This window comes from Neltuma alba, unplaced genomic scaffold (genome assembly GCF_004799145.2).
Source record: "Neltuma alba isolate B1F8T4 unplaced genomic scaffold, ASM479914v2 tig00010530_pilon, whole genome shotgun sequence".
Classification (NCBI taxonomy): Eukaryota; Viridiplantae; Streptophyta; class Magnoliopsida; order Fabales; family Fabaceae; genus Neltuma; species Neltuma alba.
In genome coordinates, this window is record NW_021635401.1 from 1,742 (window position 1) to 73,830 (window position 72,089).

Sequence of the window (72,089 nt, forward strand, 5' to 3'; positions counted from 1 at the left end):
CCATTGGCATGTCTCCCTACCGCTTAGTTTATGGAAAGCCATGTCACTTGCCAGTGGAGCTGGAGCACAAAGCATATTGGGCGGTCAAGCAGTGCAACATGAATATAGAGTCCTTTGGCATGGAAAGGAAGCTGCAATTACAAGAGTTGGAGGAGATTAGACTTGAAACTTATAAGAACTACAGACTCTACAAAGAAAAGACCAAATTTGTGCCTGATCGAGGTATCTTGAGAAAGAACTTTAAGGAAAGCGATAAAGTGCCGTTGTATAAGGCTCGGTTTACTTTCAAGCAAGGAAAATTCAACACTAGATGGGATGGGCCATACACAGTCATTAAAGCGCACAATTTTGGTATGGTGGAGCTACTATATGAGAAGACTGGGTTCAAATTCAAAGTTAATGGCCATCTACTGAAGCTCTACTATGAGAATCAAAAGCCTCCTTAACTCCCTGGTCGTTTCTTTCCTTCACTCATTTACATGCTTTTGGTTAATTATTGATCTTGCTATGTTTTGTGCATTGTATGTTGAATGAGTGTGGGGGGTGACGAGAGCCTTTTTGTCGTTCGCCTTAGGGTTCTCAATCAAAAATAAATCCAAGTTAAGCAGTATAGTGCAAACTCGGGTCGTTTCACTTTTGGGAGCCTTTATTAATTACCTAAGCTAGACTAAATGCCATGCAATGCAATGAAATGGGGTTTTGGGTTTTTAAGATTTAAATGAATGGTACTTAAACTAAATGCAATGAAAGCAAACCTAAGATACTATATTTTTGGTGTTTTAAGATAATAATAATGGAATGGAAATGAATGATAGGAAATCTCTTGAAAATGGTTTTGATGGCAATCATAGTTCACTTAAGCTTCCCTAATGTGTAATTTTGGAATGATCATGCAACTGGCTCAATGTAACACACAATTAACTCAGTATCAAAACATAACCATGCAAGATAGGAGAGAATCATGAGAGTTACAAGAAGCATATATGCAACTATATATATTTAAGCATAAAATTCAACATCAATCAATCCAAATTACAAATGTTAATCATTAACCAATGATTACAGAATTAACCAAAGTGTCTAACTAAGACTTTACAACTCCTAGACCTAGGAAATCATAAACACATAGCTAGAAACTAAAGATTAAAACTAAAACTCCCCTTTGAAGCTTGGAAACTCATGCTACTCCACCATCTTCAAGAGTTGGAAAACCCTAGCTTACCATAGCCTTGGAATCAGCTCCAACCAGAGTTAAATCTTCAACCATAGCAGTCAGGAGATGAAGGAAATGAGGTGGGATGAAGAAAGAATGCAAGAAAAGGAAGGGGAAGAAGATGGAGATGGAGAGGCAAGAGGATGGGAGAATAGAGGTGTTGGAGATGATAGAATGGAGTTATAGGTCGAAAATAGGGTTTCTAAGGGCTTTTGGGGTCCATCTGGGTTGGATCATATATGAGTAAAAGGTCCATTTTTACGTTCTGGATCCGAATCTACGTTACTGATACGAGAGAGTTTGCCGCGGCGAACTATTCTAGAGAGGAAATGTAGTGAGATTTTGAGAGTTTGCCGCGGTGAACTATTCCAAAATAGCCACTGATGCACATTTTCAGACTTTTTGCCACAGCACAGCATTTTCTTGGAAACTCTCATGTTGTGTAATGCTTTGTTGTCTTCAATCTTGGCTCTAATTCTCAAGTGTCCTACAATAAAAAGAAACAATTTGAAGCATCAATTGTCCTAGAAATCAATTGAATACAATTAATAACCAATTATGACAATTTTACCCTAAAAAAGACACTAACTCAAAGTAAGGACTCTTAATCAAAATTAAGCACAATTATCATTAAAAGGAGCCAAAACCTATGATAAAAACCCTTAAAATGATATGAAATAACATAGAATAATTGGGTTCAATCAAATCCCCCATTTAAACCTTTGTACTCCTGGACAATGGCAATACAAAACCAGAGCAAGAGAACAGCATTGATACAAATGGGAGCCCCTATGAATTCAAAGTCAGAAAGTAGTAGTGCCATTAACCCAACTCTTTAAACAAGCAATCATAGCAATCTAAGTCAATAAGAAGGGATTAAAGTAGAGTACAGTCAATGCAATGGGAATGAACAAAAAAGAAAACACTCAAGATACAAACTGTTTCACTCTACTCACCAAGTTGGGGTAATTCTCTCTCAAATCCACTTAATCAACCACTTTACCATAAGCTTGTTACAATCCTAGTTCTCCACTTCTAATGCATGAATGCAATGATCAAGAGGACTTTTAAGGTTATGATAATGGAAAGGGCTAAATGAAATAAGATGAGGTGAAAAGGTATGAATGGTTAAGCACCAAGCATTTTCGAAAAGGTTTCTAACTAATATTTACTCTATTTTTCTAAAACCACAACTTTGTTCTTCAAACCACCAATGAACTGCCTTATTTCAAAATTTTATTCTTTTGGTACCATTTATTTTGATCTTTCTTTCTTTGGCTTTTCTTAAACATTTTCTTCTATTTCTTTGCCTTTTTCTATTTCTCTTTTTCTCTCTGTTTTTTTTTTGGCCATTCAAAACCCCAGAAGACAAAGTTTAACACATCATGAATGTAATAGTAAAAATGTTGGAAACTTGAATGTATAATGCATCTCTTGGCACTTAAGAAAAGATGAAGGCTTAAATGGTTAGCAATGGATAAAATCATGTGGATTTGTGTTTGGTATGTAAGGGTTTAGAAAAGAATGCCTCTATCATGCTCATCACATTAATGCAACTAAGTCTTGATTAAGAATTGGAACAAGTTCTAGAAAGTGGAAAATGTAAGTGGATGCAACTCACTGTGAATGAAAATTAGGCTCAAAGAATCTTCCAACAAGGCTAAATCTCAAATGCTCATGCACAAAGATTAATTGTACTCCAGATTAATCAAAATACATTAATTCAATCAATATAAAATCAAGCTTGAAGAATTGTGACCAATGAAACTAAAACAATCAACTTTGAACAAATAGCAATTCTCATGAGTATCAATACAAGTTTAAAAGCATTTACCGAAGTCCAAGAATACACAAATTCAAGTGTAAGTTAATTGAAACAAAAATTTTCAAAAATTTTGACTCAAAATCTTCAAATTGGGTTCAAAAATCAATCAAAATTTTGAAATTTTTTTTAGAAAACCAGATTTTTCATTAAGCACAGAAAACCACAACACAATCACTGAACATCAATCCCTCCCCCACACTTGAACCTTGCATTGTCCCCAATGCAAAACTCAAGGGCAACGCTAAATAAGAGAAACCAAAACCAAAAAGGGAGGAAAAGAAAAGAAAAGAAAACAAACTACTTTTACTACTAGCTATGTCCCTCCCCCACACTTATCTAACAAAACAAGTAAATAATTCAAAAGATAAGAGTTAAGGAAGGAAAGGGACAACCTTTAGAACGAAATCTCTTCAAACTCTTATAGGAGAAGTTCTCATCTCGGATAAGAAACATGCATTTCTTCCATGTGCTCACTTCTCCTTTATTGATCTTCCTTAGTAGTGGTGGTGCGGAGTCCTGCCAGCAAGAAGAACCAACAGCAGTACCACATCCAGAAATAGAAACATGAAGAGGATAAAAATGAAATAAAGATAGCTTAAAATTTAATCTCTCCAAGTAACTATCACAACCAAGGAAATCAATAGTACTCCCATCAGTAGGAGTCAAATTTTTAAAATACCCAAGCTCATGCGAAGTGGAAGCTGAAGAATCCAACTGACAGTTGTTGGAGTATAGTACATTACTATCACATTCACAAGAGGTAGTGTTTGAAGGGGAAGTGAAAGAGAGCCTTTCTGTCGTTCGCTTTGGGGTTCTCACTCAAAAATTAATCCAAGCTAATGCAGTATAATGCAAACTCGGGTCGTTTCTCTTTTAGGAGCCTTAATTAATTATCTAAGTTAGGCTAAATGCTATGCAAAGTAATAAAAAAAGGGGGTCTTTGGGTTTTTAACATTTAATGAAATGTGCCAAAACTAAATGCAATGAAAACAAATCTAAGATACTATGTTTTTGGATTTTCTAAGATAGTAGTGATGTAGTGGAAATGAATGATAGGAAATCTCTTGAAAATGGTTTTGATGCAATCAAAGTTCACTTAAATATGGGAGTTTCACAAATCATTAGGTTTTCTTAATCAGAACCTCATTAACTCAATGAGTCCAAAGCTTTCGTTAATGAACTCATTAATGAAAGCTTTGTTTAGCTTCCCTAATGTGTAAATTTGGAATGATCATGCAATTGGCTTAATCTAACACACAATAAACTCAGCACCCAAACACAACCATGCAAGATAGCAGAGAATAATGAGAGTTACATTAAGCATATATGTAACTACATATATATAAGCTCATAGTTCAATATAAATCAATCCAAAATACAAATGCTAATCAGTAACCACTGATTACAGAATTAATCAAAGCATCTAACTAAGACTTTACAACTCCTAACCCTAGGAAATCATAAATGCCTGGCTAAAAACTAAAGATTAAAACTAAAAACTCCCTTTTTGAAGCTTTGAAACTCATGCTACTCCACCATCTTCAAGAGTTGAGAGGCTTAGCTCATCATGGCCTTGGAATCAGCTCCAACCAGAGGGAGTTCTTCAACCATAACAACAACAGATGGAAGAAATGGAAATGGATGAAGAAAAGGTACAGGAAAATGGAAGGCGAAGAAGGTGGATATGGAGGATTAGGGTTTCTGAGGGAGAGATGAGAGAAGAAGATGATAGAAACGTAGGTGGAGGCTGAATAATCATAGTCTGACCTCATCATACCCAAAATAGGGTTTCTAACCTGAAAATTGCGTGCATGGGTTGGTTTCTAGGGATGGGTAGGTCAAAATTTCCTGAAATGGTCAGGTCTGAGATTTGCTGATACGAGGGGTTCGCCGCAGCGAAACATGGCAAAGAGCCTTGCTTTAACAGACGATGTTCACCGCGGCGAAATCAAACGTGTGCCGCGGCGAACTTAGGCAGAGGATCCTTTCCTGCTTCTTGTGCCTTGAGTTCTTCAATTCTGGCCCCAATCTTTAGTGTCCTACAATAAAAAGCAACAAATTGAAGTATCAATTGTCCTAGAAATCAATTGAATACAATTCATAACCAATTATGACAATTTTACCCTAAAAAAGACACTAACTTAAAGTAAGGACTCTTAATCTAAATTAAGCACAATAATCATTAAAAAGGGCCAGAAAATACCACAAAATCATGGATAATGTAATGAAAAGATAATAATATCTTGAGCTCAATCAAATTCCCCCCCACTTAGACTTTTGTACTCTTGGACAAAGCTCAAGAATAATTCAAAGTGATACTAGCACAAAGAGAAACACTACCATGCTTAAAGATAAAAGCAGAAGATTAGTAAGAAACTCTCACAGGGTTGACATCAGTAAACAAGGATATGCTAAAAAAATGAGTATAATGGATAATTAACTCAAAAGATTGATCAAGAAAGGTCTATCTCACGGATAAGTGTTTCACTCTTAACTCACTTGTTTTAGGGTTATTTCACTCCAAATCTACTCAATCCAATTTCTACCATAGGCTTGTAATAATTCTACCTCTCCACCACAGGAAACAAACTTTGTAAATCAAGAGGACTTTTAAGGTTTAGAACTTGAATGAAGGCCAAGTGAAATGAATGGGATGAGAATGAAAATGAAAATGAGTACAAGTGTACAAATTATTAAGACAGAATTAATCTAAATAAAAGTAAGGGAAGAAGCTACTTAGTTTTTTTTTTAATAATTTTCATATCTTTATCCTTTCTTTTCTTTGTTTTTTTTTATTTAAGCAACTTCTTCTTCTTCTCTCTTTTTTTTTTATATGCAACTACAAATAATTGCAAGCATGTACTCAAGATGAAGGTCCAAAGGGGTTTACAAGGTAAAATGATTGGGTTTGTGTCTGGGAAACGAGGATTTGAAATCGAATGCCTCTATCATTTTCACAAAAATTGATTTACAAAGCTTCGATTAAGAATTAAAACAAGTTCTAGAGAAATATGAAATAAGCAGATTCGCTCAATTTAATAACTTTAGGCCCAAAAATCCTTCCAACAAGGCTAAAATCTCAATTAATCAATCTCAAAGGTTAACAACCACACAATCATAGTTTCAAAGCATATCATCATTTACTATCTGTCAAAAGTATGAGAATAACTAGCTCAAGTTCAACCCTCATTTAAAAGCATGGGAATTTTTTTTCTAAAAGCACAAGTAGACTTTGAACTTTCTATCAATTTAAAAATAGTGCAGGAGCATAAAGAATCTAAGCCAGGAAAAATTTCTGAAGATCAGTTGAAATTTCAAAGAATTAATTATTTAAATAATATATATTTTTTTTAAGAAGGGGGATTGCCGCGGCAAACTATTGAGGTTGCCGCGGTGAACTGAGGCAGAGACGAAATCTGGAGAAAGGGCTGGCCTTCGCCGCGGCGAAAGTATCCCGAAAGCTAATTAACGTGAAAGAAGGGGGGTTTCGTTGCAGCGAAGGGTAATGTTTGCCACGGCGAAGGGTGGCAGAAACGAAAAATCCTGAGCAATTTTTCAACTCTTCAGCAACTAAATTCAAAATATTCACAATTCAACCAATTTAAGTTCAAAAACACCTCAAAATCAAATAGATGCATGGATGCATGAGAAATATTTGCTAGAATCCACAATAAGTCCCTCCCCCACACTTAAACACAACATTGTCCTCAAGGTGAGAATCAATGACAGCAAATACCAGAAATGAATCAGGGGGGAAAATAAAGGAAAGATCATAACAAACCAATTAAGAAGCATCCATCTAAACAAGTTCAAGACTAAGGAGCACAATAAAGGTTCAGAAATATCCAGCCTCAGAACAACAGAACAAACGAAACAAAAGAAAATAACAGAAACACAGAAACTAAAAACTACAGCTGCTGCCCGGGATCATCTGCTTCGGATCCTGATGGTCCTGCACCGGATGTGCCTGCTCCGTCTATACCCATACTGCTCTGTGGCTCCTCCTCCTCAGCCAGTAAGGCAAAGTTCAACTGGTCCGCAATCAATGTATCAATACGGCGGCAGTAGCGACGATCTCGGTCATACAATGCATCACGGTCCTTTTTGTTGGAAATTGTGCCCTAGGGGCCAATCATTCTGTTTTGAACATTGTTAATTTATGAATTTATTAATTAAGTTATCATATTATTTGCATGTTTACTGTGATGACTATCCTTGGATAACTCATGGTTTATCCTAAATGTCCCTGGTCGGTCATCTATGTGGGAGCACAGATGAAATAAGACCAGTATGACTTTAAAGATATATAGAGATATAAATTAAAGTCATAGGCACATGTAAGAGTACAAGGTGTTGGACCGACCCGCTATGAGAGAGCTGCATGGGTTAAGTCATAAGCTTCTCTCATATACAAACCACGTCACTATGCCCTTTGACCTGAGATCATCATGGATTCCTACATGAGATACGCTTAGCTTTGACCTAGTCAAAAGTCACTTTTGACCGAGTGATCATAAAGACTATGTTCAGGCTTAGTGGTTTTTCATGCGGAGGAATGTGAATGGTCAAGATGGAATTTGTCCCTCACATTCGTAGAGAGACATTACTGGGCCCCTCGATGAGTGAGTCTGAGAAATGTATGGCCATACTATAATGGAAAGGTAGTTCCGTTTCTATACTCAGACTACTTAGGGATTGAGAAAGTAACGGTCATGAATAGGAGGATGACGTTCTCCATGCCTCATCCATGACCAAAATGTCGTGTGACAAAAGGGACGTGATATGGTTGTATGAAAGGTTGCATCGTTCAATGATCCTCATATGTTTTGGGTAGTCGTGATGTCTTGCTAGAGACCGCTTACGACTTGTGAGTCATTATAGTTAATGGCCCACTGCCAACTTCATATGGGCCTACAGGGTCGCACACAAAATAGCCCAACACAAGTTATGATGTCCAGGTTCATTGAATCTAAGATATGTCCAGATTCAATGAATAAATAGGGTGGACGTGTGTATATATATATATATATAAATTCGTATATATATATATAAATATAAGAGATATTAATTTATAAGGATAAATTAAATATATAAATTCCGTCATCTCTTTATTAAATAAATAAGTGAATTAAATCTGTGAGACGGATTTAATTTAAACCATATTTATTTAATTGTTCTCTTATCTGATTAGGCAATATTTGATATTGTATTAATTTCGGAATTAATTTAGAGTTAATTTCGAAATTAAATATTATTAATTAAACCTATATAGCATCCTATATATTTGATATGAGGAGCTAGGGTTTAAGGGTGAGAGAACTGACAGATAAGAGACGGCCTAAGAGAGGAGTGAGGACGGATTTCGAAAACCCTAGACGGACATAGGCGCTAGCACGCCGTTCGAGGTTGAGGGCTACTCGTGTGGATACCGGTAGAGGAAGCCGACCGGAGTTGTCGACTTCAAACGACAAAGGAGGCGAGCAGAAGCATCCTGAACGGCCGAATCATCGAGTCACCAGGAAATCGAACACCGAAGGTAATGCTTCTTACTACCTAACTTAAACGCGATCGGTAGATCCGGGCAAGGGGTTGAAAGTCTTAAAATTTCGAGTTGTTTTTCCGCTGCGCGTCGTCTTTCAATTCCCTTTACTTTTGCCGCTTAATCTCCCGGAGGAGTGTAACGCGTAACTGGTAAACTTCCTCAGACAGCTCGTCAATGTCATCCGCAAGTGTGTCTAAGGTGACTGGCTGGGAAGGCTCAGGAGCATCTTGGCCTTCCTCGACTGGCTCAGCAGCTGCCTGGCCTGCACTAACATCGTAAACAGGGTGGATAAGTGGGTGGGGTCCAAGAGTGGGCTGTTTGAGGCGCTCATACCGGAATAGAGGTGCAGGTTTGAAATAGCTGTCATTATCAAATGAAGGGACCCCGCACTTGCGGAAAATGTCAGAGATAAGATGGGGAAAAATGATGCTATTGGTGAGTTTTTTGGTGTTGACGGAATCGTGGAGGGCGGATTGGATAGTTTGAGCTACATCGAAAGTTTTTCCGGTCATGAGGAGAAAAACAATAAGGGCTTGGCGTTTAGGAAGGTTCTGGAGATGAGAAGTGGGCAAGATGTTATTGCAGACCAGGTGCAGCCACGGCCTCGCCTCAGGCCGGAAATCAGAGCGTTTCAAGTACAACTCAGCAGTGCGGGGATGATGCCAAGTGGCACCTTCCCGGCATAGGGTCTGGACAATTTCATCATAAGGATAATTATCTCTATAATGTGAATAATGGGAATGATGAACCTCAGGAAGCCGGTAGTGGTTGGCTATGTTATATGTAGTGAAGGAATAATTAACATGGTGGTCACGGAAGAGGATGGATAACATGTCATGAATGCGGGCGTAGGTATAAAAGTGGCGGACGAAGGCCTCATTGCCCATTTCTCGTGGGCGAACCAATTCCGTCAATTGGGAGTCCCGGAGTCTTTGGACAAAGGGGTGGTCTGATGGTTCAAGGGTCTCTCCTTAAGGAGGGGGCGCTTGTCTACTATCTTATAGAGGTCATCATAAGATAAGGCTTCCTTAGAGTCAGAGTCAAACACGGGTAAGGGTTCAGGATTTTTAGTGCGAGGCATTTTCCTGTAGCAACAAACAATAAGAACACTAAAGACAACACAAACAACCACAACCTAAACAACCTAGAAAAAAAACCAAAATTACAACCTAGACAGTAGCAAATGGTTAGTTAATGATTCAAAGGTTTTCAGAGGGCCAAAAGTTTTCAAAATTAAGCAAAGGGATTAAAGAAAAACACAATGTACTATGAATCATTAGATAACCTACAGGCTACGTAACTACAAACTAACAACAAAATAACCCAACCTAACAGCACAATACCAGAACAAACAAGCTAACCAACAATTGAACAAAATAAACTAAAGGAAAGAGTAAAGGAAGAGAAAAACATACCGACAAGAGTGGGGAAGCATTCGCACGGCGGTGGAGGAAGAGAGAAAGAGAACCGAAAGTGAAAGAGACAATAGAGAAGAGAAGAGAGGGGAAAAAGGCGACGGGTTGGAGTAGCTAAGGGAGGCCGATGGACCAGGTGAAAGAGAGCCTTAGTTATCGTTTGCCCTGGGGTTCTCAATCAAAAATAAATCCAAGCTATGCAGTATAGTGCAAACTCGGGTCGTTTCACTTTTGGGAGCTTTTATTAATTACCTAAGCTAGACTAAATGCCATACAATGCAATGAAATGGGGTTTTGGGTTTTTAAGACTTAAATGAATGGTGCCTAAACTAAATGCAATGAAAACAAACCTAAGATACTATATTTTTGGTGTTTTAAGATAATAATGATGGAATGGAAATGAATGATAGGAAATCTCTTGAAAATGGCTTTGATGGCAATCATAGTTCACTTAAAATATTGGGAGTTTCACAAATCATTAGGTTTTCTTAATAACAACCTCAATAACTCATTGAGTCCAAAGCTTACATTAATGAACTCATTAATGAAAACTTTGTTAAGCTTCCTTAATGTGTAATTTTGGAATGATCATGCAATTGGCTTAATGAAACACACAATCAACTCAGTACCCAAACACAACTATGCAAGATAAGAGAGAGTCATGAGAGTTACAATAAGCATATATGCAACTACATATATTTAAGCACAAAGTTCAACATCAATCAATCCAAATTACAAATGTAATCATTAACCAATAATTACAGTATCAGTCCCAAGTTCCTAACTAAGAAATTACAACTCCTAGACCTAGAAAGCCATAAATCATAGCTAAAAATTGCAAACTGAAACTAAACTGCCCTTTGAAGCTTAGGAACTCAAGCCACACCACCATTCTTCAAGAGTTGATAAACCCTAGCTCTCCATAGCTTCAAGAAAAGCTCCAACTGAAGTGAATCCGTCGGCCATGGTAGCTGGGAGTGGAAGGAATTGAGATGGAGTGAATGAAAGATGAAGGAAATGGATGGGGAAGAAGATGGAGGTGGAGAGGCAAGAGGATGGGAGAATAGAGGTGTTGTAGGAGATGGAATGGAGTGTTTTTTCGAAAATAGGGTTTCTAAGGGTTTTAGGGGTCCATCTGGGTCGGATCATATGATTAGAAGCTCCATTTTCGCGTTCTGATCCAGATCTGGCGTTGCTGATACGAAGAGTTCACCGTGACGAAGGAAATCCTTCGCCGTGGCGAAGCATGCCCGAGAGGAGCTCTGCCTAATCTTGTGATTTCGCCACGGCGAAGCTGTAAGTTGGTCGCGGCAAACTCTGCCCGAGAGATTACTGGTGATATTTCAATTTGGCGCCGCGGCGAAGACAATCTTCACCGCAGCGAACTCTATTAGTGCTGATACTCTGATCTTGTGTTGTGTCATCCTTTGGTCTTTGATCTTGGCTCCAATTCTCAATTGTCAATAAAAAGCAACAATTTGAAGCATCAATTGTCCTAGAAATCAACTGAATACAATTAATAACCAATTATGACAATCTTAACCTCAAAAAGACACTAACTCAAAGCAAGGACTCTTAATCTAAATTAAGCACAATTATCATCAAAAGGAGCCAAAATCTATGATAAATACCCTTAAAATGATATGAAATAACATAGAATAATTGGGCTAAATCACTAGGGTAGAAGGAGAGGAAGGGCCGACAGTTCGAATGGAGATAAGAGGGTTACCGCTGGGAGGGGAGAGTTTGAAGTGGAGAATGCGAATGGGGGGTCCAACGGTTTTGAAGATTGAGAGTGAGTAAAGGGGATTTAATGGAGTGGGGGTGCGAAAAGACGGAAATGGGTTGAAGGAAATATGATGGGTAAATCAGAAATGGGGGCGAAAGGGGAAATTCACGCAAACAAAATAGGGAAAACCGAAACCGTTCAGCGCAGAAATGGCACGTTCGCCACGGCGAAGCATAGGTTCGCCGCAGTGAACCATGCCCGAGACAAAAAACAGAGAGAGAAGGATGTTTCGCCGCGGTGACAGCATAAGTTCGCCTCGGCGAAACCATCCCGAGAGAAACACACAAAGACTGGCGACCTTCGCCGCGGTGAAACATCACCGAGAGCAACATAAGGGAAAACGAACCACTTCGCCACGACGAAGGCTAGGGCTTGCCGCGGCGAAGTGTCACAGAGAGGGCAGAAAAAATACAGAAAACACTTAAACATCAGAGAAAAACAACACCAAACAACAGATGAAGTTGGATACTTCAAAAACTTTAAAGTGCATCAAAAAAAGATCAGGAGGTGTTCAACAAGTCCATGATTAAGCAGTATATCACATACAAATTTTCTCAATCAATCGAATCATATAATTCATTCCAAACACTGAATCATCAAGCACAAAATAAGATAGGACAGAGATTAAAACTTCCAGGGGTTTTATTGAATTGAAACAACAACTACACTACTTTCCTACTGAAAAGGGTTTCTCCCCCATACTCATTCAACATACAACGCACAAAACATAGCAAGATTAATAATTAAGCAAAAGCATGTAAATGAGTGAAGGAAAGAAACGATTAGGGAGCCAAGGAGGCTTTTGATTCTCATGGTAGAGCTTTAGTTAATGGCCATTAACTTTAAGCTGTGCTCCAGTTTCCTCATTAAGAAGCTCCACCATTCCAAAATTATGCACCTTTGTGACTGTGTAAGGCCCATCCCAACTTTCCTTGCTTAAACGTGAATCTGGCCTTAAACATCAGTACCTTGTCTCCCACCTTGAAATTCTTCCGTAGGAGACCCTTACCATGGACAAATTTTGTCTTCTCCTTGTAAAGTCGAGAGCTCTCATAAGCCTCCAATCTCAACTCCTCTAATTCTTGCAGATGCAACTTCCTCTCCATCCCAGAAGATTCCAAGTCCATGTTACATTGTTTGACTGCCCAATATGCTTTATGCTCCAATTCTACCGGGAGGTGGCATGCTTTGTCGAAGACTAAGCGATATGGAGACATTCCAATTGGTGACTTATAAGCAGTTCTATAGGACCACAGTGCTTCCTCTAATCTTAGGCTCCAATCTTTCTTGGATGGTTTGACTATCTTCTCTAGTATCTGTTTCACCTCTCGATTGGACACTTCAACTTGGCCATTGGTTTGGGGGTGATATGCAGTGGAGACTTTGTGGGTGACACCAAATTTAGAAAATAAGTTATCTACTACCTTATTACAAAAATGTGTACCTCTATCACTCACCACAGCCCTTGGAATCCCAAATCTACAGAAAATGTTGGACTTAAGAAACTTAGAAACCGCCTAGGCATCATCTTTTCTAGTAGGTACAGCCTCTATCCATTTGGAAACATAATCAACAGCTAGAAGAATGTATATAAAACCAAAGAACGGAGGAAAGGGACCCATGAAATCAATTCCCCAGACATCAAAAATTTCACAAAAAAGTAAAGGTTGTTGGGGCATTTCGTGTCTTTTACCTAACCCTTCAAAACGCTGACATTTGTCACAGGACTGACAAAAGCCATAAGAATCTTTAAAAAGGGTTGGCCAATAAAAACCAGAATCTAGAATCTTCCTAGATGTTCTCCTTGCACTGAAATGACCACCACAAACCATTGAATGGCAAGCTACAATAATAGACTCAAATTCTTCACTAGGCACACACTTTCTTATAACTTGGTCACTACATATCCGCCATAGGTGAGGGGCATCCCAAATGTAGTGTCTCGATTCGCTTTGAAGTTTTTGTGCCTGAAATTTAGACATAAAAGGAGGGGTGAGTCTAGTTATAAGATAGTTAACAATATGCGCATACCAAGGCTCTTTAACAGCTAAGGCACATAATACTGAATCAGGAAAGGAATCACAGGTGAGTTCAGAAGAGTCTACTCCCCGTGTATCATCTGGTAGCCTACTTAAGTGATCGGCTACATGGTTCTCTGCCCCTGCTCGATCCTTGATTTCAATGTCAAATTCCTGGAGAAGTAAAGCCCACCTAATCAATCTTGGCTTAGATTGTGGTTTCTTTAGAAGATAACAAACAGCTGCATGATCAGTAAAAACAGTCACATGAGAGTTTAACAAGTAGGGCCTAAACTTTTCTAAAGCGAAAACAACTGTAAATGGCTCTTTTTCTGTTGTTGTATAGTTGAATTGAGCTGCATCCAGTGTTTTCGAAGCATAGGCAATAACTCTTGAGAGCTTCTCCTCCCTTTGACCTAACATAGCTCCTACAGCAAAATTAGAAGCGTCACATGAAATTTCAAAAAGCATGGTCCAGTTGGGTGCAACAAGAATAGGAGGAGAAATGAGTTTAGACTTCAAATCATCAAAAGCAACACTAGTGCAAAATACCCCCTTTAGCTTCTGTTAAAAAGAACCTTTCGCTACAATATATGTACTGTAGTGGAAGCAACTGTAGCGGAAGGTATGACTTACGGCTTTGTTGTAAGAGAACAGAAGCGGAAGGTATGACTTACGGCTTCTGTTGTAAGAGAATAGAAGCCGTAGGTTCCCTTACATATCGCTTCAGTTGTGCATAACTGAAGCCATATGTATTGACCTATGGCTTCTGTTCTATAAGAACAGAAGCCGTAGGTGCGTGATTATAACTTCTTTTGTGCATGTTGTGCATAATTGAAGCCATACATATTGACCCACAGCTTTTGTTCTTGTTGTGCATAAATGAGACATATTGACCTATGGATACGGCTTCTGTTCTGCAGAGAACAGAAGCCATACGTGGGACATATGGCTTCTGTTCTCTGCAGAACAGAAGCTGTAGGTTGGACGTATGGCTTCTGTTCTCTGCAGAACAGAAGCCGTAGGTAACTTATGGCTTCTGTTATATGCTATAACAGAAGCCATATGTCTAGGTAGTGTTTTTTTAAAAATATTTTTAATTAAATAATAATTGCACTTAAAAACCTGTTAATACAACCAACTATATCTAATATTAAATATAACCACCAATTTACAACGTTTTTTTACAACCAAACCACATGAATTGTCAACAAAAGTATGAACCTAGTATTAACATGTTTAACAAAAGGATAAATATGTAGAACTTGCTATACATCACCTTCTATTCTAATTTTGTTAAATTCAAGAAATACTCTGACCATATGCTGCGTATTTCTCTCATCTGTAAATCAGAATATGGGTCCAAATTTTGAAAATGCTGCCAAATGGAAAAAATTGTAACATCAGTAATATTAAAAACAACTCAATATTTATACTAGAATTATTATTTTCATATAATATTATTACCTTGTGGAATGAGTTGGTTATACCCCCAGAGATGATTTCATACATATACCTCATCACATAATATCCACATTCCACATCTTTTAGTTGTTTATGGCACTACAAATATACACAAAACAAGAGTGATCAATATAATTAATCTCACCATTGTTTAAATTTAAAATACATACCTTTACATAAACCCAATTGACAAAACTTCGGCTATTCTTTCTCATCAATTTAGAGTGCATCTTCAAAGATCTATTTATATCAAATACTTGTAAGAAATTGATTTATAATGATAATATATTTGCAAAATAAAGTTACACACAATACTTACGATTCAAGAACTCCTTTCATATCTTCACTTACTTCCCATTGCAGAGAACAAAACCAATATATGGTCCAGTCAGATGGACAGATAACAGCAAGCCTCCAATGACCACTACAACATGAGTTAACATTAACACCATATCATTAAGAAAGTTTTTATTTAATTAAGAGGTGAATTAGAACGAAGTACCTTTCTATAATTGGTGCAAACCAACACTTTTTATTTCCTTCTTTAATCGTACTTCCAATGTATGATGTTCTCCCACTGAAAGTATTTCCGGTTGGTTGAATATGATGTGGACATAAGAATCCATAATTATTAGCCCTACCCAATTCTTTGCAAAGATTGTGGAGATACCTATAAGAATGAAAAATAAGTTAGTAAGAAAATTAAAAACAACATATATGTAAAGTTAAAATAAAATTCATACTTACATGAGACAAAATTGAATTATTGATATGTTTAGCAAATCAAAAGCAAGAAATTCAGCAACATCTCTCTTGAAGATTGTTAATTCAATAGCTCGCCCCACAATCTCTCTACTCATATTTAGTTGAACAGTATTGTCCATATCAACAAAAGCTAAAGCTAGCTGGCTCAAGCTATCTCGCTTTGGTTTGGCACTACGTTCAATAGCATGTTGAGGATTTGAATCAAAAGAATCCTTTGATTGGTAGACTTCCTAATCAATGACAAATATAAAATTAGAAATGCATACCATGTGAATTAGGAAGTGAAAGATCATAAATAATTCATACCTCAGTGGTAGTGGTAACTAGATGCCTTAGCCAAAGAATGAAATTATGTTTAGCTTGTCCCACTGTTTTTACCTCCTCATCAGGGAATGGCACTAATGCATTAGCATCCACAACCTCTTCAACCACCACCTTCACCTGGTAATCTAGAATCTCTTGATGATGGATCCTTGTTGCAAATTTGTATACCTTTCCATGTGCAACTAAACGTTTATTAGGATCCTCTACATAAAGCATACATGACACTTCTTCTGCCACACAACTACCTTTTGTACTTAGAGGCATAGAAGGTTGTTGTGCTTGCAAAGACTGCGAATGCATCGAACTAAAAGATTTCATCATTGATTCCATTTGCATAATTTTTTCTTGAAAATCTTTTTCTAGTGCTGTTACTCTTGCATCAGCTTTCTTTTCTGCTTCCTCTATCATCATTTGCACCTGCTGTAATGGTACACCTTTTGGGCCGTGATTAGAAGGTGGTGGTCCAAAGTATTCTCTAATACCGACACTTCTTGGTAATCCTCTAACGCGGCCAGGGTGCTCTTCCTTCTCTAATGCTGTGGTTAAGATATCCTGCCTACCAGTAGGAACAAAGGTTCCTTGAGTAACTGCTTCTTCCAAGGAGTCCTATGACAAGTAAATAGGAAATGCAATCAGAAAACTATTCCTTTAGCATATAACAAGTTTGTTAATTACAAAATACTTACAATCTTTTTTGCTACTTCTCTAGCCTTTTCAGTAAGAAACTCCCCTTTCTTATTCATTCGAGCTCTCTTCCATGCTTGAGCACGATTGACAGGAGATGGAGGAGAAACATCTCCATCATCCTTCGCCTCTGCAAGTTGTCTCTTAGCCTCCCATTTTTCTTCCATCATTTTGTTGTTCAGCAATGCATAACCTCCACGAGACAAGGTATGGGGGTATAGATTTTTTTCCTGTTTCTCCTTACCTCTTTTTCTTTTTTCCTAATAAAACAATGAAAAATATTTATAAAAAAGCAAACATTAAATAAATACTACTTTAACATCAAATTCTTCTTTTACTTACCAAAAAATCAGAATTGTATCTGCTTTCAACAAATTTCATCCATGTCATTTCATCAATATATGAGTATTTCTGCCAAGGCTTTTCAAAGTTACTGTCATCATCAACATCATGATCACTTTCACTGCCCTTTTCATTAAATATATAATTTCTTGTGAGTTTGGACTTAAAGTCCCTCCACCGCGCTGCTGCATAAGAGAGCCACTTCTCCTTCATAAACATTGTATCAGGTATGTCATAAGTAATCTGCAAAAGGAACACATGTAAGCAATAAAATTAGTAATAACATATACTACAATATAATAGCTAAATAAAAAGTAGATATAGGATGCAATGAGAGGTACCAGTATAGTATCCCAAACTTCATTTCTATCATTTTGTTTCACTTTATCCCATTCATCTATCAAAATGCTAATTTTTTGACGTGCAACAAGTGCAACAAAACTTCTAAATGTGTTCCCTTCTTTCCAATCAATTGGCTCTCCTCTCTTATCAAATTCAATATGAATCTTGCCTCCATCTGCTTGAGCTAATTTAGTAAGCCGTGTGACGCCTCTTTTACAATTTTTTGACTTTGTGGTTTTGTTGCCAATACTGGATGAATTCTCCATGTATACCTTTGAAAATAGGAATATAAATGAGTTCAATAACAAAAGAATAATAAATTAAAATTATAATCAAACATATCAAAAGAAACGATGTTGAAAAGCTTACACAAAAGTTAAAAACACCTCTACTAATATTGTTGTCATAAGAGTTTGATTAATTATGATTAAGTCTCCCATAAACCTTCATCATGATCAGTCCTTACGCCATACATATCATCTTCTTTATCACCATGCTCACTTGTTATGCTATGTACACCATCTTCTTTATCTTCTTCATCCAATTGAGGCATGGTTGACATAGAAAGAGGAGTCTCACCAATGTCACAATAAGATTCATCATTCTCTTCATAAGCAATCAGGCTTTTCCCATGTAGAACCACGGACCAATTTTTATCAATTGGATCTGTGACATAAAAGACTTGCTTTGCATGAACTGCCATAATAAAAGGATCCTCCTTATGACCTACTTTGTTAAGATTTATCAGTGCAAGACTTGACATATCTATTTTAACACCATTATTGCTATCAACCCATTTACACTTGAAAATTGGCACTTTGAATTTATAGTAGTCAATTTCCCATATTTCTTCAATAATCCCAAAATACTGCATGGATGCCCATTTAGGATTTTTATCTTTAGAACTAGAGAAGTGCATTGCTTCTGCAACTACCATAACACCGCTGTTTTGCATAGTGCTCTTATCATCTTGATATTTTGTGTAGAATGAATAGCCATTGATGTCATATCCACTCCAAGTTGTGACATTATAGTTAGGCCCACTAGCTAGCCATCTTACTGTATCAGAAACATTGAACTTTTGACGATCTTGCTTTACCTTTGCCTTAAACCAAAGCGAGAAACATTTATTGTGCTCACTTAGCAACCATTTATCTGCCTTTTTAGGGTTTTGAACCCTTAATTCCTCTTTATGCTCAAACAAGTAATCTTGAACTTCATCAATGTTATTTAAGATGTACATATGCGCTTGTTCTACATCATCACGCTTCATAGGCCTCACATTAAATCCTCGCGTCCCTTGACCTGCAACTCTCATTCCCTTATGGCGAGACTCAGGAAGTCCTATAGGTTTTATTCCAGATAGGTATTCAGTACAAAACTCAACAACCTCTTCAGCAACATATCTTTCAACAATAGACGCTTCAGGTCGATGTGGGTTCTTCATATACCCTTTAAGGATTTTCATATATCGCTCAAATGGGTACATCCAACGCAAATAAACTGGGCCACACAACTTTATCTCTCTCACCAAATGTATAATTAGATGTACCATGATATCAAAAAATGACGGCACAAAGTACATTTCAAGTTGGCATAAGGTAATGACAATATCATTCTGCAATTCATCCAATTTCTCTGGGTCAATGACTTTACTACATATGGCATTGAAGAAGGAACATAATCTAATTATTGTATTTCTCACCTTTTTCTCTAATATGTCTCGAATTGCTATTGGTAAGAATTGTTGCATCAAAATGTGGTAATCATGGGACTTCATGCCTACTAATTTTAAATCCTTCATTGATACAAGCTTTTTGATATTTGAAGAATATCCTTGTGGCACCTTAATACTTTGTAGACATTGACAAAAGCTTTTTTTCTCTCTTTTCGACAAAGTATGATAGGCTGGGGGCATGTAAGTTCTCTTTCCATCAGTTCTTGGACCCAAGTGTGTTCGAATCCCCATTTCAAGTAAGTCTAATCTTGCTTTCTTACCATCCTTGCTCTTTCCCTTTATATTTAATAGTGTTCCAATTAGACTTTCACACACATTTTTTTCCACATGCATCACATCAATACTATGCTTTACCTCAAGATATTTCCAATAAGGGAGATCAAAAAAGATAGACTTCTTCTTCCAGAGATTCTTCTCAGTTACTCTTTTTTGGCTTTTACCCAATACTGTATCAATGTCTTTCACCCGTTCATATACTTGGTCTGCAGTAAGTGGCTCTGGAGGGTCCCTATACTCTTGAAAGCCATTAAATTCCTTTTTCTTCCTCCGATAAGGGTGTCCTGGTTCAAGAAATCTTCGATGACCAAGATAAACTGTCTTCTTTCCATGTGATAACTGCTGGTGAGATGTCCTGTCTTCACATATAGGGCATGCATTGTGCCCTTTAACACTATATCCGGATAAGTTTCCATAAGCAGGAAAATCATTTATTGTGCAAAAAATCATAGCTCTTAACTTAAAAGACTCTTCATGATATGCATCAAATACATCTACACCTACCTCCCACATCATCTTCAAATCATCAATCAACGGTGCTAGATAAACATCTATATCATTTCCTGGCTGTCTTGGGCCAGAAATCATCAAAGATAACATAATATACTTGCGTTTCATACACAACCAAGGAGGTAGATTATAAATCACTAAGAGAACAGGCCATGAGCTATGTTGACTGTTAAGATTTCCATAAGGATTCATCCCATCTGTGCAAAGTCCAAGCCTAAGATTCCTAGGCTCATTACTAAATTCAGAAAATAATTGATTAAACCTTTTCCATTGAGAAGAATCAGCAGGATGTCGAAGCATTCCGTCAGTTTTCCTTTCTTCAACATGCCATCTCAACTTCTTTGCCTCATTTGCATTAGCAAATAAACGTTTAAATCTTGGTATTATAGGAAGATACCACAATACCTTTGCAGGAGGCCCCTTAGAAATAACATCACCACCCTCCATCTCTTTTACTTTATAACGTGATGTCCCACAGACCGGACATGCATCCAGCTCATCATATGCTTTTCTATATAATACACAGTCATTGGGGCAAGCATGTATCTTTTTATATCCTAATCCCATTGGACACAATATCTTCTTTGCCTCATAATTACGATCTGGAAGTATATTACCTTCTGGAAGCATATCTTTCAACAATATAAGCAACTCTGTGAAACTCTTATTACTCCACCCATTTTTTGCTTTTAAGTTGACTAGCTTTAACACTGCTGTCAACCTTGTGTACTTTGTACACCCAGGATATAAAGGCTTTTCGGCATCATTGCACAAGTTACTATATTTATGTAATTGCTCAACAACATCAACACCTACATCATGAATCATATCTTCCACTCGCTCATCCATATCCATAGCATCTTTCTCAATCTGGCACACTTTATGTTTTTTAGACTCACCATGCAATACCCATTGTCTATATGCTTTGTAGAACCCAAAACAAATCAAGTGATCCTTTATTTCTGTTGTAACTTGTCGCAACCCATTCATACATTTAACACAAGGACAATAAAACAATCCATTGTTATTAGGAACATTATTCTTTGCAAATTCCAAAAACTGATCCACCCCACGCTCATATTCGTCACTTGTTCGTAGAGCGTCAATCCAACTACGATCCATGATTACCTAAATCAAATATCAACACCTTATTATTTTTTAAGGTAATAAAAAACCCAGCAGCATGACAGCTTAAAAAATGACGTCTCCCATGCATTAAACCCTCAATTTAACCTTGTTATCTCCTAATCAAACATATATTCCAGCAAATCTCAATGGTATTTCTCATTTACACTAACTCCAGAGCAATGTGACTTTTATCAACTCTGATCAAATTTAATTCAACTTCAAAGCTATACATTACAAATTCTAACTTCATTCAAACTCTATAAGTTCTAATTCAACTTCAAAGCAATATGATACCAAATGAAACAACAGGGCAAGTTTTCAGAGTCAATATGATATTCTAACAAATATAATCTCAATAATACTCATCAATACTAACTCTAGAAAAAAAGTGACAATTATCAAATATCATCGAAAAAAACTTTGGTCAAAGAATGATTAAAATTTTATTAATATGAGAAATTATATATTATAAAAAAATGCATTATTTATTTGTAACCAAAGTAATTTCGTGCATGTTACATCAAGTATTATGCATATGCATCAATTCTATTTCACATTATCATCTACTTTTGTCCCTTTTCGACATATATAATAAATTAAATCAAATCAAACATATTTAGTCCTCAAGTATAACAGCTCATCTATATATTCGTTTTTGTTTCTATCAAATTGACTGGTATTGGTTCAGCAACAGATCAATCAAGAACAATAGGAACAGAAGAAGATGCACCAACGACATCCCTTATCCCATTCCTGAATAGGGTCAGAATGGGAGCGATGCGAGCTATACCTCATTCCTTTACTTTTATTCGTTTTTGTTTCTATCAAATGAATTGGTTCAATGACCACTGCTCCATTTTCCTAGTTTGATCAGAATGTAATTTTCGCATAACATAGTGACATTTAATACAAAAAAAGACATTCACATTCTTGACAGCATCCCTTCGTGCAGAACAAAAATTTCGACTCCTAAGTCACGGTAAGGATTAGTCATCACGTTAGCAAGTAAAACCCATTCAACCAAATAATTTCTCATCTCATTTACAGCTGCCAAACTAGCATTCTATGTACAATAAACAGCAGGCTGGTGGAAAATCCCATAGCAACAATTTAAAAAAAAAAAAACCGAACGAACAGAGTATACGGCAATCACACGATTCTTCAACAGATCAAACAATTTTTCAGTTTCAGCAATCAGCAAAACTAAAATACTCACTAGAACCTAAGCTTCAAACAAATTACTGTCAACGCACGGCACCGAGATATACAAGACCTAAGGCATCAGCGACGACGGTGAGGAGGAAAGAACAGAGCAGCTTCGGTGATACCCAAATGTCGATGAAGGAAGATTCCAAGTGCCACCCAAAGATAGATAAAGAGGAAGATGAGACCCCCGAACCTGTTCGAACCCAACGTGAAGAAGAAGAACACCAGCCCCAACTGCCACCTTGAAGACAGAACGAAGAAGGCGAGACCCGGAACCAATTCAAAGATAGAACAAAAGGAAGGCAAGACGATCAGCTCGAGACCCACGGTACACTGATTAAACTTCCGACCAGACCCACTCGACCACCCACGAAGACGGATATGGAGGAATGGGGCAAGAAGAACCCAGAGCTGATGACCATATACTGAAGACGGGAAGACGCGCTGATGAAAATATGAGGGAAGGGGGGAAACGATCAGCTCGAGACCCACGGGACACTGATTAAACTTCCGGCGAGACCCACTTGAACACCCGCAAAGACAGACATGGAGGAACGGGCAAGAAGAACCCAGAGCTGATGACTGTACACGGAAGACTGGAAGGCGCGCTGATGAAAATATGGAGGGAAGCGGGGATTTTTTTTTTTTAAGTTGCTGAACGTGTTATGGCTTCAGGCCCGAAATGGGACTGAAGCCATATGCACCATACGGCTGCTGGTAATGGGCCAGACGCAGTAGGCCTTTAAAAAAATTACATACAGCTTGTACTAAAAAAAAAAAATTGCACACAGCATCTAGTTAGATATATACTAGATATTGTACCTAATATAAATAGATAATTTCTTCATCTAAGTTTGAAATAAATCAAGTTTTTAATTGTATAAAATCATTTAAAAGAAAATTTCTCATTAAAAACCATTCAGTTAGTGAAAAAGAAAAAATAAAAAGAATTTAAAAAATATATTATTTCTATTTAAATAATTAAAATTTTTAATGGAATTAATTAAATAAAAATGAAACCATAGTATGTAATAATGCCTTTATACCTTATAGAAGAAGATGTCCTAATGCTATTATATGAAATGATGAAATATAATTTAAAATTATTTGGTATATTTATGGAGTCTGTTCAAAATTGAACAGAAGTCATATGTAAGTTTATGGCTTCAGGTCTAAGCAGGTCAGAAGCGAAAAGTGATGAAACAACATACAACTTCTGTTTCCTCTATAACTGACACCAAAAGTAGAAGCTAAATTAGTATTTTGCACTAGTGCAACTCTACAAGAATCATCAAAATCAAATTTCACATCTTTTTGTAAAAGCTTTGAGAGAGGTAAAGCAATCTTGCTAAAATCTTTTATAAACCGCCTATAGAATCTCGCATGACCCAAAAATAATCTAATATCTTTAACACAAGCAGGATAAGGCAAAGAAGATATAACCTCAATCTTAGCTTTATCAACTTCAATTCCCTTTTTAGAAATCAAATGCCCTAGCACTATCCCTTCATTAACCATAAAATGACACTTTTCGAAATGTAAAATCAAATTCTTTTCAATGCATCTTTTTAAAACTTTTTTAAGACTAGCAAGGCAATCATCAAAAGAGCCACCATAAATAGTGAAATCATCCATAAAGACTTCCATACATTCCTCTAAGAAATCACAAAATATAGCCATCATACAACGTTGGAAAGTCCCTGGAGCATTACATAACCCAAAAGGCATCCTTCAATAGGCAAAGGTACCAAAAGGACATGTGAAAGTAGTTTTATCTTGGTCCTCTAGTGCAATAGGTACTTGAAAGTACCCAGAGAAACCATCTAGAAAACAGTAATGAGATTTGCCTGCAAGTCTCTCAAGCATCTGGTCTATGAAAGGGGGAGGGAAATGATCTTTTCGTGTGGCATCATTGAGTTTTCTATAATCTATGCACACACGCCAGGAATTTTGAACTCTTGTAGGAATAAGCTCATCCCTATCATTTCTAACCACAGTAACCCCACTCTTTTTAGGCACTACATGTATTGGACTAACCCACTCACTATCAGATATGGGATAGATGATCCCAGCACTTAGAAGTTTGGTAATTTCCTTCTTAACCACATCAAGAATCAAGGGGTTTAGTCTTCTCTAGGGTTGTCTCACTGGTTTGGAACCTTCACTAAGCAAGATTCTATGTGTGCAAATGGCTGGACTAATTCCATGAATGTCCGTTAAAGTCTACCCAATAGCCCTCTTATGCTCTCTCAATATAGTAAGGAGTCTTTCTTCCTCAACCTTAGACAGGGAGTTAGCTATAATGACAGGTAATCGCTCATCAGACTCTAGAAAAGCATACTTCACAGTAGGGGGTAGGGGTTTCAAATCAAGCACAGGTGGTTGCACAATAGAAGGAATCAAATTATGAAGTTCAAGAGAGAAGAGATTACTCCCCTTTCCTTCAACCAGTAAGAGTTCCTCAACCTTGCAGATAGCTTCCTCTCCAAGCGTTGAACTAACTTATAGTTGATCTATAGCAACCGCCTTAGAGGGAATCTTCTCCATGACTTTTTCCTCCATATTTGAAATAGCAACAGAAAACCTTTCCCCAGGGGAATTATCACTGACAATAGAGGGATCAAAGTCTAATTTGGAGTCAAGGGATGACACGGAAAATGCATATGGGGGGAAAGCATACAATTAAACATAGTGCAATCAAGGCATGTAACTTCACCACCACATGAGCAAGAAGAAGGTGTACAGTAAAGGGATGAAAAAGAAGAAATAGTGTCATCCTCATCAGCAGAATCAAATGAATAAAGTTCAGAACTAGAGGAATCATCTTGCAATTCAAACTTAGAACAAGCATCATCAACAGCAACATCAATCATATTAACACCCAAAAGAGAATAGTCTTCATAAGGATGCTTTATTGCTTCATACATGTTAAAACAAACCTTATGATCTCCTACTTCCATAGTGATGGTACCTTCTTTCATGCTAATCATAGTGTTAGCAGTCCTCAAGAAAGGTCTACCAAGAATCAGTGTGGTGTCATGAACAAGCTCTGAAGACATGTCAAGTACATAAAAATCAGCAGGAAAGACCAAATCCTTAAACTGGACCAAAATATCCTCTATGATGCCTTCCGGATACCTAATACTCCTATCAGCCAACTGGAGTACTACAGTGGTTGACTTAAGAGTCTTGACTCCTAGTAAAGTGTATACAGACTTAGGCATGACATTAATAGCTGCTCCTAGATCTAACAAGACCCCCTATAGAAACTTTTCCTATAGTGCAAGGGATAGTGAAGGATCCAGGGTCTTGGCATTTCACAGGGATTTGAGGTTTAAACAGGGCAGACACATTTGAGCTCACTTGGACTCTTTCATTTGGTCTAAACTTTCTCTTATGGGTACACAGGTCTTTAAGGTATTTAGCATAAGCAGGAACCCTCTTAACAAGATCAAGCAAAGGAATATTAACTTCCACTCTACTAAACAAATCAATAATATCTTTTTCATACTTAGTTTCAGTCTTCCTTTTGCTTATCAAATACGAATTAGGAAAAGGAAGGTCTTTGAGATTTACCTCTTTATCATTCAGCTTATCGGCTCCATGCTTAGATGACCCAACATGCTCCTTTGATGCTACTTGCTCATAATTGCTCTCAGATCTTGCTTCTTTGCTACTTAGAAGGGTTGACTTCTTTTCATCTAGCAGTTCTCTCTCTTTTGCACTCTCAGAATTCTTAACTCTTTTAGGTGTAGGAAGAGGCTTATCACACTCAATCTCCTCATCAATTGATTCCTCATCCTCTTCACTGAATCTTACTTGCCTCCCACTTCGTAGTGTGATTGCATTCAAACCTTTGGGGTTTATGACAGTATTTGAAGGAATGGTGCCACTGCTTCTAGCTTGTTGCTCACTCATGTTGTTGGATAACTGAGTTACATTGGAGTTAATGTTCTCAGATTTAGTCTCCTATTGCTCCATTCTCTTTTCCAAAGCACCAAATCTAGCATCATTCTTGAATGAGTCTTGTTGAATTAGTGAAGCTAAAGAGTTGAACTGAGTAGCGTTGGCAGCCCTCTCTTCCTTCATTAAGGCCATCATATTTTGTAGGAGTTGATTTGTTTCATCCTTAGGTGGGACCGCAAGGGCTTGAGACTGGTTTTGGAACTGGTTTGAAGATGGACCAGCTCCTCCACTCTTCTGAAATCTGTTTGGAGGTCTACTATCATCATTCCTCCAGCCCAATCGAGGGTTTGATTTCCATCCCTCATTGTAAGTGTTGGAGTAAGGGTCCCACTTTTGATTTGGACGGCCTTGGAAGACTACAGACACTTCCTCATAGTGGCCTGGACAAACGCTAGAAATATGCATGACTGATCCACATGTTTCACAACTAGGCGCTGTAATGTCCATAGGAGCGGATGGGTAATGCACACTCATATTCTTCAATTCAGCAGTGATCAAAGACAATTGAGATGTCACTTGGCTTCCCAGAGAATCTACTTTTGATTCCGAAGCGTCCATTCTTCTACTATGCACCGAAGCAGCTCCCATCTCATGTACTCCTCTAGTATCTCTCACACCATGTTGTTGATGATTCAGGGCCATCTTCTTTATCAAATCCTAAGCCTCCTCAGCAGTGGAGTCTATCAAAGATCCTCCTGATGCAGCATCCAACATGCCCTTCTCTTGGTTCTTCAACCCATCATAGAAGTACTGCACCAGTTGTTCATCCGGAATTTGATGATGTGGGCATCTTGAAAGTAGGTCCTGGAATCTATTCCAGTAATCATAAAGAGATTCATCATAGTCTTACTTGGCAGAATAAATCTCCTTCCTCATTGATGAAGTACGAGAAGCCGGAAAGTATTTCTCCAAAAATGCCTTCCTTAAGTTCCCCCAACTGTGGTATGCATCAGCTACATGTCTTGGGAGGCTCATGTACCATTCCCTAGCTTTTCCTTCCAAGGATAGATGAAAACCCTTCCATAGCACTTGGTCCAATGATGCTCCCACAGGCTTCATACTCTGACAAATCATGGAAAGAGATTGCAGATGGAGGTATGGGTCTTCTCCTGTCAAGCCATGAAATTTAGGAAGAGAGTTAATCAATAAACCTTTAATCTCAAAGTTAACTTCAAAATTTGGACAAGCCGTAGTAAAAGGATCAAAATTTACATCAGAAGTTGTGGCTTCTCTAATTGTTCTTCTCCTAGGGTTTCCATTATTTTCTCCTACTCTCTCTTGTTCTCCATTCCCTCCATTGCCTCCATTCCTTACTTGGTTGGCATTGGGGTTAGGATGAGGTTGGTTTTGTGGTAATTCAGCCATTATCTCTTGGTCAGTAGGTTCACTCTCACTACTAGATAGGCTAGATTCCACAGAAATATTCTCTTGCTCAATCACCAACTCACTTGTCCCCTCAATTCTTTTCTCTCTTCTTATCTCTCTGAGTCTTCTCTCAATCTCAGGGTTATAGGGCACAAGTTTTGCTTCCTATGGCATGCAAGATAAAAGTCACAAGAGAAAGAGCAAACAAAATTGACTTGCGGCACACAAAATCAACTAAAAGCATGCAATGTGATGAATGCAAGTGTATGGTTAAGTATGCAAGTGTATGGGTGAGTATGAGTATGTATGGGCGGGTATGACTATGTATGCACAAAAAAAGAAGCAAAAAGTGTAAGTTTTAAAATTTCCAGAAGGGTTCGCCGTGGAGAAAGAATATGTTGGCCGCGGCGAAAGTTGACAGAGGCGACCAAATTGTTGGAAATTGTGCCCTAGGGGCCAATCATTATGTTTTGAACATTGTTAATTTATGAATTTATTAATTACGTTATCATATTATTTGCATGTTTACTGTGACGACTATCCTTGGATAACTCATGGTTTATCCTAAATGTCCCTGGTCGGTCATCTATGTGGGAGCAAAGATGAAATAGGACCACTATGACTTTAAAGATATATAGAGATATAAATTAAAGTCATAGGCATATGTAAGAGTACAAGGTGTTGGACCGACCCGCTATGAGAGAGCTGCATGGGTTAAGTCATAAGCTTCTCTCATATACAAACCATGTCACTATGCCCTTTGACCTGAGATCATCATGGATTCATACATGAGAAACGCTTAGCTTTGACCTAGTCAAAAGTCACTTTTGACCGAGTGATCATAAAGACTATGTTCAGGCTTAGTGGTTTTTTCATGCGGAGGAATGTGAATGGTCAAGATGGAATTTGTCCCTCACATTCGTAGAGAGACATTAATGGGCCCCTCGATGAGTGAGTCTGAGAAATGTATGGCCATACTATAATGGAAAGGTAGTTCCGTTTCTATACTTAGACTACTCAGGGATCGAGAAAGTAACGGTCATGAATAGGAGGATGACGTTCTCCATGCCTCATCCATGACCAAAATGTCGTGTGACAAAAGGGACGTGATATGGTTGTATGAAAGGTTACATCGTTCAACGATCCTTATATGATTTGGGTAGTCATGATGTCTTGCTAGAGACCGCTTACGACTTGTGAGTCATTATAGTTAATGGCCCACTGCCAACTTCATATGGGCCTACAGGGTCGCACACAAAATAGCCCAACACGAGTTATGATGTCCAGATTCATTGAATCTAAGATATGTCCAGATTCAATGAATAATATAGGGTGGACGTGTATATATATATAAATTCGTATATATATTATATAAATATAAGAGATATTAATTGTTAGATTTAATTTATAAGGATAAATTAAATATATATAAATTAATTCCGTCATCTCTTTATTAAATAAATAGGTGAATTAAATCTGTGAGACGGATTTAATTTAAACCATATTTATTTAATTGTTCTCTTATCTGATTAGGCAATATTTGATATTGTATTAATTTTGGAATTAATTTAGAGTTAATTTCGAAATTAAATATTATTCATTAAACCTATAGCATCCTATATATTTGATATGAGGAGCTAGGGTTTTAAGCGTGAGAGTACCAACAGATAAGAGACGGCCTAAGAGAGATAAGAGTGGATGGATTTTGAAAACCCTAGACGGACATAGACGCTAGCACATCGTTCGAGGTTGAGGGCTACTCGTGTGGATACCGGTAGAGGAAGCCAACCAGAGTTGTTGACTTCGAACGACAAAGGAGGCAAGCAGAAGCATCCTGAACGGCCGAATCATCGAGTCACCAGGAAATCGAACACCGAAGGTAATGCTTCTTACTACCTGACTTAAACGCGATCAGTAGATCCGGGCAAGGGATTGAAAGTTTTAAAATTTTAAGTTTTTTCGCTTCGCGTCGTCTTTCAATTCCCTTCACAAATATCTGATTGTAGGGAGTTGGCCGCGGTGAAAACAGAGGTTGGCCGCGGCGAAAGTATCCTGAGAGAAATCCTTCGGTTTTTCAAAGAGTTAGCCGCGGCAAAAGTATCCCGAGAGGATTCCCTTGGTAATTCAGATAGTTGGCCGCGGCGAAGGAGAATGTTGGCCGCGGCGAAAGTTGACTGGATGCTTATCAGATACTGGACTTCACTGATGCAACGTGAGAGATGCTGAAAATCAAGAAAATCAGTAGATTAGTTTGTATTTCCAAAAATTTTTGATGCTATGCAAGATGAAAACCTATACTATGAACAAATATGCAACTAAACTACCCTAGATGCTACCCAAAAAGATCAAAACTTCAGTTAACAATCAAATAGCGCAAGCTAACCTAGAGAACCAATTTCTTGGCTCCTCGGCAACAGCGCCACTTGAAAGAGAGCCTTTTTGTCGTTCGCTTTGGGGTTCTCACTCAAAAATTAATCCAAGCTAATGCAGTATAATGCAAACTCGGGTCGTTTCTCTTTTGGGAGCCTTAATTAATTATCTAAGTTAGGCTAAATGCTATGCAAAGTAATAAAAAAAAGGGGGTCTTTGGGTTTTTAACATTTAATAAAATGTGCCAAAACTAAATGCAATGAAAACAAATCTAAGATACTATGTTTTTGGATTTTCTAAGATAGTAGTGATGTAGTGGAAATGAATGATAGGAAATCTCTTGAAAATGGTTTTGATGCAATCATAGTTCACTTAAATATGGGAGTTTCACAAATCATTAGGTTTTCTTAATCAGAACCTCATTAACTCAATGAGTCCAAAGCTTTCATTAATGAACTCATTAATGAAAGCTTTGTTTAGCTTCCCTAATGTGTAAATTTGGAATGATCATGCAATTGGCTTAATCTAACACACAATAAACTCAGCACCCAAACACAACCATGCAAGATAGCAGAGAATAATGAGAGTTACATTAAGCATATATGTAACTACATATATATAAGCTCATAGTTCAATATAAATCAATCCAAAATACAAATGCTAATTAGTAACCACTGATTACAGAATTAATCAAAGCATCTAATTAAGACTTTACAACTCCTAAACCTAGGAAATCATAAATGCCTAGCCAAAAACTAAAGATTAAAACTAAAACTCCCCTTTTGAAGCTTTGGAACTCATGCTACTCTACCATCTTCAAGAGTTGAGAGGCTTAGCTCATCATGGCCTTGGAATCAGCTCCAACCAAAGGGAGTTCTTTAGCCATAACAGCAACAGATGGAAGAAATGGAAATGGATGAAGAAAAGGTACAGGAAAATGGAACGTGAAGAAGGTGGATATGGAGGATTAGGGTTTCTGAGGGAGAGATGAGAGAAGAAGATGATAGAAACGTAGGTGGAGGCTGAATAATAATAGTCTGACCTCATCATACCCAAAATAGGGTATCTAACCCGAAAATTGCGTGCATGGATCGATTTCTGGGGATGGGTAGGTCAAAATTTCCCGAAATGGTCGGGTCTGAGATTTGCTGATACGTGGGGTTCGCCGCGGCAAAACATGGCAGAGAGCCTTGCTTCAACAGACGATGTGCGCCGCGGAGAAATCAGACGTGTGCCTCAGCGAACTTAGGCAGAGGATCCTTTCCTGCTTCTTGTGCCTTGAGTTCTTCAATTCTGACCCCAATCTTTAGTGTCCTACAATAAAAAGCAACAAATTGAAGTATCAATTGTCCTAGAAATCAATTTAATACAATTAATAACCAATTATGACAATTTTACCCTAAAAAAGACACTAACTTAAAGTAAGGACTCTTAATCTAAATTAAGCACAATAATCATTAAAAAGGGCCAGAAAATACCACAAAATCATGGATAATGTAATGAAAAGATAATAATATCTTGAGCTCAATCAGGAAGAAAAGAAAGAACAAAACGATTTATGCAAACTACTATTTATAATGCAAGATAAATCAGGAGGTAAATCACAAGATAAAACTTGTTGGAAAGACTTATTGATATTCATGATTTTATCAATTGAAACTTTAAAGCCTTTCTCAACATTATTAGAAGCTACAAACTCATTGGAATTATCATGTATTTGATTCTTAAGGCAATGGTTAGGTTCACATTTTTCCACAGAATCATCTTCTAGGCAATTCACATCAACATCATGCTTTATATTTTCAGCACTTTCGGTACTAGAAGGTAATGCACATACTTCACCAAAGTTCTGCTTTTGCCACTTAACAAGTATATCGTGCTTTTTGTTATCAATGCAATCCATGCATATAATGTGAGCATTGCAAGAATAAGATAAAGGTTCATTCAAATTAGAATCAGTTTCACCATCCAATCTAGCACTAGAAAGAGAAGCGTGTTCTTCACACAAAGAAGCAGTGACAGTGCAAGCAACATCATCAACTAAACAACTACTATTAGAAGTGTTCAAGTGAGAATTTTCATTTTGAAACATATAAGGGGATTCAACTATGATTTCCTCATCCACCTCATCATCACTCACATCATCAATAACTTCAATAGGAATAGTAGTTATAGCACAAGGGTTAATCTCCTCAAGAAGAGGAGCAATATTACCTGATGTAGGGCACAAGTCCTTGTGAGTTTGTAGATATTCTTGCTTCATGTCAGCCTCTTGCATGAGTGAATCTGGACACTTTGATTCATCTTTCCCAATCTCAGACTCAATTTGTGCTATATCACTCAAGAACTTGCCCAATACACTCTGACATTCTTCTAACTCTTCCTCTAATTCCTTAGAGATCCTAGATATCTCTTCCTCTTCAAGTAATCTATGGTAGTATAAATTCAAGCGACCATACGCTTCCTTTAAAAATCGTATCTGATCCTTCTTAGGAGTAGTGAGAAATGGGTCAGGTTCACTAAATTCATGTTCATGAGATTGGGAAAGGGGTTGGTACATGGATTGGGACAAGGGTTGGTGGTGGTAGTCATTTGGCGAAGAAGATGTGACGAGAGCCTTTTTGTCATTCACTTTGGGGTTCTCAATCAAAAATAAATCCAAGCTATGCAGTGCAGTGCAAACTCAGGTCGTTTCACGCTTGGGAGCCTTAATTAATTACCTAAGTTAGACTAAATGCCATGCAATGTAATGAAAAGGGGTTTTTGGGTTTTTAACATTAAATGAATGGTGCCTAAACTGAATGCAATGAAAACAAACCTAATACACTATCTTTTTAGTGTTTTAAGATAATAATGATGTAATGGAAATGATTGATAGGAAATCTCTTGAAAATGGTTTTGATGGCAATCATAGTTCACTTAAATATTGGGAGTTTCAAAATCCATTAGGTTTTCTTAATAAAAACCTCAATAACTCATTGAGTCCAAAGCTTACATTAATGAACTCATTAATGAAAACTTTGTTTAACTTCCCTAATGTGTAGTTTTGTAATGATCATGCAATTGGCTTAATGTAACACACAATCAACTCAGCACCGAAACATAACCATGCAAGATAGGAGAGAATCATGAGAGTTACAATAAGCATATATGCAACTACATATATTTAAACACAAAATTCAACATCAATCAATCTAAATTACAAAAGTTAATCATTAACCAATGATTACATAATTAACCAAAGTGTCTAACTAAGACTTTACAACTCCTATACATAGGAAATTATAAACACATAGCTAGAAACTAAAGATTAAAACTAAAACTCCCCTTTGAAGCTTGGAAACTCATGCTACTCCACCATCTTCAAGAGTTGGGAAAGCTCAGCTCATCATAGCCTTGAAATCAGCCCCAACTAGAGGTAAATAAAATAGCCATAACAGTCAGGAGATGAAGGAAATGAAAATGGATGAAGAAGAAGTGCAGGAAAATGGAAGGTGAAGGAGATGGAGATGGAGGATTAGGGTTCTGTGGGAAAGATGAGAAGAGATGATGATAGAAAACGTAAGTGGTGGCTCCCTCCTTATGTCTGACCTCACCCATACCCAAAATAGGGTTTCTAACCCGAAAATGACGTGTATGGGTCGGTTCCTGGAGGTGGGTAGGTCAAATTTTCCCGAAATGGTCAAGTCTGAAATTTACTGATATGAGGGCTTTGCCGCGGCGAACCATGGCAGAGAGCTTTCCTCTTTGATGGGCAACGTTCGCCGCGGCGAAGGAAGAAGTGTGCCGCAGCGAACTATGGCAGAGGTTCCTCTTTGTATCTTGTGCCTTGAGTCTTTAATCTTGGCCCCGATCTCAAGTGTCCTACAATAAAAAGTAACAATTTGAAGCATCAATTGTCCTAGAAATCAATTGAATACAATTAATAACCAATTATGACAATTTTACCCTCAAAAAGACACTAACTCAAAGTAAGGACTCTTAATCTAAATTAAGCACAATTATCATCAAAAGGAACCAAAATCTAAGATAAATACCCTTAAAATGATATGAAATAACATAGAACAATTGGGTTCAATCAAATTCCCCTCCACTTAGACCTTTGTACTCTTGGACAAAGCTCAGAAATAATTCAAAGAGATACCAGCACAAAGAGAAACACTACCATGCTTAAAAATGAAAGCAGAAGATTAGTAAGAAATTCTTACAGAAGTTGACATCAATAAACAAGGATATGCTAAGAAAATGAGCACAATGGACAATTAACTCAAAAGACTGATCAAGAAAGATCTATCTCACAGATAAGTGTTTCACTCTTAACTCACTTGTTTTGGGGTTATTTCACTCCAAGTCTACTCAATCCAATTCCTACCATAGGCTTGTAATAATTCTACCTCTCCACCACAAGAAGCAAACTTTGCAAATCAAGAGGACTTTTAGGGGTTAGAACTTGAATGAAGCCCAAGTGAAACGAATGGAATGAAAATGAAAACGGAAATGAGTACAAACACACAAATTATTAAGACAGAATTAATCTAAATAAAGTGAGGGGAGAAGCTACTTAGTTTTTTTTTTATAATTTTTTTATATCTTTATCCTTTCTTTTCTTTTCTTTTCTTTTTTTTTATGCAACTTCTCTTCTTCTTCTTCTTCTTCTTTTTATTTTTATTTACAAAATAATTGCATGCATGTACTCAAGATAAAGGTCCAAAGGGGGTTTACAATGGTAAAATGATTGGGTTTGTGTTTGGAAAACGAGGATTTGAAATCGAATGCCTCTATTATTTTTACAAAAATTGATTCACTAAGCTTCAACTAAGAATTAAAACAAGTTCTAGAGAAATATAAAATAAGCAGATTCACTCAATTTAATAACTTTTTAGGCCCAAAAATCCTTCCAACAAGGCTAAAATCTCAATTAATCAATCTCAAGGGTTAAGAACCACACAGTCATAATTTCAAAGCATATCATCATTTACTATCTGTCAAAAACATGAGAATAACTAGCCCAAGTTCAACCCTCACTTAAAAGCATGGGAAGTTTTCTAAAAGCACTAGTACAATTTGAACTTTTCCAATAATTTTAAAAGGGATGGAGGAGCATAAAGAATCTAAGCCAGGAAAAATTTCTGAAGACCAGCTGAAATTGCAAAGAATTTATTATTTAAAATTTTTTTTTAGGGGGGTGCCGCGGCGAAGAATGGACGTTGCCCGGTGAAGGCTCACAAAGAGCCAAATCTGGAGAAAGGTCCTGCTTCGCCGCGGTGAAACATAAGTTGGCCACGGCGAAGTGTGGCCGAGAGCTACATTAACCGTGATAAAAGGGGCTTCGCAGCGGCAAAGGCAAATGTTTGCCGCGGTGAAGGGTGGCAGAAAGCAAAATCCTGTGCAATTTCAACTCTTCAGTAAACCAAGTTCAAAATATTCACAATTCAACCAATTTATCAGTTTAAAAACACCTCAAAATCACATAGATGCATGGATGCATGAGAATTATTTGCTAAAACCCACAATAGGTCCCTCCCCCACACTTAAACACGACATTGTCCTCAATGTTTGAACCAGTATAGGTAAACCAATCACAAAGTGAACCGGAAGTTGTGAAGTCCAATTGAAATTGAAGCACAACACATCGAATTCACAAAAAGGAGGGAGAAGGTGAGATGTTGCATACAAAACAAAGAGGAAAAGGAAAATAGAAGTTGAGACCAATGTAAGAGTAATAGCAAAATGTAAAGGCCATCAGTAGCCAAAAGGTCAAACAACATCCAACGTAAGAGCCAAAAAAATTTTAACAAGTATCCAGCTACACCAACTAAACAGAAACAAAAAGAACAATAAAGAAATCAAAACACAAGCGAAAAGCTACTGCTGCATCCCAGAATCATCTGCCCCAGACCCGGATGGTCCTGCACCAGAAGCGCCTGCTCCAGATGTCCCGACTCCGCTCTGAGGATCTTCCTCCTCGAGAGGTAGGATGAAGTTCAACCGGTCAACAATCAGGGCATCCACATTCCGGCAGTAACGGCGATCTCGATCATATAGAGCATCATGGTCCTTCTGCCTCTTCATCTTGCGGAGGAGGGTGACTCGCAACTGGTGGACATGGTCGGCCAGCTATCAATATCGTCAGCCAAAGTGTCCAAGGTGACAGGTTCAGGAGCTTCTGGATCTGGCTGGTCTTCTTGAGCTTCAGGAGCTGGTGCACCGGCTGCATGTGCTGCACCAACATCATACACAGGGTGGATGGGTGGAGGGGGTCCAATGACAGGCTGTTTGAGGCGGTCATATCTAAATAAGGGGACGGGCTCAAAATAGCTATCATTGTTATACTCAGGGACATTAGCAGCCCTAAAGAGGTAGTGACTAGATGGGGAAAAATGATACTGTTGGTGAGTTTAGAGGTGTTGATGGCATCGTGGAGGGCTGAGTAGATGGTGTCGGCTACATCGAAGGAGCGGCCAGTCATGAGAAGGTAAACATAAAGAGCTTGGCGCTTTGGGACATTGGCTAGGTGGGTGGTGGGTACGAGGTTGTTACAGACAAAATGCAGCCAGGGGTGAGCCTCAGGTCGGAACTCGGATCGCTTAAGGTATTGCTCGGAAGTACGGGGGCGATGCCAAGTAGCTCCGTCATGACATAGGGTTTGGACCACATCGTCAAATGGGTAATTGTCTTTGTAGGCCGAATAGCCCGAATGGCGCCTAGGGGGAAGGCGGTAATGGAAGCGGATGTTGTCGGCGGTAAAGGCATGGCGGACAACGACATTGCGGAAGTCGACTACCAAAGAACTATGGAAACGGGCATAGGTGTAAAAGTGGCGAACAAAAGCGTCATTACCCATAGAACGCTGATTGAGCTCAAGTTATTATTATCTTTTCATTACATTATCCATGATTTTGTGGTATTTTCTGGCCCTTTTTAATGATAATTGTGCTTAATTTAGATTAAGAGTCCTTACTTTAAGTTAGTGTCTTTTTGAGGATAAAATTGTCATAATTGGTTATTAATTGTATTCAATTGATTTCTAGGACAATTGATACTTCAATTTGTTGCTTTTTATTGTAGGACACTAGAGATTGGGGCCAAAATTGAAGAACTCAAGGCACAAGAAGCAAGAGAGGAGCCTCTGCCTCAATTCGCTGCGGCACACTTCTGCTTTCGCCACGGCGAACATCGTCCGTCAAGAAGGAAAGCTCTCGGCCATGGTTCATTGCAGCGAAGCCATGGTTTCACCGCGGTGAACCCCTCGTATCAGCAAATTTCAAACCCAACCATTTCGGGAAATTCTAACCTACCCACCCCCAGGAACCGACCCATACACGCAATTTTCGGGTTAAAAACCCTATTTTGGGTATGGGTAAGGTCAGACATAAGGGGATAGCCACCACTTACGTTTTCTATCATCATCTCTTCTTATCTTTCCCACTGAACCCTAATCCTCCATCTCCATCTCCTTCACCTTCCATTTTTCCTGCACTTCTTCTTCATCCATTTTCATTTCTTTCATCTCCTTACTGTTATGGTTGAAGATCTATCTCTGGTTGGAGCTGATTCCAAGGCTATAATGAGCTAAGCTTTTCCAACTCTTGAAGATGGTGGAGTAGCATGAGTTCCCAAGCTTCAAAGGGGAGTTTTAGTTTTAATCTTTAGTTTCTAGCTATGTATTTATAATTTCCTAGGTATAGGAGTTGTAAAGTCTTAGTTAGACACTTAGGTTAATTCTGTAATTAGTGGTTACTGATTAACATTTGTAATTTGGATTGATTGGTGTTGAACTTTGTGCTTAAATATATGTAGTTGCATATATGCTTATTGTAACTCTTATGATTCTCTCCTATCTTGCATGGTTATGTTTCGGTACTGAGTTGATTGTGTGTTACATTGAGCCATTTGCATGATCATTCCAAATTTACACATTAGGGAAGCTAAACAAAGTTTTCATTAATGAGTTCATTAATGAAAGCTTTGGACTCATTGAGTTAATGAGGTTCTTATTAAGAAAACCTAATGGATTTTGAAACTCCCAATATTTAAGTGAACTATGATTGCCATTAAAACCATTTTCAAGAGATTTCCTATCAATCATTTCCATTACATCATTATTATCTTAAAAACTCCAAAAACATAGTATCTTAGATTTGTTTTCATTGCATTCAGTTTAGGTACCATTCATTTAAATGTTAAAAACCCAAAAACCCCTTTTCATTACTTTGCATGGCATTTAGTCTAACTTAGGTAATTAATTAAGGCTCCTAAGCGTGAAAGGACCCAAGTTTGCATTATACTGCATAGCTTGGATTTATTTTTTAGTGAGAAACCCAAAGCGAACGATGAAAAGGCTCTCTTCAAATGCTTTTGGACCAAACCGGTCAATTGGGAGGCACGGAGCTGGCGAACAAAAGGATGGTCAGGTAGGTCTAAGGGAAAGGGGCACTCCTTAAGGAGGGGTCTTTTGTCAATTTTTCGGTATAATTCCTCAAAAGTGTATTCATCCCCCGAATCTGACTCAGACACAGGTGCGGGGTTCTTAGTGTGAGGCATAGTTTGAACACAAGAAGTAACACACACTAAACAAAAACTACACAAAGAACAACTAACACTACCCAGAAAAACCAAAATCACAACCTAGACAGTAGCACATGGTTATATAATGATTCATAGGTGTTCAAATGATCAAAAGTTTTCAGAATTAAGTAAAGAGATTAAAAAAGAAAAACACAATGTACTATGAATTATTAGATAACCTACAGGCTATGTAACTACAATTTAACAACAAAATAACCCAACCCAACAACACAATACCAGAACAAACAAGCAAATTAACAACTAAACAAAACTAAACTAAAGGAAAGAACAAAGGAAGAGAGAAAACATACCACAATGAAGGGAGAAAGAGGCTGGTGTGCACGCTGGAGAGCAGAGGAAGAAACGGAGAAAGGAAAGGGGAGAATGAGACCAGAGAGAAGAGATAGAAGGGCACAGAAGAAGAATAGGGAGAGGGAAGGCTGACAGGTTAGAGGGAGAGAGATCGCTGCAACGACTGTGGAAAGGGAGAAGTCGAAGAGGGAGAGGTTCAGAATGAGAGTAGGGACCGACGGTTTCAGATGAAATGAAATAGGTTATTGAGGGGTTTAATGGAATGGGTAGGGAAAAGACTGAAATGGGTTCAGGAGAAAAGAGTGGGTGAGTCAAAATGGGGGTAAAAAGGGAAATTTACACCGAAAAACAGGGGAAAAATGAAACCGTCCAGCGCAGAAACGGCAGGTTTACCGTGGCGAACCATGCCCGAGGCGAAAACAAAGGGAGAAAAGAAGGGTTTCGCCGCAGCGAAGGTGAACGTTCGCCGCGGCGAAACCTTCCCGAGAGCAACACACAGAGACTAGCAACCTTCACCGAGGCAAAGGAAGAAGTTCATCGCGGTGAAAGCTCACCGAGAGCAACACATAAGAACAGAACCACTTCGTCACGGTGAAGGCTAGGGTTTGCCGCGGCGAAGTCTCATAGAGAGCACAGAATAATACACAAAGAACCCAAACATCAGAGAAACACAACACCAAACAACAGATGTAGCTGGATACTTCAAAAACTTTAAAGTGCATTAAAAGAGATCAGAAGGTGTTCAATAAGTCCATGATTAAGCAGTATACCATAGACAAACTTTCTCAATCAATTTGAATCATATAATTCATTACAAGCACCAAATCATCAAGCACAAAATAAGATAGGATAGAGATCAAAACTTCCAGGGGGTCTTATTGAATTCAAACAACAACTACACTACTTTCCTACTAAAAGGGTTTCTCCCCCACACTCATTCAACATACAATGCACAAAACATAGCAAGATCAATAATTAAGCAAAAACATGTAGATGAGTGAAGGAAAGAAATGACCAGGGAGTTAAGGAGGCTTTTGATTCTCATGGTAGAGCTTCAGTAGATGGCCATTAACTTTGAATCTGGCCCCGGTCTCCTCGTGTAGTAGCTCCACCATACCGAAATTATGCGCTTTAGTGACTGTGTATGGCCCATCCCATTTGGTGTTGAATTTTCCTTGCTTGAAGGTAAATCGAGCCTTGTACAACAGCACTCTATCGCCTTCCTTGAATTCCTTTCTCAAGATACCCCGATCATGCACAAATTTGGTCTTCTCCTTGTAGAGTCTAGAGTTCTCATAAGCTTCAAGTCTAATCTCCTCCAGCTCTTGCAATTGCAGCTTCCTTTCCATGCCAGAGGACTCTATATTCATGTTGCACTGCTTGACTACCCAATATGCTTTGTGTTCCAGCTCCACTGGCAAGTGACATGGCTTTCCATAAACTAAGCGGTAGGGAGACATGCCAATGGGTGATTTGTATGCAGTCCGGTAAGCCCATAATGCTTCTTCTAAGCGTGAGCTCCAGTCCTTCTTGGATGGTTTAACCATTTTCTCCAAAATATGCTTCACTTCCCTATTAGATATTTCAGCTTGGCCATTGGTTTGGGGGTGATAGGCAGTAGAGATTTTATGAGTGACACCAAATTTGGACAATAGGCTGTTGACTATCCTATTACAAAAATGTGTTCCCCGATCACTCACTATAGCCCTAGAGATCCCATACCTACAGAAAATGTGTGATTTTAGAAATCTATGTACAGTTGGGGCATCATCTTTTCTGCAAGGTATAGCTTCAATCCACTTGGATACATAATCTAAGGCTAATAAAATATATACAAAACCAAAGGAAGAAGGAAAGGGTCCCATAAAGTCAATTCCCCAAACCTCAAAAATCTCACAAAACAGGAGGGGCTGTTGAGGCATCTCATGTCTTTTTCCCAACCCTCCAAATTGTTGACACTTGTCACAAGATCTACAAAATGTAAAAGAGTCTTTGAAGAGGGTGGGCCAATAAAATCCTGAATCTAAGACCTTTCTAGATGTCCTCCTTGCACTAAAATGACCACCACAAACCATGGAATGGCAAGCTGAAATAATAGGTTCAAAATCCTCCTCCGGCATACACTTCTGAATTACTTGGTCACTGCACATCCTCCACAGATGAGGGGCATCCCAAATGTAGTACTTTGACTCCTTACAAAGCTTTTGTGTTTGAAATCTAGACATAAAGGGAGGAGTGAGTCCAGACATGAGATAATTGACAATATTAGCATACCAAGGCTCTATAGAAACCACAGAACATAAAGCTGAATCGGTAAAAGAATCACAAGTCAAGTCAGAAGAGTCTACTCCCCTTGTGTCTTCTGGTAGCCTACTCAGGTGATCGGCTACTTGATTCACTGTCCCTGGTCTATCTTTAATCTCAATGTCAAACTCCTGAAGCAATAAAGCCCATCTAATCAATCTTGGTTTAGATTGTGGCTTTTTGAGCAAATAGCGGACAGCTGCATGATCTGTATACACAACCACTCGAGAATTGATTAGATATTGTCTAAACTTGTCTAAAGCAAATACAATGGCAAACATTTCTTTCTCAGTGGTGGTATAGTTGACTTGAGCTGGGTCAAGTGTTTTAGAGGCATAGGCTATAACTCTAGATTGCTTCTCCTCCTTCTGGCCAAGCATAGCACCCACTGCACAATTAGAAGCATCACATGAGAGTTCAAAATGTAAATTCCAGTTGGGTGCAGTCAAAATAGGAGGTGAAACAAGCATAGACTTGAGAGTATCAAAGGCATGTCTACATTTTTCATCAAAATTAAATTCAACATCCTTTTTAAGAAGAGTAGAAAGGGGCAAGGCAACTTTACTAAAATCTTTAATAAAGCGCCTATAAAACCCTGCATGCCCAAGAAAAGATCTCAAGTCTTTAAGACAAGTGGGGTAAGGCAAAGATGATATAACTTCAATTTTAGCCTTATCAACCTCAATCCCCTTACTAGAGATGAGGTGACCTAACACTATGCCATTGCCCACCATGAAATGACATTTCTCAAAGTTCAAAACAAGATTTTTGGCTATGCATCTCTCTAGAGCTTGCCTTAGGCTATTTAGGCACTGATCAAAGCTCTCCCCATAAACCGTAAAATCATCCATGAAAACCTCCATATTGTGTTCTAAAAGGTCACTAAAAATCGCCATCATGCACCTTTGAAAGGTGCCTGGAGCGTTACATAACCCAAATGGCATCCTTCGATAAGCAAAGGTACCAAAGGGGCATGTGAAAGTGGTTTTGTCCTGATCCTCGGGGGCTATGGGTACCTAAAATAGCCAGAAAAGCCATCTAAAAAGCAGTAATGTGATTTACCAGCTAGTCTCTCCAACATTTGGTCAATGAAGGGTATAGGAAAGTGATCCTTACGTGTTGCATCATTAAGTCTCCTATAGTCTATGCACACACGCCATGAGTTTTGAACCCTTGTAGGAATTAACTCATCCCTTTCATTCCTTACTACTGTTACCCCACTCTTCTTTGGCACAACATGCACTGGACTGACCCACTCACTATCAGAAATTGGATATATTATCCCAGCACTCAACAATTTAGTAATTTCTTTCTTAACTACATCTAATATGAGAGGTTCAATCGTCTTTGGGGTTGTCTCACTGGTTTTGATTCCTCACTCAGTAAAATTCTATGTGTGCACACAGCAGGACTAATTCCAGGTATATCTGCTAGTGTCCAACCTATTGCCCTTCTATGCTCCCTTAAAACAGATAAGAGTCTCTCTTCCTCACTCTCAGACAGTGAGTTAACAATTATAACAGGTAGTTGTTCATTAGACTCAAGGAAAGCATATTTCAAAGTAGGAGGTAAGGGTTTCAAATCAAGTGTAGGTGGTTGCACAATAGAAGGAATCAATTTATGAATTTCAAGAGAGAACAGATTACTCCCCTTTCCTTCAACCAGTGATAATTCCTCAACCTTGTAGTTAACTTCCTCTCCAAGCATTGAACCAACTTCTAGTTGATCTACAGCAACTGCCTTAGAGGGATTCTTCTCCATGACTTCTTCCTCCATATCTGAAACAACAACAGGAAACCTTTCCCCAAGGGAATCATCACTGATAATAGAGGAATCAAAGTCTACTTTGGAGTCAATGGAGGAAACAGAAAATGTGTGTGGGATAGAAAGCATGCAATTAACCACAGTACAATCAAGACATGTAACATCACCACCACATGAGCAAGTAGAAGGTGTAGAGTAAAGAGATGAAAAGGAAGAAATGGATTCATTCTCATCAATAGATTCATCAGTGTAAATATCAGAATAGAAAGAGTCATTTTGCAATTCAACTTCAGAACAAGCATCCTCAACAGCAATGTCTATCATGTTAACCCCCAAAAGTGAATAGTCCTCATAAGGATGTTTCATTGCTTCATACATGTTAAAAGAAACTTTATTATCACCCACCTCCATAGTTATGGTGCCCTCTTTCATGCTAATCATGGTATTAGCAGTCCTTAAGAAAGGTCGACCAAGGATGAGTGTAGTGTCATTTACAAGTTCAGAAGACATGTCAAGCACATAAAAATCAGCAGGAAACACCAATCCCTTAACTTGGACTAAAATGTCTTCAATAATGCCCTCAGGATACCTAATAGTCCTATCAGCTAATTGGAGCACAACAGTAGTAGACTTAAGAGTCTTGACTCCTAGAGAGGTGTATACGGACTTAGGCATGACATTAATGGCTGCACCTAGATCTAACAAGGCTCCCCTATAGTAACCTTTCCTATGGTGCAAGGGATAGTGAAAGATCCAGGGTCTTGACACTTTACAGGAATTTGGGGTTTAAACAATGCAGACACATTAGAGGGTAATTGGACTCTTTCATTAGGTTTAAATCTCCTCTTTTGAGTGCATAATTCTTTTAAGACCTTAGCATACTTAGGAATCTTTTTAATCAGGTCAAGCAAGGGTATATTCACTTCTACTTTCCTAAATGTCTCAAGCAACTCATGATCTTGCCTCTCCTTACCCATTTTCACATTTTTCAAATAAGCATTAGGGAAAGGTAGTTCATTGATGTTTACCTCCTTACCTTCCTTGCTTGAGGCTCCATGATTGCTTGGCTCAGATTCCACAGCTTTACCCTTGCCATCATGTTCTTTTGAGGCTTCTTTCAGCTTTAGCCTCTTCTCCTTGGAGCTTTCAGAATGCTTCACTTTTGAAGGTGCTTGTGGCAGCTCATCACACAAGATTTCCTCATCTATAACTTCATCCTCCTCTTCTCTAAAATTCACTTGCTTCCCACTCCTAAGGGTAATAGCATTCAAGCCCTTAGGATTGATAACAGTGTTGGAGGGGATTGCGCCACTGCTCCTTGCTTGTTGCTCACTCATGTTGTTAGACAACTGAGTTACATAGGAGTTGATGTTCTCAGATTTAGTCTCCCATTGCTCCATCCTCTTTTCCAAAGCACTAAATCTAGCATCATTCTTGGATGAGTCTTGTTGAATTAGTGAAGCTAAGGAGTTGAACTGAGTAGCGTTAGCAGCCCTTTCTTCCTTCATTAAGGCCATCATATTTTGTAGAGTTGATTTGTTTCATCCTTAGGTGGGACAGTTAGGGCTTGAGATTGGTTTTGGAACTGGTTTGAAGATGGACCAGCTCCTCCACTCTTTGAAATCTGTTTGGAGGTCTACTATCATCATTCCTCCAGCCCAATCGAGGGTTTGCCTTCCATCCCTCGTTGTAAGTGTTGGAGTAGGGGTCCCACTTTTGATTTGGACGGCCTTGGAAGACTGTAGACACTTCCTCATAGCGGTCTGGACAAACGCTAGAAATATGCATGACTGATCCACATGTTTCACAACTAGGCGCTGTAATGTCCATAGGAGCGGATGGGCGATGCACACTCATATTCTTCAATTCACAGTGATCAAAGACAATTGAGATGTCACTTTGCTTCCCAAAGAATCTACTTTTGATTCCAAAGCGTCCATTCTCCTACTGTGCACCGAAGCAGCTCCCACGTCATGCACTCCTCTAGTATCTCTCACACCAGATTGTTGATGATTCAGGGCCATCTTCTTTATCAAATCCCAAGCCTCCTCAGCAGTGGAGTCTATCAAAGATCCTCCCGATACAGCATCCAACATACCCTTCTCTTGGTTCTTCAACCCATCATAGAAGTACTGCACCAGTTGCTAGTCCGGAATTTGATGATGTGGCCATCTTGAAAGTAGGTCCTGAAATCTATTCCAGTAATCATAGAGAGATTCGTCATAGTCTTGCTTGGCAGAATAAATCTCCTTCCTCATTGATGAAGTACGAGAAGCTAGAAAGTATTTCTCCAGAAATGCCTTCCTTAAGTTCCCCCAACTATGGTATGCATCAGCTACATGTCTTGGGAGGCTCATGTATCATTCCCTAGCTTTTCCTTCCAAGGATAGATGAAACACCTTCCATAGCACTTGGTCTAATGATGCTCTCACAGGCTTCATACTCTGACAAATCATGAAAAGAGATTGTAGATGGAGGTATGGGTCTTCTCCTGTCAAGCCATGAAATTTGGGAAGAGAGTTAATCAATAAACCTTTAATCTCAAAGTTAACTTCAAAATTTGGACAAGTCACAGTAAAAGGATCAAAATTTATATCAGAAGTTGTGGCTTCCCTAATTGTTCTTCTCCTAGGGTGTCCATTATTTTCTCCTACTCTCTCTTGTTCACCATTACCACTATTCCTCACTTGATTAGCATTCAGGTTAGGATTAGGTTGGTTTTGTGGTAATTCAACCATTATCTCTTGGTCAGTAGGCTCACTCTCACTACTAGATAGGCTAGATTCCACAGAAATATTCTCTTGCTCAATCACCAACTCACTTATCCCCTCAATTCTTTTCTCTCTTCTTATCTCTCTGAGTCTTCTCTCAATCTCAGGGTTATAGGGCACAAGTTTTGTTTTCCGTGGCATGCAAGATAACAGTCACAAGAGAAAGAGCAAACAAAATTCACTTGTAGCACACAAAGTCAACTAAAAGCATGCAATGTGATGAATGCAAGTGTATGGGTAAGTATGCAAGTGTACGGGTGAGTATGAGAGTGTACGGGTGAGTATGAGAGTGTATGGGTGAGTATGAGTATGTATGCACAGAAAAAGAAACAAAAAGTGTAAGTTTCAAAATTTTCCAGAAGAGTTTGCCGCGGCGAAAGAAGAGCTTGGCCACGACGAAGGTTGACAGAGGCTGTCACACCTTACTTATATAATACCTTAGCATTCATTTAGAACCATTCCAGACCACTTTGGATGGTCTTAAGCTTAAAAATTTCAATTTGGACGTTAATTTTCGGAAAATTACTGTTCACTGTCCAGTTTTCAGATTACAGGTCCAACTTTGAAAAATCATAACTAATTCTAGAAATATCGTATGGAGGTGTTCCAAAATTCTACGGAAAGCTCTTTCAATGCTCTTTAAGGGAAAAATATTCAACTGAACTCATCCTCACTGAAAACGTACAGTTTATTGGATTAAAATTACTATTCATTTGGTAAAATCTGGACTTTCCAGATTCTGCACCTTAACTTTGAAAATTCATATCTCTTTGTATACACATCCAAATGATGTGATTTACCACTCATTTTAAAGCTTGGGATATGCATTATAAGTGTACCAAATTCCGTAGCTTAACTCATTCATATGATAGGTCAAACTGAAGCTTGAAATTAACTGCTCCAGGACCTACGTTTTATCCCTTAATATCTCTTTATTTTAATTCTTTTTATTTCTTTGGCATACCTAACATGGCCTTAATCTTTCTCATTCATACTCATATACTTTCATTCATGCCATAAACATCCGAAGCATATACATTGAATTGATGGCATTCATAACATAACTTACAACATAGGAGAATTATATATTGAATAATAATATCAATCATTAGCATTAATAATTCTCCACTTCTTCTCCTTGCTTCTCATGCCATTAGTGCCCACCATTGATTGACCTAAATGGTTGGTTAGGGAGGGGGTGAGATTCGGGGGAATCTCAGTAGCAAACATTACCACATACATGCACAAGATGGATGCTAGTATATGGTATGTAGTTTTTCATAAATTTAAGTTAACTAGTGACATGCCATCATGCTTTATGCTTGGTATAAAAATGCATGGCCATGGGAACATATTAAAAACAGCATTTCTAGCAACAATCATCATGTCACAACATCATTCAAACAACAAATACAAACCAACACATAAGCATACCATGTCAAGCACATAAAGGGTAAGTTCACTACCTTGCACCTCAAGCTTTCCTCTTACTTTTCCTTTGACTCCCTTGACTTTCCAACCATGTGGGCATTCGGTCAACATCACTAAACATCCTCTTGGATGTTTCAAAGATCCTAAACATAACCATAATGATGACACAATCCATTAGGACCATTAGATTACATAAAGTTCAAGACTAGCTTTCTTGAACCTCAACCCCTTTCTCTTAGTCTTAGGGTTTTCTTTCTAACTTTTCTAATATAAATCTTATCATTTTACATCCTTATGATCTATTTCCTATCAATTAGGACCACTTTAGATGGCTTTAGATTCAAGAATATCAAATCTGGAAATTTTGGTTCGCGGGTACTGTTCACGCAGAATCTCCAGAATTTTTGCTCAACTTTGAAAATTCATAATTAAATCTGAAAAACTCCAAATTGAGTGCTTCCAATCTCACTGAAATATTATTAAGTTAAATTGAAAGGAAAAATAGTTTCAGGAACCAATTCTACTCAGAACAGTACCAGAATTGTACGGAACTCGACAATCTCCCAAAAGTTCAACACCGTTTCCAGATTTCAAACCCTAACTTTGAAAAATCACCATAAATCGTACACATATCCAAATAAAGTGTTCTACCCATGGACTTTAAAGCTCATAGAGTGTACTTTAAGCATGCCAAATTCAGAACCAGATATGAACAGTAACTAATTCGAAAAAGCCATCAAATCAGCACGTAATTCTTCCAATTTTCACATAGATCCACTTGGATCTACCATACTTTGAGGTGTTCTACCCAGATCTAACAATCAAACTCCCTTCCCCACTCATCAACCATTTCTACCAGCCATCAAAAGGGAGAGAAGACATATTTTCAACCATAAAAGAGAAAGAAACCAAGGCAAGAACACATCTAGAGCCAAGAACTCACCTTGAACCTTGATTGTATGACCAAAGTTGATGCCTTTCTCTTGGTTTTCCCTCAAAACTCTCTCTTTTTCCCTCTCTTCATGCCTTGCACGAAATTCCCATCTGATTTAGGGGAGAGATGAGCTCATTAATGTGTATAAAATATCCCACCAACCATCATTAATGTTATGCCAAGTGTCATTAGCCTACTTAATCTTAATCCTCTCTCTTAATTAACTTAAATCATAATGTAATTAAATTCCAAAGTCAAGATCCTCTCCATTGGTAGCTTGACACTTGGAAAGCTTTAATTACCATCCATTAAAGGCTTGACAAGTGGCGACTTGTGGCCCAAGTAAAGTGCAAGACTCTGATTAATACTTTATCAGTGCACTTTTATTCCGGGTTTAACTTCTTTTCTCTAATTACAGTGCTCTGGCCTCTGTAATTATTTTCTGTCAGATCCATAAATTCTCTTTAATTTTAGAGAGTATCTATGAATTTTCTTAGCCCATAACACTTCCTTTAAGCCTCGCATAAAATTCATTTACTAAAATACCCTTTTATCGGCAAAACCGGCTCTTTAATTTCTTAAAGCCACTCTACTGGCCTTTTGGTTGCGGGACTAATTTTATAAATTAGCACAACCTTTCAACCCTTTAACCTCATTTTTGTATACACTTTTGAGGTCTCTTGCTATTTCAAATAATTACCTCAAACGGTATACTTTTTACTGGTCACAACCTCATAAATTCCATTTAAGCTGCCTCAGGGGTATTTTCATCTTTTCTCTTCATAGAAGAGTCTTAGAATATTATTTCCCATTTTTTGGAATTTTCTTGGAATTTTCTGTACACTCTTCCATTTTTGCCCTTGCTGGTCATAACTTTTTGAATTTACGGTTTTACCCCTGCTTAAGCCTAACCTCATAAAACCATCTCTTTGAGGTTTCTAACTTAACCTTTGTCCTATATCTAGTCTCTTTTCTCTTTTTGGGCCTTTGAGACTTTACTGGAGCCTCTAACCTTAATTATACTCGAGCCCCTGAAAACTTTTACTTTGCAGTTTAGTCCCTGAAACTGCTTTAGCTTCCTTTTTCGTTTTTGGGACTTCTGCTCATAGGGGTCTGGTAACCTATTTAATTTTGGCTATTTCTGCAACTTCTAGGCCTAAAAGTCTAGATGTTACAGAGGCGACCAGATATCTGATTGCAGGGAGTTGGCGCGGCAAAAGAAGAGGTGTGCTGCGGCGAAGGTATACCGAGAGGAATCCTTCGGTATTTCAGACAGTTGGCCGCGGCGAAGGAGAAAGTTGGCCGCGGCGAAGTGTCACAGAATGCTTATCAGATACTGGACTCCACTGATGCAACGTGAGAGATGTTGAAAATCAAGAAAATCAGTATATTTGTTTGTATTTCCAAAAATTTTGATGCTATGCAAAATAAAAACCTATATTATGAACAAATATGCAACTAAACTACCTAAGATGCTACCCAAAAAGATCAAAACTTCAATTGACAACCAATTAGCACAAGCTAACCTAGAGAACCAATTTCTTAGCTCCCCGGCAACGGCGCCACTTGACGAGAGCCTTTTTGTCGTTCGCTTTGGGGTTCTCAATCAAAAATAAATCCAAGCTATGCAGTGTAGTACAAACTCCGGTCGTTTCACGCTTGGGAGCCTTAATTAATTACCTAAGTTAGACTAAATGCCATGCAATGTAATGAAAAGGGGTTTTTGGGTTTTTAACATTAAATGAATGGTGCCTAAACTGAATGCAATGAAAACAAACCTAAGATACTATATTTTAGTGTTTTAAGATAATAATGATGTAATGGAAATGATTGATAGGAAATCTCTTGAAAATGGTTTTGATGGCAATCATAGTTCACTTAAATATTGGGAGTTTCAAAATCCATTAGGTTTTCTTAATAACAACCTCAATAACTCATTGAGTCCAAAGCTTACATTAATGAACTCATTAATGAAAACTTTGTTTAACTTCCCTAATGTGTAATTTTGGAATGATCATACAATTGGCTCAATGTAACACACAATCAACGCAGTACCGAAACATAACCATGCAAGATAGGAGAGAATCATGAGAGTTACAATAAGCATATATGCAACTACATATATTTAAACACAAAATTCAACATCAATCAATCCAAATTACAAAAGTTAATCATTAACCAATGATTACATAATTAACCAAAGTGTCTAACTAAGACTTTACAACTCTTATACCTAGGAAATTATAAACACATAGCTAGAAACTAAAGATTAAAACTAAAACTCCCCTTTGAAGTTTGGAAACTCATGCTCCTCCACCATCTTCAAGAGTTGGGAAAGCTCAGCTCATCATAGCCTTGAAATCAGCCCTAACCAGAGGTAAATCTTCAGCCATAACAGTCAGGAGATGAAGGAAATGAAAATGGATGAAGAAGAAGTACAGGAAAATGGAAGGTGAAGGAGATGGAGATGGAGGATTAGGGTTCTGTGGGAAAGATGAGAAGAGATGATGATAGAAAATGTAAGTGGTGGCTCCCTCCTTATGTCTGACCTCATCCATACCCAAAATAGGGTTTCTAACCCGAAAATGACATGTATGGGTTGGTTCCTAGAGGTGGGTAGGTCAGATTTTCCCGAAATGGTCGGGTCTGAAATTTACTGATACGAGGGCTTCGCTGCGGTGAACCATGGCAGAGAGCTTTCCTCTTTGATGGGCGACGTTTGCTGCTGCGAAGGAAGAAGTGTGCCGTGGCGAACTATGGCAGAGGCTCCTCTTTGCATCTTGTGCCTTGAGTCTTTAATCTTGGCCCCGATCTCAAGTGTCCTACAATAAAAAGTAACAATTTGAAGCATCAATTGTCCTAGAAATCAATTGAATACAATTAATAACCAATTATGACAATTTTACCCTCAAAAAGACACTAACTCAAAGTAAGGACTCTTAGTCTAAATTAAACACAATTATCATCAAAAGGAACCAAAATCTAAGATAAATACCCTTAAAATGATATGAAATAACATAAAACAATTGGGTTCAATCAAAATGATTCAAAGGGGGAATTATGCAATGAGAATGGTTCAAGATATGAAGTGGAACATCGATAGAATAACGGTGATGGTTCATGAAATGGTTGGTGAGATGAGGAAGGGTATTGGTGGTAGGGTTCATGTGATGGAATGTTTGGCTCATGATATGGATGATGTGAAGGAAAGTGTTCAAATTGTGGATTGTATGGTGGAGATGATAAGTCATAATGTTGTCCTAATGGTGGATGTTGGTTTGTGTATGAATGGAATGAAGAGGTATGGCAAGGAAAATGTGGAGGGTTATTCATCCAATCATTGCCATGGTTATGGTTTGGATAAGAGGTATCATGTGTTTGATGGGTCCCATCCTGTTCTCTATGATCCATGTGTGCCAGAAGAAGATCCAGTTCCTGTTGTATAGCATCAGGCCTTTGAGAAGAATTATCACCCATCAGATTATTTTCACCTACAAATGAGGAAGGGTGATCAAATGGACCTAAATTATTATTAAACCAAGCCATCAGAAAGCTAAACAATCAATTCCCAAAGAGTTTTTAAGAAATTTTTTTTAAAATATGGGACCCTTCGCCGCGGTGAAAAGAAGGGTTTGCCGTGGCAAAGCTGTCCAGAAGAGAAAATGCAATCTGGTACAACACGCTACGCCGCGACGAAACACAAAGTTGGCCGCGGCGAAGGTGTCTCGAGAAGGATTCTCACAGAAATCTGACAAGTTGGCCACGGAGAAACAAGGAGTTGGCCATGGTGAAATGTCACAGACAGTAAGAAAACCAGAACACAATAACAAAAACACAGAAAATGAAAATAAGAAGAAACTAAAAAATGCAATGAATACTATGAAGGGTATGAAACTAAATGCAAAAATCGAAATCAAAATCAGGATCTTTATTTGTATATCTCAAAATTTTTTTGCAATGCAAAATCTATTATGGACAATGCAAAAATGTAACCTAACAGGCTCACAAAACCCCAATCAACCAAAGTTGACAGTTAACTAGCCTAAGGAACCAACTTAATGGCTCCCCGGCAACGGTGCCATTTGACGAGAGCCTTTTTGTCATTCACCTTGGGGTTCTCAATCAAAAATAAATCCAAGTTAAGCGGTATAGTGCAAACTCGGGTCGTTTCACTTTTGGGAGCCTTTATTAATTACCTAAGCTAGACTAAATGCCATGCAATGCAATGAAATGGGGTTTTGGGTTTTTAAGATTTAAATGAATGGTGCTTAAACTAAATGCAATGAAACAAACCTAAGATACTATATTTTTGGTGTTTTAAGATAATAATGATGGAATGGAAATGAATGATAGGAAATCTCTTGAAAATGGTTTTGATGGCAATCATAATTCACTTAAAATATTGGAAGTTTCACAAATCCATTAGGTTTTCTTAATAACAACCTCAATAACTCATTGAGTCCAAAGCTTACATTAATGAACTCATTAATGAAAACTTTGTTAAGCTTCCCTAATGTGTAATTTTGGAATGATCATACAACTGGCTCAATGTAACACACAATCAACTCAGTATCAAAACATAACCATGCAAGATAGGAGAGAATCATGAGTTACAAGAAGCATATATGCAACTACATATATTTAAGCACAAAATTCAACATCAATCAATCCAAATTACAAAAGTTAATCATTAACCAATGATTACAGAATTAAACAAAGTGTCTAACTAAGACTTTACAACTCCTAGACCTAGGAAATCATAAACACATAGCTAGAAACTAAAGATTAAAACTAAAACTCCCCTTTAAAGCTTGGAAACTCATGCTACTCCACTATCTTCAAGAGTTGGAAAACCCTAGCTCACCATAGCCTTGGAATCAGCTCCAACCAGAGTTAAATCTTCAGCCATAGCAGCCAGGAGATGAAGGAAATGAGGTGGGACAAAGTAAGAGTGCGGGAAATGGAAGGGGAAGAAGATGGAGATGGAAAGGCAAGAGAATGGCAGAATAGAGGTGTTAAAGATGATAGAATGGAGTTATAGGTCGAAAATAGGGTTTCTAAGGCCTTTTGGGGTCCATCTGGGTCGGATCATATGAGTAAAAGGTCCATTTTTGCGTTATGGATCCGAATCTGACGTTACTGATACAAGAGAGTTTGCCACGATGAACTCAAAAGTTTGCCTCGACGAACTATTCCAGAGAGGAAATGTAGTGAGATTTTGAGAGTTTACCGCGGCGAACTCAAAAGTTTGCCCTGGCGAACTATTCCAGAATAGCCACTGATGCACATTTTCAGACTTTTTGCCACAGCACAGCATTTTCTTGAAAACTCTCATGTTGTGTAATGCTTTGGTCTTCAATCTTGGCTCTAATTCTCAAGTGTCCTACAATAAAAAGTAACAATTTGAAGCATCAATTGTCCTAGAAATCAATTGAATACAATTAATAACCAATTATGACAATTTTACCCTAAAAAAGACACCAACTCAAAGTAAGGACTCTTAATCAAAATTAAGCACAATTATCATTAAAAAGAGCCAAAACCTATGATAAAAACCCTTAAAATGATATGAAATAACATAGAACAATTGGGTTCAATCAGGGGGAGAAACCATTTCAGTAGGATAGTAGTGTAGTTGTAGTTTGAATTCAATAAGATCCCCTGCAAGTTCTTATCTCTATCCTATTTCATTTTGTGCTTGTTGGTAATATGGTGCTTGTAATGAATTATATGAATTAGATTGATTAAGAAAGCTTGTTTGTGGTATACTGCTTAATCATGGACTTATTGAGCACCCATATGATCTATTTTGATGCACTTTAAAGTTTTTGAAGTATCCAGCTACATATGTTGTTTGTGTGTTGTGTTTCTCTGTTGTTTGGGTGTTTTTTGTGTTGTTTTGTGCTCTCTGTGACACTTCGCCGTGGCAAACCTAAGCCTTCATCACGGCAAAGTGGTTCTGTGTTTCTTGTGTTGCTCTCGATGACCTTTCACCACGGCAAACTCCAGACTTCGTTGCGGCGAATATCGCCAGCTTCTGGGTGTTGCTCTCGAGATAGTTTTGCCGCGGGGAAACATCCTTCTCTCCCTTCGTTTTCATCTCGGGATGGTTTCGTCGCGGTGAACCCACTGTTTTAGCGCTGATCAGTTTCGTTTTTCCCTATTTTTCCTTATGAATTTCCCCTTTTGCCCCCATTTCTGATTCACACATTTTATTATCTTAAACCAATTTCGGTCTTTTTCCCTTCCCCATTCCATTATACTCCCATTATCCCTTCAATTTCCAAAACCGTCGGTCCTCTCTATTATTCAGCAACCACTCCCTCTTCTCCTTCTCCCTTTTAGAAACCGCAGTGGCGAACCCTCTCTGCTTTCCATCTTCCAACCTGTCAGCCTCCACTCTTCTCCATTCTTCTCAGTCGCCCTCTCCCTCTCTCCTCTTCTCCCTTATCTCTTCCATTTTCTGTTTTCTCTTAGCCTTTCTCTTCCTCTGCTCTCCTTCGGCGCTGACTCTTTCTCTCTCTTGTGGTATGATTCCTCTCTTCCTTTGTTCTTTCTTTTGTTTTAATTCTGTTTAGTTGTTAGTTTCTTTATTTGTTCTGTTATTTTGTTGCTGGGTTGGGTTATTTTGATGTTAGATTGTAGTTACGTAGCCCTTAGGTTATCTAATGATTCATGGTGCATTGTGTTTTTCTTTAGTCTCTTTGCTTAATTCTGAAAGTTTTTGATAAACTGAAAACCTATGAATCATTACTTAGCCATTTGCTACTGTCTAGGTTGTGATTTTGATTTTTCTGGGGCAGTGTTAGTTGTTGTTTGTGTGGCCTTTGTTTAGTATGTTTTACTTCTTGTGTTCAGAGTATGCCTCGCACTAAAAACCCTGCGCCTATGTCTGAGTCTGATTCGGGGGATGAATACACTTTTGAGGTATTATACCGAAAAATTGACCAAAGACGCCTCCTTAAGGAATGACCTTTTACCTTAGAGAGCCTTGATCACCCCTTTGTCTGCCAGCTTCGGTCCTCCCAATTGACTGGTTTGGTCCAAGAGCGTTCTATGGGTAATGACGCTTTTGTTCGCCACTTTTACACCTATGCCCGTTTCCATGGCTCTTTGGTCGTCAACTTCCACAATGTCCTTGTCCGCCATTCCTTTACCACCGATAACATCCGTTTCCATTACCGCCTTCCCCCTAGTTGCCATTCAGGTTATTCGGCCTACAGAGACAATTACCCATTTGACGATGTGGTCCAAACCTTATGTCATGACGGAGCCACTTGGCGTCGCCCCCATTGTCACATCCAGCATTATGATAATTAGAGATAAGAAATATTCTCAAATTATTGAGGATTAAAAATGATAAGGAAAAGTCAAAGGATTTTGGTGGAAAATAATTACAGTAATTTTCCAAGCCAATTATAGGAAATTGACTAATTAAGGAAAATTGGTCAAATATAAATAAGGAAAAATATTTCTGAGCCTTAGAAAATTAAGAAAAATTGAGGATAATATCTTTTGAGAGTTATATGAAATTATAAAGTTGGTTTTATGACCAAATTACCCTTAGAGAAATTATGAGAGAATTAAAGGGTGATTTAGGCTAATTAAGGGATTTTATTTGGAAAATTCCAAATAAATATTTTTAAGGGGAATAAAATTCCAAGAAAATTTCTATGAGATCCCAAGGAATTATAAGGAATTATGGAATTAAATGAAGACCCTCAAGTATCCAAGATTTTTCCAAATAATGATAAAAAGTGGAAAAATCCCTAAAGAGAAGGAAATTAATTTTCCTTTTTATTTAAATATTAGGAAATTAATTTTGAGACAAAGAGGGAAATTTAAGAAGATAATAATGAGGAGAATAAATTAAGGATCTGATAGAAAATAATTACAGAGGCTAAGCTACTGTAATTATAGAAAAGAAATTAAACTCAGAGCCTAAAGTATACTGATAAAGCAAGATTGGTGTCTTGCAAATCCAAGGGATCCTATTGAGCCATGTGTCAAGCTCTTGAAGGAGAAGATTTGAATTAGCCAAGTGTCATTCCATAAATGGAGAGGATCTTGACTTTAGTAATTAATTTCATTTGGAATTATGGTAATTAGGAAAGAGGAATCAAGACTTAGTAGGGTAATGACACTTGGACTATCATTAAAGAAGGTGGTTGGAATATTTTGAAGCATTAATCAAGCTCTTCTCTCCTCATTTTCAGATGCTCATTTCGTCCAAGGGAGAAAATAAGAGAAAAAGACAGAGTTTGAGAGAAAAACAAGAAGAAGCAAGAACCTTTGATCATCCAAGCAAGGTTTCAAGGTTAGATCTTGGTCCTAGAAGTGTTCTTGCTTTGGTTTCTTTCTCTTTTATGGTTAAAAATCTGTCTCCTCCCTCTCTTAATGTGGACCAAACTTATTAATAAAAAGGGGAAAGAATTTTTGGATCATCACACTTGCTAAGACACAACAACACAAGCTAGATCCTAATGTTTGCAAGTGAGTTTAAGTTGTTTTAAAGCATTTTTCATGGTTTTTTTTTTTAGCTTCCATTTCAGACAAGTGAGGAACTAAACCCTAGGATGAGTTTTTCATTGTTTTAAGGCTTCCATGATGCTTAAAATGAGGAATGGTGTAGGGTAGACTAAAAGGAACAAGTGTTGGAAGTTTTAAAGCAAAGTTGTGATTTTTGGTTCATGATTCCTTGTGGTTCGGTCAAAGGGAAACTGAAGGAGGCCATTTTATTTTCCTAGATCTAAGCATATATTTGAAATCTACATGAAAAGCCATGTAGGGTTGAGTCAAGGAGTGATTTTTAGGGTTAAAGAGAACCAAGTTCAAAAATAGTGAGCAAAGGAGGGAACTTTATGGTTCAAAAATCATTTTGATGTATGTTCTTGTTTTTTCATGGTTGGATAATGATTATGGTTGCCTTTGTTGATGGATTATATGGTTAGGGTTTGATATTTGTCAAGGGAAAGAGGAGAAGGAAGAAAAGCTAAGACTTTTGGAGCAAGGTAGTAAGTTAAACCTAGCTACTACCACTAACTAGCATTGTTGATTATTGTATGGTTAATTACTATTATTGTGGTTGAGCTTTCTTGATTGTTATGTGGCTGCTATTTACAGTATCTTGCTTTGGCCTTTGCATGTTTGAGTTTGCCAAATGATAAGCATGTTAGTTCACCAATAGTAGCTAATGTGATCATGCATAATAATGATGCTTGCTTGGTGTTATAGTTGGTTAATTTGCTACTGGGATTTTCAAAAATCTCATCCCCTAAAATAATGTAATATTTTAGGGCTTGAATCCTCCAAGGTAAAGCTACAGATTGAAGGCTAATTTGTGGGGTTTAGCCACAAAAAATCGTGAGCTTATTTTGGTTATGTAAATATTAAACTAATAGTGCTGGAAGCACACTGACACTGACTGGTTCACACGACTTTTTGATTATGCTCCTGAATGCGTTTAGTCATGAAATTTGGTATGATAAAAGATAACGTCCTGAGTTTCAATTTGATAGCTAAGACGTTAAAAATGGCCTAGTATACGATTTATAATGAGTTTTCAAAGTTAAAGGTCAGAATCTGGAAATCAGGGTTTTTGGCAAATGGACAGTGTTGCTTTCTCAAAAACCTGACGCTTTCTCATAAGGAATTGGACAATGAGATTATTTTTCCTTGAAAGAAGACTTAAAGAGCTTTAAGTAGAATTTTTAACTACCCCAATTGGATTTTTGTAGAATAAGTTATGAATTTTTGAAGTTGGGCCAGAAAAACTAGATTTTTACCTAATAAACAGTAAAAATCTGAAAATTAGCGTTTTTATGGAAAAAAGTAGGGCCAAGACCATCCAATGTGGTCTAAAATGATTTTGAAAGAAACCTAAGTCAATATAATAGTAAGGTGTGACACCCGTACTTTCGAGCAATACCTTAAGCGATCCGAGTTCCGACCTGAGGCTCGCCCCTGGCTGCATTTTGTCTGCAACAACCTCGTGCCCACCACCCACCTAGCCAATGTTCTAAAGCGCCAAGCCCTTTACGTTTACCGTCTCATGACTGGCTGATCCTTTGATGTAGCCGACACCATCTACTCAGCCCTCCAGGATGCCATCAACACCCCTAAACTCACCAATAACATCATTTTTCCCCACTTAGTCACTAACCTTTTTAGGGCTACCAGTGTCCTTGAGTACAACAATGACAGCTACTTTGAGCCAGCCCCTTTGTTTAGATATGACTGCCTCAAACAGCCTGTTATTGGACCCCCTACCCATCTACCCTGTGTATGATGTTGGCGCAGCACATGCAGCCGGTGCACCAGCTCCTAAAGCTCCAGAAGAACAGCCAGATCCAGAAGCTCCTGAACCTGTCACCTTGGACACCTTGGCTGATGGTATTGATGAGCTGGCCGACCATGTCCACCAGTTGTGAGTCACCCTCCTCCGCGAGATAAAGAGGCAAAAGGACCGCGATGCTCTGTATGATCGAGATCGACGTTACCGCCGTCGTGTGGATGCTCTGATTGCTGACCGGTTGAACTTCATCCTACCTCTTGAAGAGGAAGACCCTTAGAGCGGAGCTGGCACATCTGGAGCAGGAACTTATGGTGCAAGACCATTTAGGTTTTGGGCAAATGATACTGGGACACAGTAGTAGCTCTTTGGTTGTCTTTTGTTTTCTTTATTGTTCTTTGTGTTTCTTTTTAGTTGGTGTAGCTGGTTACTTGTTAAACTTTTTGGATGTTACATTGGATGTTGTTCGACTCTTTGGCTACTGATGGCCTTTACATTTTGCTGTTACTCTTACATTGGTCCCAACTTCTATTTTTCTTTTCCTCTTTGTTTTGCATGCAACCTATCGCCTTCTCTCTCTTTTTTGTGAATTCGATTGTTGTGCTTCAATTTTAATTGGACTTCACAACTTCCGGTTCACTTTGTGATTGGTTTGCCTATACTGGTTCAAACACTGAGGATAATGTTGTGTTTAAGTGTGGGGGAGGGACCTATTGTGGATTCTAGCAAATAATTCTCATGCATCCATGCATCTATGTGATTTTGAGGTATTTTTGAATTGATAAATTGGTTGAATTGTGAATATTTTGAACTTAGTTTTCTGAAGAGTTGAAAATTACATTGTTTACTGCTTTCTATCACCTTTTGTTGTGGCAAACATTTGCTTTTGCTGCGGCGAAACCCCTTTTATCAGTGTTAATGTAGCTCTCAGCCACACTTCGCCACGGCGAAACAGGCCCTTTCTCCAGACTTGGCTCTCTGTGAGCCTTCACCACGGCAACCCCCATTCTTCGCTATGGCGACCCTAAAAAAATGAGAGAGAGAGAGAGAGAAGTTGCTCCAATAAAAAAAAATAAGAAGAAGAAAAAAAAAAGAAAAAGAGAAAAAGAAAAGAAAAGAAAGGATAAAGATATAAAAATTACAAAACAAAAATAAGTAGCTTCTCTCCTTACTTTTATTTAATTCTATTTTAATAATTTGTATGCTTGTACTCATTTCTGTTTTCATTCTCATTCCATTCATTTCATTTGGCCTTCATTCAAATTCTAACCCCTAAAAGTCCTCTTAATTTGCAAAGTTTGCTTCCTATGGTGGAGAGGTAGAATTATTACAAGCCTATGGTAGGAATTGGATTGAGTAGACTTAGAGTGAAATAATCCCAAAACAAGTGAGTTAAGAGTGAAACACTTATCCATGAGATAGATCTCTTTTGATCAAGCTTTTGAGTTAATTGTCTATTGTGCTCATTTTCTTAGCATATCCTTGTTTTACTGTTGTCAACTCCTGTGAGAATTTCTTACTAATCTTCTACTTTCATCTTTAAGCATAGTAGTGTTTCTCTTTGTGCTGGTATCTCTTTGAATTATTTTTGAGCTTTGTCCAGGAGTACAAAGGTCTAAGTGTGGGGGAATTTGATTGAGCTCAAATTATTCTTATCTTTTTATTACATCATCCATGGTTTTGTTGCATTTTCTGGCTCTTTTAGCTATAATTGAGCTTATTTTAGATCAACAGTCCTTGCATTGAGTTAGTGTCTTTTTTAGGGTAAAATCATCATAATTAGTTATTAATTGTATTCAATTAATTTCTAGGACAATTGATGCCTTAAATTGTTGCTTTTCAGTATAGGACACCTGAGATTGGAGTCAAGATTGAAGACTCAAGGCACAAAGAGCAAAAAGAGGAGCCTCTGCCATGGTTCGCTGCGGCACATTCTGCCTTCGCCGCGGTGAACATCTACCTTCAAGAATGAAACTCTCTGCCATGGTTCACCGCGGCAAACCCCTCATATCAGCAAAATCAGACCCGACCATTTCGGGAAAATTTAACTTGCCCACTTCCATAAACCGACCCAGACACGTCATATTCGGGTTAGAAACCCTATTTTCGGTATGAAGGAGGTCAGACACGAATATTCAACCACCATCCATGTTTTTCTCTTTATCTTCTCTCATCTCTCTCACTAGAACCCTAATCCCTTACCTTCCACTGTCATCTTCATCCATAGGCAACACTGAGTCAATTTCAATGGAGATGTTTTTGCACACCGTGAGTGGCTAGGCTTCCTCTAGCTCTTGAAGATGGATGACTGGCATGAGTTGTAAGAGCTTAAAAGGGGAGTTTCAGTTTCATCTTAGTTTAGCTATGTATTTATGAATTCCTAGGTCTAGGATTTGTAAATTCTTAGTGAAAGACTTTGATTGATATGTAATCATTAGTTGATGACTCATATTTGTAGTTGGATTGGTTAATATTGGATTTCATGCTTCAATATATGTAGTTACATATATATTCTTTGTAGCTTTATTGATTCTCTTCATCTTGCATGGTCATGTTTTGATGATGAGTTGATTTTCTGTTGTATTGAACCATTTGCATTAATCATTCTAAATTACACATTAGGGAAGCTTAACAATGTTTTCATTAATGAGTTCATTAATGTAAGCATTGGACTCAATAATCCTTTCTAAATGCTTCCTCCCTCATAACTAACGCCTTCTAACTAAAATTAGTTCATGATTTGCGTGCTAACCAAAATAGAGCTCCAAGATCCGATTCCATTCCTTTTCTATAATCTATTACGCGCTCTTTTAGTTTAAATTGCTGATATCTGTAATCTGTCATGGCATCTATGATCATCTGCCATGGCACACATCCAAAACTATGTCGTTTAGATTAGTGACTCTGAGTGGCATTGAGCCAAATCTGTCATGGTGCTTCTTCAAAGTTGCCATGGCACCTTTTACAGAAAGTCTAGCACTTTTACACACCAAGTCCCTGAATGGTCCTTTCTTTGATTTCTGAACCTGAATTCTTATGAAATTACAAAACACTCCTTCCAAGCAATTATTAGTATTTCATCACAATTAGTTCCAAAATTAAACATATAATTCCATAAAAATCATGCCATAATCAATACAATATAGAGAGCTATCACAGCTTTACTCTTAAGATTTGTTTAATTGATTTCTCATATATGCTATTTATTGTCAATTTTTCACTTATGTTTTGTCATCATCAAAAAGGAGGAGAATGTGAGATTATAGGTTTTGATGATAATAATTTAAGTGTTTATGTTTCTCTACGAAATCATTAAGTTGATAGATCAACTGATCGATCAATGGCTAATCGATCAATTGTTAGATAATTGCTACTTTTGTCTTGATCACTTAACATTAAACTTGATCGATAATGTGTTAGATAACTTAAGTCTTATGTATTGATCGATCAATTTATCAATTATTGATAACACTTTGAGTATAAAAGGATGCAACAAAATATCGATCAATTGTCTAATAATCTATTGTCCAATTAACTATCAGAAAAAGCCATAAAACATTGGTAAGTATAACACAGCTTTTATCGATCACCTGATCGATCAAGTGTTAATCGATGTGAACTCAGAAAATTGGTAAAATTTCCTTGACTTATGTTTTATATCGAATAGTTCTCTTATTATCAATTACTTTATCCATCACTATTTTATCAATAATATATTTGAACATTCTAGATAATCAATAATATGTTCTATCAAGGTATTCTGTGCTACTTTGTTGAATTAGGTTTTCCACTGTCCGTGATCGATCATTCCTTTATTGATAAAATGATCGATCATCATGATCTCTGTATCTTCTTTTCACATCACATGATCGATCAAATTCTTTCTTTGATCTTTTCTGAAAAACAACTTTCAACAATCACTTATCAATCACTTAATCAATAACTCATTAATCAATCATTTAATCGATCATCATCTATTCTATGCACTTCACCATGAAAGTTTTTCTTTGAAACCAATTTTTGATCATTTGTTCTATCTACCATTTATCAAAGAAGTATTTGATCATCATATTTTGAAAATGGTTTCCACTCAGATTTAGCTTAATCGATAATATGATCGATCAAATGTTTTTCGATCATTTATTTGATTATTGTAGCAGTTCATTTCTCAAACAGTTCTTTCCAAAGTTCTGTCATAGAATATAATTTTATTTTATCTTTAAGCTTTTCTCAGCCTTCTTCATTCATCATACTTCATTTACAGATCATTGTGTTCATAATTCATCATTTATTGATCATCTTATGATCCATAACCTATTCGATAAATGCATATATCTGCTATGTCTTTTCTTCATATAATTAATCGATAACTTGATCGATCAAGACATCAATCAAGTAAGTTTAGTTTACTTTCTAAGTATCTGGTGATTGATTTTGTGCTTTTCAACTGTTATATCAATGTCAAGAATCATCACTTATTAAGTCACTCTTTCCAATTTCTTTGAAGAAGAAAACTTACTTATGTCAAAAGACTTATGCAGATTACAAAGTATAACAATTATGTTATAAACCTTAACCTACTGTGTCAAAAGCATTAATGACAAAATATCGTTGTAATTATCGAACACACACAAACAATCTTCTAACGTCTAGAAGCTCTTTAGTCTAACAGATAACTGAAATACTCCAACTGTAAAAGGTGGGAAGAGCATTGAATAAAGTATTGAATACGCAAGCTACCATCTATTGAAAATTTACTATTGCATTTAATACTCTGTTTTACCAAACTTCAGTGATAATCATTCATTATCTCTATGAGATAGGTTAATATACCCTTCTTTACTCATTTTTGAGAGTAACTCAAGAGTATCGACTCTTGAGGGGATTGTAACCTTACACGTAGTAAGGGGGAGTGATTGAGTGTCACATCCAGTATTATGATAATTAGAGATAAGAAATATTCTCAAATTATTGAGGATTAAAAAATGATAAGGAAAAGTCAAAGGATTTTGATGGAAAATAATTACAGTAATTTTCCAAGCCAATTATAGGAAATTGACTAATTAAGGAAAATTGGTCAAATGTAAATAAGGAAAAATATTTTTGAGCCTTGGAAAATTAAGGAAAAATAGAGATAATATCCTTTGAGGGTTATATGAAATTACAAAGTTGGTGTTATGACCAAATTACCCTTAGAGAAATTATAAGAGAATTTAAAGGTGATTTAGGCTAATTAAGGGATTTTATTTGGAAAATTCCAAATAAATATTTTTAGGGGAAATAAAAGTCCAAGAAAATTCCTATGAGATCCCAAGAAATTATAAGGAATTATGGAATTAAATGAAGACCCTCAAGTGCCCAAGATTTTTCCATATAAATGTGAAAAGTGAAAAAATCCCTAAAGGGAAGGAAATTAATTTTCCTTTATATTTAATTATTAGGAACTTAATTTTGAGACAAAGAGGGCAATTTGGGAAGATAAAAATGAGTAGATTAAATTAAGGATCTAACAAAAAATAATTACAGAGGCTAAGCTACTGTAATTATAGAAAAGAAGTTAAACTCAGAGCCTAAAGTATACCGATAAAGCAAGATTGGTGTCTTGCAAATCCAAGGGATCCTATTGAGCCATGTGTCAAGCTCTTGAAGAAGAAGATTTGAATTAGCCAAGTGTCATTCCATAAATGGAGAGGATTTTGACTTTAATAATTAATTTCATTTGGAATTATGTTAATTAGGAAAGAGGAATCAAGCCTCAGTAGGGTAATGACACTTGGATTATCATTAAAGAGGGTGGTTGAGATATTTTGAGCCATTAATCAGCTCTTCTCTCCCTATTTTTAGACCCACATTTCGTCCAAGAGAGAACCAAAGGGAAAAAAGAGAGCTTGAGAGAAAACAAGAAGGAAAGGAGGCATCTTCTATCATTCAAGCAAGCTTTCAAGGTAGATCTTGGTACTAGAGGTGTTCTTACTTTGTTTTCTTTCATTTTTATGGTTTAAAATCTATGTCTTCCCTCTCTTGTGACTAGCTGAACTGGTTGTTAAAAAAGGGGAAAAGAGTTTTGGTTTTTACACTTGCTAAGACACAACTATACAAGCTAGGTTCTAGTGTTTGCAAGTGAGTTTAAGTGGTTTTAAAGCATTTTTCATGGTTGTTGTTGTGAGAGTTCTTTTCAGCCAAGAGGTGAACTAGACCCTAGGATGATTTTTTCATTGTTTTAAGGCTTCCATGATGCTTAAAATGAAGAATGGTGTAGGGTAGACTAAAAGGAACAAGTGCTGGAAGCTTAAAAAACAAAGCTGAAAATTTTGTGTCAAAACCCTCTTTGGTTCAGTCAGTTTGTTGCTGGAAGAAGCAGTTTTATTTTCATAAATCTAAGCCAATTTTTGGAATCTACATGAAAAACCATGTATGGTTAGGTCAAGGTGTGATTTTTAGGGTTAAAGAGAACCAAGTACAAAAATAGTGAACAAAGGAGGGAGCTTTATGGTTCAAGAATCATTTTGATATATGTCCTTGCTTTTTCATGGTTGGATAATGATTATGGCTGCCCTTTTTGATGGATTACACGGTTAGGGTTTGATATTTGTCAAGGGAAAGAGGAGAAGGAAGAAAAGCTAAGACTTTTGGAGCAAGGTAGTAAGTTTAACCTAGCTACTACCACTAACTAGCATTGTTGATTATTGTATAGTTAATTACTATTATTGTGGTTGAGCTTTCTTGATTGTTATGTGACTGCTCTTTATAGTATCTTGCTTTGACCTTTGCATGTTTGAGTTTGCCAAATGATAAGCATGTTAGTTCACCAATAGTAGCTAATGTGATCATGCATAATAATGATGCTTGTGTAGTGCTATAGTTGGTTAATTTGCTATTGGGATTTCCAAAAATCTCATCCCCCAAAAATAATGTAACATTTTAGGGCCTGAATCCTCCAAGGGAAAGCTGTAGATTAAAGGCTAATTTGTGGGGTTTAGCCACAATATTTGTGAGCTCATTTTGGTTATGTAAATATTAAACTAACAGTGCGGGAAGCACACTGACACTTACTGGTTCACGTGACCTTTTGATTATGCTCCCGAACGCGTTTAGACATGAAATTTGGCATGATGAAAGATAACGTCATGAGATTCAATTTGATAGCTAATACATTAAAAATGGCTCAGTATACGATTTATAATAATTTTTCAAAGTTAAAGGTCAAAATCTGGGAATCAGAGTTTTTGGCAAATGCACAGTGTTGCTTTCTCAAAAATCTGACGCTTTCTCATAAGGAATTGGACAATGAGATTATTTTTCTTGAAAGAGGACTTAAAGAGATTTAAGTAGAATTTTGAACCACCCCAATTGGAATTTTGAAGAATAATTTATGAATTTTTGAAATTGGGCCAGAAAAACTGGATTTTTACCCGATGAACAGTAAAAATCCGAAAATTAGCGTTTTTATGGAAAAAAGTGAGCCCAAGACCATCCAATATGGTCTAAAATGATTTTGAAAGGAATGTAAATCAATATAATAGTAAGGTGTGAAATTTTTGGTATCAGAGTGGAGGTTCTGGCATAAGATAGAACGCTCTGCTTAAGTATCCCTTAGATGTTGAGAACTAACACCTATTTTCAGGAGTCAAGATGGGGATTACCATGGACTGGGATACTAAACTTGAGCCGTCAGTCAACACTTGGGATCCAATAGTAATTGATCTCACCAAGGACGAGGACCTAGAGGAATGGGTAATGGGAGATGCCAGCCCTGGCCATTCATCAGTGTGCTCCAATGACTGTGTTGAGCACTACCCAGAGCTGCTAGGGATCATGGCAGAATAGTTACTGTACCTCCCCGGACCCGGAGACCTGGTCAACCCTATAACTGGCCTATACCAAGAGCCATTAGATTTAGACCTTTATGTTCAGTCTCTTAAGCAGCCTGTTACTCCTGCTATGTATCCATGTAATGTCCCTGGACCCAGTACTGTACCAGTTATACCCCCAGCCCCGACAATACCTGTAGCACCTGCAGTACCATTTGTACCTGCCCCAGTCTAGCCTAGTCACGAGATCCGTAGTGTGGGTCAGCTGAGTGACCGGCTGAGGTTCATAGGGCATCACATCAAGAGGGATGTGGATGCAGACTTGAGAGTACACCTAAACTACCTCCAGGGTGTGAGGGAGCTATATCAGGCACACGGACCAGGTAACCCTTACTTAGAACCATTTAACTGGTTACGTGAGATGGTAGATGTCCTACCTAATACTCCCTTCTGGACCCATGAGATCGTCCGCCTGAACTACTTGCTGGGAGATGATGTAGAGGACTGGATCCGAAGCCTCGAGGGCTTTGTTATTGTTCACTTTCTGTAGACGCTAGGACTGTCCTATCACTAACGTAGGATATATTTAAAGGGAATTGAAAGACGACGAGCAGCGGAAAAACAACTCGAAATTTTAAGACTTTCAACCCCTTGCCCGGATCTACCGATCGCGTTTAAGTTAGGTAGTAAGAAGCATTACCTTCGGTGTTCGATTTCCTGGTGACTTGATGATTCGGCCGTTCAGGATGCTTCTGCTCGCCTCCTTTGTCGTTCGAAGTCGACAACTCCAGTCAGCTTCCTCTACCGGTATCCACACGAGTAGCCCTCAACCTCGAACGGCGTGCTAGCACCTATGTCCGTCTAGGGTTTTCAAAATCCGTCCTCTCTCCTCTCTTAGGCCGTCTCTTATCTGTCAGTTCTCTCACTCTTAAACCCTAGCTCCTCATATCAAATATATAGGATGCTATATAGGTTTAATTAATAATATTTAATTTCGAAATTAACTCTAAATTAATTCCGAAATTAATACAATATTAAATATTGCCTAATCAGATAAGAGAACAATTAAATAAATATGGTTTAAATTAAATCCGTCTCACAGATTTAATTCACTTATTTATTTAATAAAGAGATGACGGAATTTATATATTATTTATCCTTATAAATTAATATCTCTTATATTTATATATATATATATACGATTTATATATATATATATATACACGTCCACCCTATTTATTCATTGAATCTGGACATATCTTAGATTCAATGAATCTGGACATCATAACTCGTGTTGGGCTATTTTGTGTGCGACCCTGTAGGCCCATATGAAGTTGGCAGTGGGCCATTAACTATAATGACTCACAAGTCGTAAGCGGTCTCTAGCAAGACATCACGACTCCCCAAAACATATGAGGATCATTGAACGATGCAACCTTTCATACAACCATATCACGTCCCTTTTGTCACACGACATTTTGGTCATGGATGAGGCATGGAGAACGTCATCCTCCTATTCATGACCGTTACTTTCTCGATCCCTGAGTAGTCTGAGTATAGAAACGGAACTACCTTTCCATTATAGTATGGCCATACATTTCTCAGACTCACTCATCGAGGGGCCCAGTAATGTCTCTCTACGAATGTGAGGGACAAATTCCATCTTGACCATTCACATTCCTCCGCATGAAAAACCACTAAGCCTGAACATAGTCTTTATGATCACTCGGTCAAAAGTGACTTTTGACTAGGTCAAAGCTAAGCGTTTCTCATGTAGGAATCCATGATGATCTCAGGTCAAAGGGCATAGTGACGTGGTTTATATATGAGAGAAGCTTATGACTTAACCCATGCAGCTCTCTCATAGCGGGTCGGTCCAACACCTTGTACTCTTACATGTGCCTATGACTTTAATTTATATCTCTATATATCTTTAAAGTCATACTGGTCTTATTTCATCTTTGCTCCCTCATAGATGACCGACCAGGGACATTTAGGATAAACCATGAGTTATCCAAGGATAGTCATCACAGTAAACATGCAAATAATATGATAACTTAATTAATAAATTCATAAATTAACAATGTTCAAAACAGAATGATTGGCCCCTAGGGCACAATTTCCAACAATATTTTGGTATAGCTAACCCGAGTAGGTTAGGCTGATAATGCTTGGTCGATAGATGTGTTGATTGCACTTTGACTGGTCAATGCTTAGCTGCTTTTTGTTGTATGCTCATTTTATGAATGAAATCCAAGCATGATATTTATTTCTTGTTCCTTGTTGTGCTATCTGGTTAGTTAAGCGATGGTTAGAACTCGACGAAACCTTTCACCGGAGAGATCCCTAGTGCAAGATGCAAGGGTCCCTCCTGATCCATTACAATTGATTCTGGAACCCCTCGAGCAACAGTAGAAGACCATCGAGGACATGAGAGCAGCTCAAGCTCGTCAAGAACAAGAAAGGCATGCAGCGATAGCTGCAACAGTAGAGCAGCATCAGCAAATCTTGACAGAAGGCAACCAGAGAAAGAGGTCTCTGCAGTACCAGCATCAGAACAGTTGCCAAGGCCAGCAATGCCAGCAGCAGAACCCGATAGCATTCAACAGTGGATGACCCGATTCTATAAGCACAACCCGCAATCATTTGATGGGACATTCGGCGGAAGAGTGGATTAATCGCCTAGAGAAGATCTTCAAGGTGATGGACTGCTCATCAGAGCGAAAAGCCCAGATGGCGATATATAAGCTGGAGAAAGATGTCGATCGCTGGTGGAAGAATACTGAAATTCTTCTCGATGCTCGAAACACGACGGTGACTTGGGAAGTGTTTCTGGAGCAGTGTTATGAGAAGTACTTTCCGAGATCTGTCTAAGATGAGAGAGAAGCAGAATTTTTGACTCTGAAGCAAAGGGATGATGAGCCTTTTGATGAATACTTGTCTAAGTTCATCCATCTCTCTCATCACTCAAGCTATCTCCGATATAGAGACGATGAGAGGTGGACAACAGAGAAGATGGTTTGAGGACTGAGGCCATCATTGAGGGAGATGATTGCTCCCAGACAATTTGAGTAGTTCAATAAAGTAGTGGAAGCTTGCCGAATCATGAAAAGCAGCTTCAACCATTATCTAATGGTCAAGACAGCTCCCAAAGTCGAGAAGGGAGGTCAAGGAGGTCAAGGTGTTACCTCGTCTAATGTGAATAAGAAGAGGAAGCAACCTTAGAACAACCGCAAGAGCAAGAAAGGCGGTAAAGCACCGAAGGGCAAGGAGTGTCCTAAATGTGGCAAGAATCACGGTAACAGACTGTGTATGGCTGGGCAGAATGTTTGCTATACCTGTGGCAAACCTAGACATTTCTCAAGAGAGTGCCCACAGAACACCGAGCAGGCAAGACCACGCACCCAGGGCCGAGTGTTTGCCATCACAAGAGAAGAAGTCCGGAAGTCTTCGGAGATGATCCAAGGTACGATCATGATTAACAATTCTCCAGTGATTGCAATGTTTGATTCGGGTGCTAGTCATTCTTTTATTTCATATGCCTGTGCGGAAAGACTTGGCTTGAGTATAAATACATTGCCATATGATATACATGTGTCTACCCCAATGCAGAGTAGGGTAATTACATCTGATGTATGCCTGAACTGTATAGTTTGTTATGAGCACTGTTGCACTGCTATAGATTTGATATACATGCCTTTCCATGAGATGGATGTGGTGATTGGACTCAATTGGTTGTCATCCAACAATATCCTAATGGATTGTAAGAACAAAACCCTAATCTTACCCACGAGGGATTTAGAGTTGAATCTGGAAGTTAGATTAAACTTCATTACGGAGGCCCAAGGGGGCAAATGCTTACGAAAAGGTTGTCAAGGATTCCTCATTTTCTTCTTAGTGCAAGTCGAAGTTAAGGAAGGGATAGGAGAAATCCCAATGGTTAGGGAATTTCTGGAAGTGTTTCCGATAGAGATCGCAGGATTACCTCCAGACAGAAAAGTAGAATTCACAATTAACATAGTACCTGGAGTGGGACCAATTTCTAAGGCCCCTTATAGAATGGCTCCTAATGAAATGACAGAACTTAAGAAGCAGATAGAGGAGTTACTTGAAAAAGGTTTTATTAGACCAAGTGTGTCGCCATGGGGTGCTCCAGTGTTGTTTGTCAAGAAAAAGGATGGTAGTCTAAGGCTGTGTATAGACTACAGGGAGTTGAACAAAGTCACAGTTAAAAACAAGTATCCGCTCCCTAGGATAGATGATCTGTTAGACCAGCTAATTGGAGCCAGTGTATTCTCTAAGATTGACCTAAGATCTAGCTACCACCAACTCAAGATTAAGTCTGAAGATGTCCCAAAAATGGCATTTAGAACTCGTTATGGGCACTATGAATTTTTAGTGATGCCGTTTGGTTTGACGAATGCACCTGCGATATTCATGGACTACATGAATAGGATTTTTCATCCTTACTTGGATCAATTTGTGGTCGTATTCATTGATGACATCTTAGTGTACTCCAAGTCTCCAGAAGAGCATGAGGAGCATTTGAGGATTGTCCTAAATACCTTGAAAGAGAAACAGCTGGTGGCTAAACTTAGTAAGTGTGAGTTTTGGCTCCAGGAAGTCTGATTTCTCGGCCATGTGATTTCCCGAGAGGGAGTGGCTGTCGACCCCAGTAAGATTGAGGCAGTACTCAATTGGGAGAGACCCAAGACGGTGACTGATATCAGAAGTTTCCTCGGACTAGCAAGGTATTACAGAAGATTCATCCAGGACTTTTCTCGAATTGCTCTCCTGCTGACCAAGTTAACCAGGAAGAACTAGCCGTTCTTGTGGGATGAGAAGAGTGAGGCTAGTTTTCAGGAGCTGAAGAGGAAGCTCACTTCTACTCCCATACTCATACTTTCCGATCCTTCACAACCGTATGTGGTTTATACAGATGCTAGTAAGCAGGGACTGGGATGTGTGCTTATGCAGCAAGGGCGGGTAGTAGCCTACACCTCACGCTAGTTGAAATCTCATGAGGAGAAGTACCCGACCCACGACCTGGAGTTGGCAGCGATAGTTTATGCACTGAAGATATGGAGACACTATCTGTATGGAGAAACCGTAGAATTGTTTTGTGACCACAAAAGCCTCAAGTACCTTCATGATCAGAAAGAGTTGAATATGAGACAATGAAGGTGGATGGACTTACTTAAAGACTATGATTTTCAGATTAAGTACCATCAGTCAAAGCGAATGTAGTCGCGGATGCCTTAAGTAGAAAGACAGTATAGGTAGCATCGCTGATTATCAGAGAGCAGAAGCTGGTAGAGGATTTCAGAGATTGGGGTCCTCTATATCAGATGCAGTTAGTAGAAGAAAATAGAGGTAGAACCCAGTTTACAACCCTGCTCAAGGATCAAATCAGAGAAGCACAGTCACAAGATTGGCTAACGAAAATTCTCAAGGAAAAGCTGTCTAGAGGTGAGAATAAGAACTTCAAAATTTCTGAGGAAGGGATACTGAAGTTTAAAGGAAGAACCTATATTCCCCAAGTGTCGAATCTTAGAAAAGAGATACTGGCAAAAGCCCATAAGAGTAAATATATTCTTCACCTAGGAATGACAAAGATGTAC

The 72,089-nt window shown here is 38.0% G+C and overlaps 1 protein-coding gene across 1 annotated transcript; it reads right to left on the bottom strand.

Moving 5' to 3' along the window:
• Positions 1-18,150: 18,150 nt before the first annotated feature.
• LOC114756881 (uncharacterized) lies at positions 18,151-21,369 on the bottom strand. Its single transcript, XM_028945825.1, has one exon. It carries the CDS (start codon positions 21,367-21,369, stop codon positions 18,151-18,153), a length of 3,219 nt encoding a protein of 1,072 aa, XP_028801658.1.
• Positions 21,370-72,089: the final 50,720 nt, after the last annotated feature.

What these genes read in the sequence shown, in the direction of transcription:
- LOC114756881 (XM_028945825.1), bottom strand. Translation starts at nt 21,369, where the DNA reads ATGGATCGTAGTTGGATTGACGCTCTACGAACAAGTGACGAATATGAG.